This window comes from Pipistrellus hanaki (assembly GCF_964339955.1).
Source record: "Pipistrellus hanaki genome assembly, chromosome: 11".
In the NCBI taxonomy this organism is placed as follows: domain Eukaryota; kingdom Metazoa; phylum Chordata; class Mammalia; order Chiroptera; family Vespertilionidae; genus Pipistrellus; species Pipistrellus hanaki.
The window spans coordinates 49,668,951-49,741,039 of NC_140513.1; the positions used below are offsets into that span (position 1 = coordinate 49,668,951).

General features: G+C 38.0%; 1 protein-coding gene across 1 annotated transcript; it reads left to right on the plus strand.

The window, feature by feature from the left end:
- Positions 1-36,609: 36,609 nt before the first annotated feature.
- TYRP1 (tyrosinase related protein 1) lies at positions 36,610-52,852 on the plus strand (the record flags this gene model as incomplete). The annotated part of the gene is made up of 7 exons (XM_084898261.1): positions 36,610-37,000; positions 38,285-38,607; positions 41,311-41,515; positions 45,599-45,766; positions 47,327-47,506; positions 51,191-51,337; positions 52,647-52,852. Exons 1-7 carry the CDS (start codon positions 36,616-36,618, stop codon positions 52,850-52,852), a joined length of 1,614 nt encoding a protein of 537 aa, XP_084754387.1. The 5' UTR covers positions 36,610-36,615.
- Positions 52,853-72,089: the final 19,237 nt, after the last annotated feature.

The following is a 72,089-nucleotide window of genomic DNA, read 5'->3' on the forward strand; positions in this document are numbered from 1 at the left end:
TTTTTAAACTTAAACTTCTAACGCCACTTCTTCAAAACAGACTCGCCCAGGCATGGTATTTTGTGGAAGAGCCACACTCAAGGGGCCAAAGAGCCACATATGGCTCGCTAGCTGCAGTTTGCCGGCCAAGGAACTAGGAGATCATGGTTCGATTCCAGGGCACATGCCCAGGTTGCTGGCTCAATCCCTAGTGTGGGGTGTACAGGAGGCAGCTGATCAATGATTCTTTTTTGTCACTGATGTTTCTATCCCTCTCTTTTCCTCTCTAAAGTCAATAAAAATGTCTATATTTTTAAGTTGGCAGGATATTAAGTACCACCAAATGTGTAATAAAGAACAATAGGGGAAATTTAAAAAAAAATTTAGTTCAGTTTAGTTTGGGAATGAGACCAGTAAGGATAAACTTTCTAGTTTAAGTGATGCTCAGAAAACTTTATTAAAGAGAATAGAAAGGAGGGTGAAAGTAAGAGAAGGTTCCAGATTATGTAAATTGTTTATAATGCATCAAGTGTATAGCACTGAACAGATGGGAATGCTGAAAATATTTCAATGTGGCTAGAACAGAGATATTGAGAGGGGAAGTTGGCAATAGATAAAACTGAAGAAGTAAGCACAGACCATGAATTGATGTTGTCAAGTTTAAATTCTACCTTGAGAACAGAGATGAGCCATCTCAACAATGCTCAGTGATGGGCATAGCATGTGCACTATAAAAGAAAATTTTGAAATTCAAAGATATAATAGGATTTTTCAAGGTAATTTAGTGTAGCAGTCTTAGTTCTGGCAGAAAAGAGATGCCACACTCAAACTAGGTGACCAAAGAGAGTTGGGTAAAAGTAATATTTAGAAAGGTGAATTCAGGGTGGAAAGAAATCAATAAGGAGCCGGTCTAAGTAAGAAGTGCTTACTGCCTCTCGGTTTGAAGGACCACACAGAGTATGGCCAGGATCAAAAGAGGAAAGAGTGTGGCGGGGCCATCTAACATTCAGTAAAGACAAGACCCTTACCCACTGTGACCAGGAGGACGGGAGCAGGGGAAATTAAAACTCTGACCACTTTGCATTGGTTGCACTCAATTGGAAGCCAAAGACTAAGAGAACCCTTTGGTGCAGTCATGTTGGAGAAAGAGGATATAAAGAGACAAGACAAGAAGTAAATCAGCCAAAACCGGTTTGGCTCAGTGGATAGAGCGTCAGCCTGTGGACTCAAGGGTCCCAGGTTCGATTCCGGTCAAGGGCATGTACATTGGTTGCAGGTACATCTCCAGTAGGGGGTGTGCAAAAGGCAGCTGATCGATGTTTCTCTCTCATCGGTGTTTCTAACTCTCTATCCCTCTCTCTCTTCCTCTCTGTAAAAAAATCAATAAAATATATTTTAAAAAAAGGAAGTAAATCAGTAACAGAGCTCAAACTTAAGCTCAGTTCTCTGTCTTGAATCTCAAAATCATTCCATATAGTGTAAAAGAAAAGCATTAAATTATCAAGAATAAAAACTTCCTTTATAGGCCACTATTTCTCTTTCATTTCTATATAAATAATAAAGTCTATTAACAAGTAGAATTGTTCTTTCAAAAATACTTGAAACTCCTGATAATACTTGAGATTTTTGTGTCATAGAATTTGGGCAGAAGGATGTGCCTTTATGCTCCCACAAGGAGTGCAGTGGTCTTGGTACTGTAGTAATAATTGAGAAGAATAAATGTATATTTAATTTAAATGGAAATAACTATTAAAATATCTTGAATTTCATGATAGAATTTCTAAAATAATTGGAATTCATGTCATTTCAAATTCATTTACTTTACTGATAAACTAATTTACTAGTGTAAGGTGCCTTAAGAAATGAAGAAAATTTGCTTATTACTTCTTTTTTCTTTAAAATACTAAACTATGATTTCCATTTTCAATAAATTAGATAAGATTAATTCATCATATTGAATTTTAGATAAATTTAAAGTTATAATTGCATACTTTATTTCCAAAAGACAATACTTAGCCCAATGCCACATACTGAAATACTATAATAAAACCTATGGATATTAATAAATTCTTGAAGCACATTCTATCATAGCTTCTAGGAGAAATTTCAAAATCCAGGTGCAGAATAGACCCTAGCAGCATTTTACTGAGAGACCAGAAATGACACTGTATTTTTACACAGGCAAAAACTGGCTTCTTAACTTGCTCTATTCACCCAACTTCCCTGGGTCTCAGACTCTTCCTTTTGGAAACTGAGCGAGTTAAATGACCACTGAGGTGATACCTGGATAGTTAAGACAGCCATAACTACGATAAGATAGTATGCTACACCAGTAATACAGCATCAAAGAGCCCTGCGTTTTGATTCCTCCATTTGTGTTGTTAACAAAACTTAAAACTCTAAGCCTCAGTCTGTTGGCATGTAAAATAGGCCTCATAATAATCAATTCCTCATAGAATTGTTGGGAGAATGGAATTTTTTAAATGCATATGAAGTGAATCTAAAAGAGAGCTAGTATTTCTATATAAGAAAACTAATAGACATCACTGCTACTCTGAGAATATGAAAGATTGAAACACTCCCTACCCTATTTGTATAGCCCCTGGATAACAGTTCTTTATCTCACTGGATGTTGCTCCCAGCCCCTCAGGGACCACGACTGCTTAAGAAGTTACATGTGTTTATTGTTTCCTTATATTTGATCAGAGCCATCCTGTTCGCTAGAACAAGAATGGAAAGTGTAAGCACAGAAATACTCCTGAGGATAAACAATGAGTAACAGGAGCTAGGTTCCTCTTTAATCCCCCAATCCCAACCTCATTCCAGTGATGTCTTCAAAATGCAATGATCAGCTACATATGTAAAAAGCTAGAGATAACCTGTAAGAACCTTCCAGGGAAACAAAATGTGTGTGGGACCCGTTCCAGGGCAGAGCCCACCCAGAGGGGAAGAGGGGAAGCTAGTACGAGAAACTTCCCCTGGAGGAGGTGTTTTTGGTTGTACTTGGTTTTCTCTTACACACATTATCCCTGAGAGGATCATCACATGCCCCTCACGATAGAAAAGGCTGAAAACAGCTGCTGAAGACATGGTTGGTGATAGGTCAGAGGATACTAAATCCTGCTGGGTAGTGAGTAAATAAGTGGTCAAGGTATTTCTGATGTCTCTCAAGAGCTCCCTCCACCAGCTCTCCTCCAACACACTAACCGGGGTTCTCAATAAACTCATGAAAAATAGGCATTATCGGAGGCCAGGGTCTTTGAAGAGGAAGCACACAGAGAAAGATAATCTTAGACCACACCTGCAGAGACACTGCACTCTGAAATTCAACTCTTTCTCACCATAATGTCTCCAGATTTCTGACAATGCTAGGGCCTAGGCTTTTCTCCTTTGGGAGAAAATACTATGACACTGATACCACAGAGAAATAAGAGCTCTCAGGGGAAGAAAAAAAAAAGAACCTAACAAGACTTACAACATCCATCAATCACAAATATTGCAAAAGAAAAAATATAAACTAGCCAAGCTGGTGTTGCTCAGTGGTTGACTATGAACCAAGGGGTCACTGGTTCAATTCCCAGTCAGGTATATGCCCGGATTGTGGCCTCAGTCCCCAGTAGAGGATGTACAGAAGACAGCCAATATACTATGTTTCTCTCTCATTGATGTTTCTATCTATCCCTTGCCGTTCCTCTCTCTCTAAAAATATTAATAAAAACATATTAAAGAAAAAATGTAAATTAAATTGATTTTGTTTATCATGATAGCAGTATCTAGTTTCTAATTTGGTTAGTCACAAATTTTTTCCTCAATAAAACAAAAATTTCCTATTTGTGAATTGTTAGAATTGATTTGAGTCTTATTATTCCTAGCAATTCCTTTTAAAATAGTCAGATTTCACAGTATAAAGATTATGCATTTTACTCTTTTAATTTGATGTAAAGAGATTTAGATTTCAAAAATCAGAATTATTAAATATGTCTCAAAAAGAATTCACACTCAATGGTGATGAGAAAGCATGACTGAAAAAAAAAATGCTAAGCCACTTACCTGAATCAACTGATTTTTCTTTGGCAATCCCGCTGAGTTTGAAATTTCACAGGCTGGAAAGAAGAGTGTGCACTACTACTGGAGACAAAGCATCATGATATGACATTTTAAATTAAGAGCAGAGAAAATATTTTCTCTCAATCACTTATAATATTTAAATTATTTCATGTTCTCCTTTTAAAATTATCCATTTACCACTAGCATTTTTGTTTTTAAAGCACATGGCCATATCTAGGATAGTCAGATAATCTAGATCTGCTTTTAGGACTATAAATCCCACGTGTTCTTATTCAAAGCAAATAAATACAACTTTTAATTCAGAAGTAATTTGCAACTTACAGGGAAAATTCAAGAAGAGTATAAAGAGCACTGAAATACTATCTCCTGAGTCACCCGGTGTTAACATTTGACCCCATTCACTTTACAATTTGCTCCTCTTCAGTCATATCAAGGGGATAAGTCAGACAGGCATCTGGATGCTCCCAGGAGTATTGTTTTCTGTTGAATTCTCCTTATAAAGGGTGGGAGTCAAGCACATCTTTTGACTTTGGGATGGGCTGCACGCTCTGCTCTAATGCTACTGTAGGATCTCTTCCATGGGTGTAAACTGAACTTAATAATCTCCTTTAGAACAGTTTTTCCGCAGTACAGGATGAGGCTTAACGTCAGGCGTCATATGTGTTTAGTTCACTTAATTAGAATAGTTGCTTAGTCTTTCTTCATCTGACATGACATTGAAAGTTTCTGCTGAAAAAAATCTCTACCCTCTTCCTTTTCAAATAGAATGTTCCTCATGTTGTTTGTTGGATATTTCTTCATGATTAGATTCAGGTTATACCTTTCCAGCTGGAATATAACGTAAGTGATGTGTGCTCTTCTCAAATATCGCTTTCCGGGGTACATTCAGTCAATCTGCTCCTGTTTTTAAAGTGAAGTTTAATGAACCACTGGAGATGCTGTCTTGGTCCCCTACTGTAGTTTCCCCTTTGCTACTAATGGGGACCTGCAGGGAGATTCTTTAAGATCCAACAAATAACCCTGCTCTTCATCCAAATGTCCATCTCTGGTTGAGCATTTACTATGATTCTTGCCAGGCCCAATCTTGTCTGTGATGGTTTCCACCTCCAATACTTTCGCCTTATTTCATAGCCAGCACGTGACATTTTCCTGTAAACAAGCTCCCCATTTTCCCTAACCCCACACTTATTTTTATTCTATTTATTAGTGAAATGAATTCCTAATTCTTCCAATAGTTATAACTCGTTACTCTCCTTAGTATTGGATGCTCATATTGCTCTCGATTTGGCAGAAGGGAGACCCTTTAAGCTGACTCTTATTTGTGTGACAGGCCTCATCTTTGTTTTTATGACTTTCTTACTTGTCAATATAACAAGATGTTCCAGGCTTGTCTCCTCTGCCTCGGCTCTGTGCTCGGCATCTCTTGAAGGAGCCCTTTTACTAGAGTGTGGGAATAGGACCTGAGACCTGGGTGCTATGTGTGCTCATTAATACCTGGGAGGGGGGGGGGGGGTGTTTCTCGGCCTTTTCAGTGGACAGAGTTAGGAAACATATGCATGTTTTAAAGCCATAAATATACCAACATACACAAATATATAATCACATCCAAATATACAGATACCTAAGTAGGTAGACATATGCCTAAATATACATGTGGACAATTTAGAAATTAAAAGTCCATTCCAATCCCTCACATGCTATCCATCTTCATCTGGTTCATCATTCTCTTCTCCCATTTTATATCATTATCTCCCTTTCTCCCAACATTGTTGGCACACTTACCTATTTGCTCAATCAGGATTGCCTCACAAATACTATTACAAAACCAACCCACTTTTAAAAATACATATTTTATATTGATTTTTCATAGAGAGAAAGGGAGAATAGGGAGTTAGAAACATCCATCAGCCACCTCCTGCACACCTCCAACTGGGGATGTGCCCACAACCAAGGTACATACCCTTGGCTGGAACCGAATCAGGGACCCTTCAGTCCGCAGGCCAATACTCTACCCATTTGAGCCAAACCAGTTAGGGCAAACAACCCACTTTTAAAAGTGTGCTATTTGTTCGCTGCTCAAGACTATGGGTATGTACTTGAATGTTTTGCTCAAAAGTCTTCTCAGTCCCAGATATCCATATAATTTGTTATTCTCTTCTATTGTTCATAATCACATACCTTACACAAGGATCTGAACTTCTCTGAGCTTCGGCCTCCTCATCTGTGAAGCAGGCATGATGATATTTCTTACTTCATAGGATTGGTACAAAGAGCTTCACATAATGCTTGATGCTGGAAGAATGCAATAATTGACCTGCAGTCCAATAAGCAAGGAAAGAAGCTGTAGACTCAATTGTTTAAGCAGTAAAAGTAGTGGTGGTGATAATAGAAGTAAAGTTTGATTTATAGAAAATACAGCCTGTTCTATGGATTAGTGTTGAAGTATGTATAAACTTAGGCCTGGTTTTAAGAATGGCAATCCATTACAAGTGTGTCAAATAAGTAAGTTTATTCAAACAAATACTGTGGCCACTATTTTCTAGGTGTTGGGTTTAAAAAATATAAATAAGCCCTAACCTGTTTGACTCAGAGCATCAACCTGTGCAATGAAGAGTTCCAGGTTCAATTCTGGTCAAGGGCATGTGCCTGGGTTGAAGGCTTGACCCCCCTGTCCATGATTTTCTCTCATTACTGATGTTCCTAACTCTCTCTCCCTCTCCCTTCCTCTCTCTGTAATCAATAAAAACATTTTTTTAAAGAGAAATCCTATGTAATAATGAGGTAATTTGCAAATTGACTGTGACTCCAATAAACAAGATGGCCACCCCCATGTGGACACAAGACGGTCATCACAAGATGGCTAGCAGGGGAGGGCAGTTAGGGACAACCAAGACTGCAGGGAAGGGCAGTTGGAAGTTACCAGTACTGCAGGAGAGGGGAGTTGTGGGGGACCAAGCCAGCAGGGGATGTAAGTGGGGGGGAAACCAGTGGAGGGCAATTGGGGGCAACCAGGCCAGCAGGGGAGAGCAGTTAGGGGTGATCAGGCCAGCAGGGGAGGGCAGTTGGGGGGCACCCAGGCTGGCAGGGGTGGGCAATAAGGGGCAACTGAGCCAGCAAGGGAGCAGTTAGGCATTGATCAGGCTGGCATAGGGGGTGATTAGACTTGAAGGCAAAAACAGTTAGGGGCAATAAAGCAGGCAGACAGGTGAGTGGTTGGGAGCTAGCAGTCCTGGATTCTGAGATGGATGACTGAAGGAATTGGGCCTAAACAGGCATTTAGACGTCCCTCAAAGGGTCCCAGATTGAAGAGGGTGCAGGCTGGACTGAAGGACATGCTTCCCCTCCTCCCTGTGCATGAATTTCTTCACGGGGCCTCTAGTAATATATAAATAAGACATGTCTTTGAGTATTGATATTAGAATATGCAGATGTAGATAAGCAAAAGAATTGTGAACCCAAAATACTATAAAAGACAGATGCTGCTAAAAGGGGTTGAGATTAGAAAGAAGGTATTAAAACTAGAAATAAAGTATCTATAATTACATATGGAATCCAGATTGTTTGTACTGGTATAATACTTAAGAGTTTTTACCCAAATGTTGATATGGGAAATTTTAGGGTTTTTTAAAATAATAAAATAGTATTTCCCTTAATTCTTGAATTCTACTGAAATTATTTCTAGTAATTGTTCTATATTAAAAATTAGGTTTCTGCCCTAGCCAGTTTTCCTCAGTGGTTAGAGCATCAGCCCACAGACTGAAGAGTCATGAATTTGATTCTAGTCAAAGGCACATACCTTGGCTGCAAGCTCATTCTCAGCCCCAGTTGGAGTTAATTAAAATTTTTAATTCCCACCTGAGAATATGAATGGATTTGACCAATTGATGTGTCTCTCTCACATTGATGTTTCTCTGTCCTTCAGTCCAGCCTGCACCCTCTTCAATCTGGGACCCTTTGAGGGACGTCTAAATGCCTGTTTAGGCCCAATTCCTTCAGTCATCCATCTCAGAATCCAGGACTGCTAGCTCCCAACCACTCACCTGTCTGCCTGCTTTATTGCCCCTAACTGTTTTTGCCTTCAAGTCTAATCACCCCCTATGCCAGCCTGATCAATGCCTAACTGCTCTCTCTGTCTCTTTCCCTCCCATCCACTCTCTTTATATATATATATCCATCCTTGGGTAAGAATTAACCCAAAAACAAACAAACAAAAAAAGGTTTCTGAGACAATTTCTACCATATTTAATTAAAATACAATCTCCCACCCCAGTTAGCTATGACTTAAATTTTAATTCATAAAGGATACAACATTTTATAAAATTCTCTGCACTCAATTCTCTACTTACCCATGATTTACATTCTCAAGCAATTATTGAGGGACTGAAATATCTTGATCCAGATGGTCTCTCTTCATTGGATGGCCCAGATATTCAAGGAACTCAGCAAATCCTAGGTAGAAAAAACACACACATAGGCACATTATAATGGAGAATCAAAGGCAAAAAAAAACAAACAAACAAAAAAACCCCGTAACAGTTGCCACAGAAAATAAAAAAGAGCATTGCGGGGTGGAGAGGACATAGAACCTTCAAAAGTAGAACAATAAATAAACAACTAATTTTTCCATAGAAACTATAGAAGTAAAAGATAATGGAATTACATATGTAAAGTGATGGAAGAAAAAATAACTGTTAACCTGGAATTTTATGTTATATTAAATAAAATTTTATTCAAAGATGAAGTTATAATAGTCATAAAAAGAAAATATAAGACAATAAAAGCAAAATATGTGAGAAGGAGAAAAACTTAAATTATTGTTTCTAACATAGTTTGAAGTGGTAAAAATAAAGTAAAAAAGAATATAGATTTGAATATTATTCTCCAACTTTACTTAAATGATATTTATCAGACATTCCACTGAAAAAGGTGAAATTATACACCTTAAAATCCTTTTCAGGTGTACATGAAAATTTACTGAAAGCAAACATATTCTGAGTTACAAATTAGGCCCAAACAAATTTTACAGAAACTGAAATTATACATAGTATATCTTGTGATCAGAAGGATAATAAAAATATTTGAATTTGGGGAAACTGGAAAAAAATGAAAAACACAACTTAAAAAAGTGACAAAGAATAAATAGAAATCTGAATGACACTATAACTTTTAAAGAAACTCAGTCTATAACTTAAAATGTTCCCAGGAGAAAAATTCAAACTCTAGTTTATTTATCCAGTTAATTTTAAATAACACTAAATTAATATATGTTAATTAATTACATATTCCAGAAACTCCTCCAGACAACAGAAAGAGAAGGAACTCTTTACAAGCCCATTTTATAATGCCAGTATAGTAACTTCTGGCAAAGATATTAAAATAAATTAATAGGTAAATATGTCTTATGAACATAGATGGGGGGAAAAATCTGAAACAAAATATTAGCAGGAAAAATCCAGTGATACATAGTAAGAATAATACATAATGAGTTTGTCCCATAAATGCAAAGTTGGTTTAGCATTACAAAATAAATCAATGTAATTCATTACATTAACAGAATGAAGGTGAACATTGATAATTTTAAGAGATTCAAAAAGATTCATCTCCACTTGTGATTGTTAAAATGTCTCAGTAAATTACTAATAAAAGAGAATGCTCTGTTTGTTTTTAAGTCAATTATTTTTTTAATTAATTAAAAAATTTAAATCCCACCTGATAATATGGAATGTGGATTGATTTGAGAGAGAGAGAAACATTGATATAAGAGAGGAACATATGCATCCTGAACCAGGATCAAACCTGAAACCTAAGTATGTACCCTGCCTGGGAATTGAAACCAAAATCTTCTGCTGTATGGAATAATGCTTCAACCAACTGAACTACAGCAAATAGGGCAAAGATAATACTTTACTCTGATTTAGGATATCCAGTAAAACAATATATAAGCAATATTATAATCATTAGTGATATGTTGAATACTTCCTCTTACATTTTCAAGAATAAGACTAAGATGCCTTGTATCACCACTTCTATTCAACATTGTGTTGGGGGCCTTATTTATGCAGTAAGGCTGGAAAGATAAATAAAAAGTAAGGATGTTGAAAGGAAGAACTAAAGTTGATTTTTTTTTCATAGAATATTTGAAAGGATCTGTGAAAAAACACTATTAGAATTAACAAGGGAATTTAGTAAGGTAACTGAATTCAAGGTCAACACATATAAAATAAATTGCATTTCTATATACTACACACACAAAACATAAAAAAGAAAAAATTAAATGCCATTCAAAATCCCATTATTAAATATAAAATATCAATAAATAAAAGTAATGAAAGATATATAAGGCCATTAAACTAATATTCACATATAGAGCTGATAAAATAAAGACCTAATAAATGGAAGGTGTATAACAAATGATAAATCCTCTCCATTGAATCCAAATTTGAACAATCTCCTAGGGAAACAGTTTGGCAATAACTACTAACACTGTATATGAGAATAATTCATGACCAAGCAATTCCACTTTGAAGTATCTACTCAAGAGAAATGCATAATTTTGTGCATCAAATGATACATAAAGTGTTCATTCATAGTAGTATATTTGTTATAGCCCCAAGCTGAAAACAATATAAATGCCTGTTTAAAGTTGAATAACAAGTTGCAATATGTATATACAATTATTTATTATATAGAAACTAGACGCCTGGTGCATGAAATTTGTGCATGGGAGGAGGGTCCCTCAATCTGGCCTGCACCCTCTCCAATCCAGGACCCATCAGGGGATGTTTGACTTCCGGTTTAGAAACAATCCCACAGTCGAACATCCCTCTTGCAATTTGGGACCACTGACTCCTAACCTCTTGCCTGCCTGCCTGATCACCCCTAACCTCTTTTGCTTTTCTGTCTGATCACCCCTAACTGCCCTCCCCTGCCGACCTGATCCCCCAACTGCTCTCCCCTGCCAGCCTGATCCCCTTAACTGCTCTCCCCTGCAAGCCTGGTCCCTTAACTGCTCTCCCCTGCTGGCCTGATTGCCCTAACTGCTCTCCCCTGCCAGTCTGTCCCCCTAACTGCCAGTTTGATCACCCCTAATTGCCTCTGCCTCATGGCTTTGCCCAGAAGAATGTCCAGAAGGTTAACTGGAAGATGTCTGGTCTAATTAGCATATTACCCTTTTATGAGCATAGATAACAAAAAATACAACATCTGTGACATGAAACAATACAGCTGAATCAAAGACATGCTGAGTGAATGAGATCAGAAGAGTCTTTATCTGGAGAGGCATATTAACTTGAATGAGGCACGTGGGACCCTAAGCATCTGCTGGAAATATTCTATATATGGCTCTAAGTAGTTGTTAGGTGGGATACATATGAAAAATGTATCGCCTGGCTGGCATGGCTTGGTAGTTGAGGGAAGCCATGAATAGGATCTGTGAAAAAACACTATTAGAATTAACAGGGGAATTTAGTAAGGTGACTGAATGAACCAGGAGGTCACTGCGGTTCAATTCCCTGTCAGGGCACATGCATAAAAGGCTTGAGCTTTCATTTAAAGGTGAGCCAGGACTGAGGACCGTGCCCGGCTATCTCAGTCAGTAAAACATGAGACTCTTAAAGGTGAGCCAGGGTGATCTCCTGTATTATTGCAAAGCAATGAAATCTAGGGTTTAAAACTTGATTTTTCACTTTGTTTTTTAAATAAGTGTGGTTAAACAACAGCTAAAATATATACTAGAAAATATTTCCTAACAGGAGTGATGAAAGTCTAACTCCACTGGGTATTTCAATCATTTTAAATGAATCGCGAGAATAATGTTCTCGAGCCATTGCTAACATTGTTTCTATTGTAATTACTTTTAGGTTATGTAGAATAAACAATGTTTTCTTTGCATGGATCTGGGGCAAGGGAAGGTTATACCTAAAAGACATAGGCAATTAGCATTCAAAGTAGCTGAAACTGATAAATAGGAGAGGCCCTTGTATTTCATAATCAGAAGTAAATGGCATGATTCCAATATGAGCCTTAACTTGTAATTCACAGGGACAGACACAAAATTACTAGCATTGATTTGTGATTAAACTGCTGTTCACATGAGTAACTCTATGAAGTATATTCCTCAGGTGAGTAGCATCAGAAATAAATTCATTTTATGACGAGAAATTATTTTCCTCTGGAATGACCTGAGAGGTCAACTAATCAAACATAAATTCATATGGCTGATAAAAGAGTTGAGGGGTTTGTAATTGTGCTATGAGGTAAAGAGCTATTCCTCAGGAAGTATCTATCTAGGACATAATGCTTTTTTTTGTCACTTTTTCATACTATATAATAACTGCTCTTTTCCAAGTTGACTTTTAATAATATCCAGCAGAGAGATCATATGACAACCACAACTTGCCTGGATTATCCACAAAATTTTACTAATACTCCAGTTCACAAAGAGCAATAGTGCATGTAAGAGAGACAGAGATAGGTAGAGATAGAGATAGAGATAGAGATAGAGATAGAGATAGAGATAGAGATAGAGATAGAGATAGAGATAGAGATAGAGATGATAGATAGATAGATAGATAGATAGAGAACCTTTCAGTCAAAGACACTTACTGTTTCTATGTCATATGAAAATTCGGTGGTGACTGATCCCTCTGTTTTGACACATCTTCACATACTTTACTTTTATTAAAACTTTATACAGTATATATTTTATGTGTTTTAAAAAATAAACCAAAGATAAATTAGCCAATGAAAAATCTGAGCAAGTTATTGCTACTGCCCATAGTAGCATATTTCCACAAGATAACTATAGTTGCTTAAAAAAGAGAGAGAGAGAGAGAGAGAGAGAGAGAGAGAGAGAGAGAGAGAGAGAGGGAGAGAGTTTTCACATTGATATATTTATCTCAGTGTCTTCTCACTTGCAATGGTTAGTACATCCCACCTGTAGAAGAATCTATGGAAGCAGTAAATACCTTAAAGGCATTTTCAAAAGGTATATTGCCTCTCTAGCCAGCTACAATGCAAAGGCGGAAGGAGTGGGGACCTTCTCAGCAGATGGGATGGTGTAATGTGTCTGGGGCTGGGGATTTGCATGAATATGAATTACAAATAGCACAGATAACATGGTGTTCAAAAGCTGTTAGGAATCTTGAATGTCAAAGTCATTTAGCTGACATTTGGAGGGACATAATTACCTTAAGAACATGGAAATGGGCTGGTCTAAATTGCATGGGCAGAGAATCACAGAACAAACAATGGCATTGCTTTGGCAATAATTGTGACAAGCGGGCATGGCCAAGGATGCCAAGAATGGCACACATTAATGCAGTGACATTTTTTCAATGCGTGCTGCCCTTTTAGAAATATGCATATGAGGCCTAAATAACCTCTGACCCATTATAAAATAGCAGGAGACAAAAACCTAAAATCTTCCATAAGTCCCATTATTGACAGTCCAAAGAAAAGAGTTCATTCACACAGCATCCACACAGCTTTTCATATTTCAAACATTTTAGATGTATTTAACATTACCAGACTTCAAAGCTTCATCATTTGCACTAGCTTTACTTGCAAGTCAATAGTGTATTTGCACTAATACCTAAAGTATTTGCACTGAAAAGAGTGCCAGTTCCTGATTATAGAATACGATGGTGTTAACAAAGTAATTTCTTATAGTAACATAAATTATTACTAATCAAAAATTAAACCTGCAGGTATAAAGGTAAAAAAAAAATGTTTTCCATCAGGTCCTCATTTACTAAGATGTATTTAAAATAAAAAAAAAAGATATTTGAAATACGAGATGTGTGAGATTCTGAGGAAGAATACCATACATGGTTTACACAATAACATGTAAGTTCATGGATCCCTGGAGAAGGTAATTTACAAACATGTGGTAGGGAACTGCAAGAGAGCATATTTTACTACCTTATTTTTGTATGGATGCTAGACCTTCAGTACAAACGATGGTATGAAAGGAGACTGCGAGAAAGTAATGCTTCATTAACATTTCATCAGATAATTCACATACAGTTTCTGAAATATTGATTAAAATTCAACACTAGTGACGCAATGAACACTTTAATATTTATCCACTAAAAGGAAATTTGTGATCCCTAATTAATATTTAATTTTCAAAAGTGAAATGAGATACTTGATTTTTTTTAACTCATCAATATCCCTAACTGTCATAACTTTTGGAGCCCAGCAAGTAGAAAGCAATTTATACTTTGCTTCCCCCCTGTTCTCATGCCAGCCCTGTTAGACCTCAAATTCATAGATCACCATTTTCCCTAACTTCAATAGCACTTGGTGCCTATCCCACACCATTTAACACCTATTCACCCCTGTATGGCTTGCTAATCTTTCATATGCATCAGTATTTCCTCTGTACTGGAGTTACATAAATAACTTATGAAATTATTAATATTATATTAAGGCTGTAACATGTACAGAGATAGAATTTGTTCATAGATTAGCAAAACACTAGTTGTTGTGTGGTGATTAAAAAACACAAATATGATTTTCACGTACATGTGGAATCTAAAAAACAAGGTAATAAAATAGAAAAAGACTCATAGATACAGAGAACAGACTGATGGTTGTCAGAGGGGAGGGGGATTGTAAGATGGTGAAAAAAGGTGAAAGGATTAAGAAACACAAATTTGTAGTTATGGATAGTCACAGAGATGGAAATTACAGCATAGGGAATATAGTCAATAATATTGTAATAGCTAATGTATGGGGCCAGGTGGGTACTTGAAATATTGGGGGGACCACTTTGTAAAGCATATTATTGTCTAACCACTATGAAGTACACCTGAAACTAATACAGAATAATGGTGAATGTAAACTGTAATGGAAAAATAAAATTAAACAAACACAAATTACCCATTGAATGCTCAGAACTGTGTTAAAATGTGGAATAAGAAGACAAATAACATGTAGTCCCTTCTGTAATGGATATTGCAGGCTGTGGAAAAGTCAGAAATCGGACAGATGAACACACAGAAGTCAATGAATGATCGACAGAAAGACATGATAATTATCACAATCAAAAACATTGTTATACTCAGCAATGGGAAAGACCCAAGGAGTTTCTGTTATTGAAAGGAATAAAACCACTCATCACTGAGAAACCTATTTCTTAATCATAAAATATTTCAAAGTCAAATTTCAAGAATAATTCAAGAGTAGAAAAAAATCATTTGATATAACATTTGACAGAATGATTGAAATAAAATCAATATTAGATTATCTCTAATTCAATCTGAGTTGAACCAAAGACTGAAGCCAGTGTAAGATACTTATAAAGTATTCTGGTCTAAAGAACTGATTCTAGCCTAAACCCGTTTGGCTCAGTGGATAGAGCATCGTCCTACAGACTCAAGGGTCCTGGGTTTGATTCCGGTCAAGGGCATGTACCTTGGTTGCAGGCACATCCCCAGTAGGGGGTGCTGCAAGAGGCAGCTGATTGATGTTTCTCTCTTGTCGATGTTTCTAACTCTCTATCCCTCTCTCTTCATCTCTGTAAAAAATCAATAAAATATATTTAAAAAAATAAAGAAAAAACTGATTCTAAAATATAGCAATCAGAACCCAAGTGAGTTTATTTATTCAATGTATGACTAGGATCCAGAACTCTGAGCCAGATAACATGCGAAGGTGTTGAGAGAAAAGTGAGCAAGACAGTCCACATAGCACTAATAATACAGTCTTGGTTCTTAAAGGCCTCCCATCTCAGACAATTTGGTTCTTGAGCACATTGTTCATGAAAAAAAAAAGTCTGTTTTTTAATAAAAACCTGACAACCCTTTGACACTGATACATCAGCGTGACAAAAAGCGTCTCTCAGGCCACAAAGAAGAGAATGGGAGTCAGTTTACCTCTAAACTTCGCATTGGTTTCACATCTGGAAATTGTGCAGAAGCACCAAAACTTATGGTTTTACTTCACTTATATAATAGTATTTTCAATGTCATGTCTCATCGCTCTGAAATTCTAAAACAATACTCATAATAATGCTGATAGAAATACACTGATCTCGTCTTTATGTCAATAAAAATTGCTAAATGTTTCCCTTTTAATTGCAATGTTAGCTATTAACTAATATATGCACTAGAGGCCCAATGCACAAAGATTCGTGCAAGAATGGGCCTTCCTTCCCCTGGCTGCTGGCACCACCTTCCCTCTGGCCAGAGCCGCCTTTCCGCCTTCCCATGCTGCCCAGAGGCCTAGAGCGGCTGGGGTGGTGCAGAACGCCTGTGACGCAAGTGTCCTGCTCTGCCCTCAGCCATTCCATACCTGTATATGCAAATTAACCTGCCACCTTTGCTGAGTTAATTTGCATACTCATTCCTGATTAGCTGGTGGAAGTCATGAAGGTATATTCAACTTGCATCTTACTTTTATTAGTGTAGATGTTTAATGAAGTTAAAAGATATTCTTGTTATTAGGTCACCGAAATTTTATTTTTATCAGAAACAGGCACTAGATTATCTAAATGTATTTTAAGTGTTCACTAAAAATTTCATTATATTACTTACTTTTATTGATTGATAGAATATAGTATTCAATAAAATTAAGTTTCCATTTGTAAATTGGTTCGACAATTTGGTTCTTGAGCACATTGTTGATTAATAAATTCTTTTTTTAAAATATATTTTATTGATTTTTTTTATAGGGAGGAAGGGAGAGGAATAGAGAGCTAGAAACAACGATGAGAGAGAAACATTGACCAGCTGCCTCTTGCACACCCCCTACTGGGGATGTGTCCGAAACCAAGATACATGCCCCTGACCAGAATCGAACCTGGGACCTTCAGTCCCCAGACTGATGCTCTATCGACTGAGCCAAACTGGTTTCGGCAATAAATTTTTGATTAAACACATTATATTTTAATAGATATTGGAATTTATTTACTGGTATTTTATTTTATATTTTTGCATGTATATTCCTACATCTTATTGTCTATGGTTTTGTTTATATGTGCTATCTTTATGAGGTTTGGGGGTTAAGGTTTTTAGAGCTTCATGCAATACATTTGGAAAAGTTCAACATTTTTCTATTTTCTTGTACAATTTAAATGCAAATAGTTTTCCCTGGTCTTAAATCACTGTCTGAACTTAAGTAAATCTTGCCATTTATAGATGGGACATTTTATCAAAAGTGGGAAAAATGTCTGAACATATTTAGTGGATTAGTGAATACACATTTGTATGACAGATAGAAAATTACTGAGACTAGGAGTATCCTAACTCTTCTTACAAGTTTCTAAAGATCATAAAGACTAAGTTTTTCAGGGAACCCAAATTTCTCATCAAATATGGACTCCAAAGATAACCTCTATGCTTAGTAAACCAAGAATTGTTGTTATTTAAAAATATGTAAAATATTATTACATATGGCCCAAAGTTTAGTTTCAGGAAATTAACAACCATAAATACAATCATATATTAACATTAAAAATTTTGTTTGCATTGACTTGGGCTTCTCTTTAATGCAGACCCAGACATCAAATAAGGAATAGCACAGATTTTCAGCTGTCTTTCCATACTAACATAATATTTGTGTTTTTTGTTTCTTATGTGTTGTGTTTTTTAATCACTATACTCAAAATTGTAACACTTCCAGCCTAAAGTTACATGGAATCAGTTTGTTTTTCAGTTTAAAAATTAATCATTTTTCCATATTTGTTTTAAATAATTAATGTGATTTGTGCATCTTATAGTTGTTTCTTGGCATTAATTATTCTTCAGAAGGTAGTTTCTGTTCATGTATAATTAATGAACAAAAACATAGGTGAGGTGTCAGTTGAGTGGCTGACAGATTGTCTTTAAAGTAAATAATGTTTCTCCCAACTACTGCGCTTTCTTTTTAATGCTGTAAACCTCAGATGACTGTACAGGATGGGCTCTGGCTGGGCGCCTAACTGTGGCATGACAAACTTAATTAGAAAATAAAAGATAGGGTGCTGCTGAACTTATGAGAAAACATTTTCAAAGTTTAAAGTGATGACTTTCAAGCTTGTGAGGGAAACACAATATTGCATTCTCTGTTTTGCAGATCATGGGTTATGCTTGTACATATGCGTGCGTACACGACTGACGTCAGTTGGCTCAAAGAACAATGCCAAGTTATCAAGACTTCCATGAGAACTGCACTTAGGGAATTCATTCAGTTATTTCCTTTTGTATATATCCCCTTAAAATGTCCTTCTATTTTAAAAAAGTAGATGGGTTTAATTTTCTTACTTTGGAATTTCTCCAATTTGACTTGGTCAATTAAATTAACTCTGTTGTGGTTTTTGAGTTTTACTTCCTTCATATAAAATAGGTTTCATTTTATTTGATAATTTCCAAGATCTGATACCCGTATAACACAATATAATTTGTAGTTAATACAAGATATTGGCAATTCAAATCACATCAATAACCTAAAGGTAAATTCAGCTTTTTAGTTTGTTTACTTGCACTTATTCATAGCTAATTAATATAAATTTTCTAGCTCAGAATATCTGCATATGGAAAATAATGCTAACAATAAACCCTACCTTATATGATTGTGGGAAAATTTAAAAAGATACTACTATAAATGCTTTTATAGTAGCTAACATAATGGGTGCTCAAAAACTGTTATTATTATAACCATATTATTCTTCATTCATCCTTATGGGGATGATTTTAATCAAGTACTAATATCAATGAAGGCATGGTATCCCATAAAATATATTTTTTAAAAAGAAGTTACAATCATCTGTATCATTTTATTGAACTGTCATAAAATTTCTCATGTGTGAGATCATGTGATACTTATCTTTCTCTGACTGGCTTATTTCGCTTAGTGTAATATTCTCCAGGCACCTCCATGCTGTATCAAAGGGTAAGAGATCCTTCTTTTTCACAGCTCCATAGTATCCCATTGTGTAATTGTACCACAGCTTTTTAATCCACTCATCTACTGATGGGCACTTGGGCTGTTTCCAGATCTTAGCTATTATAAATAATGCTTCTATGAACATAGCAGTGCATTTATTACTTATGGTTGGTATTTCTGGCTTCTTAGGATATGTTCCTAGAAGTGGAATCACAGGTCAAAAGGCAGTTCCATTTTTAAATTTTTGAGGAAACACCACACTATTTTCCATAGTGGCTGCACTAGTCTGCATTCCCACTAGCAGTGTATTAGGGTTCCTTTTTCAAAACAAAAACAACAAACTGTTTCCTTCTGAAAGTATGGTCTTATTCTAAAGGTCATACAGAAATTCTGGCAGCAAGTCACTGACAAATCACAAATATTGCTTTCTGAGTTTTTTTTAAATATCAAATTCATCTCATGATAAATGTCATTTAGTTAAGAAAAAGCATAGTGAATCCTGATGTTCGTGAACTTTAGAGGAAATTTGCTGCAGCTCTGTAAACTCTGCCTTCAGTATATAATTATATTTTTTTATTTTCAAATCTTTATTATTGAAAGTCTTACATAGTTCTAGCTGGTTTGGCTCAGTGGATAGTGTCGGCCTGTGGACTGAAGGGTCCCGGGTTCAGTTCCAGTCAAGGGCACATGCCTGGGTTGCAGGCTCGATCCCCTGTAAGGGGCATGCAGGAGGCAGCCGATCAATGATTCTCTTATCACTGATGTTTCTACTTCTCTCTCTCCCTTCCTCTCTGAAATAAAAATATATATAAAAACAAAAGAACTCACTTATAAAAAAAAAAAAGTATGCCCCCTCCTCCCCATTTACTCCTTCTAGCCATCCCTGCCCCCCAGCCCAGACCTTCGTCACATTATTGTCTGTGTCCATGGATTATGCATATATGCATACAAGTTCTTTGGTTTATCTCTTCCCACATAACTATATTTATTTTATGATAATATATACAATATCTGCAGCTCTTTGAATATTCATTTTAGAACCTTCCAGGGGCCTTTTAGATATGGGTCAACCATAGTAGCCCATTACAGACTGATTATTTTTTATAACCACTACATGAAACCAAGAATAATGTTCAAAATATTTAACAGCAGTAAGAAAGAAAGATATAAGAGCTGAGCCTTAAAGTCTCTGATAACACCTGGCTTGAACCTTGCAGTTGCTGGATCATGAGAATGTACAAAAGGTCCTAATAAATAAGTTTTGATAGAAATGGGCTATAGGAAGTTATTTGCCTACTGATGGCAAAGTATTTCAATAATGTTTTAGCAGCTAATAAGGACTCTACTCCTATGTAGCAGCTCTGTATGTATGTAACGCCTAAGTATCATTCTGTGAACTAATGGAGCTGGGTTAAGTCAAGTATTTCTTCTCTATAAAGTAGAAATGAAAAGATATTAATTACCTATATTAAAGATAAAAATTCAATGTAAGTGTGCATATTATATTAAGCAGTATTTTTAAAAATATATTTTATTGATTTTATTTACAGAGAAAAAGGGAGAGGGATAGAGAGTTAGAAACATTGATGAGAGAGAAACATCCATCAGCTGCCTCCTTCACATCCCTTACTGGGGATGTGCCCACAACCAAGGTATATGACCTTGACCAAAATAGAATTTTGGACCCTTCAGTCCACAGGCTGATGCTCTATCCACTGAACCAAACTGGTCAGGGATAAGCAGTATTTTTAAAAACATATATTTATTGATTTCAGAGAGGAAGGGAGATGAAGGGAGAATGAGAGAGGGAGAGAGGGAGAGAGAGAAGTAGAAACATCAATGATGAGAGAAACATTGATTGGCTGCCTCCTGCTGCCTCATGCACGCTCCCCATGGAGAACTGAGCCCACAACCCAGGCATATGCCCCTGACCTGAATCAACCCTGGGACCCCATCAGTCCACAGGTCTACGCTCTCCACTGGGCCAAATCAGCTAGGGCTTAAGCAGTATTTTAACTGACCCTCCTCCTTGCCAACCCTCCCTTGCTAGCCTCTTTCCCACTCTGCGTCTATTTCCATCACATACAACAATTTGACTTACAATACTTTTTATTTACATATGTATTTAACTATTAGGGTGTGTGTGTGTGTGTGTGTGTGTCTACTCAGGTTCTTCAACTAGAATTCAAGCTTTTTGAGACCGGGACCATATTTTCATTGTATATATCTGTATTCTCTTTGTACTCACAGTGCCTGGTACATAGATGATCAATCATTATTTGTTGAATAAAATAATGATCCTACATCATTAACCAAAATGGATCACTTCATGCTCTATAGTCCTATATCTTTGCTTGTTTACCACCATTTGATAAATTAATATTGTGGGCCTTTTTAATGACTTAAGCTCTGTGAGAGTAGGGGGCACATCTGATTTGTCTTGGTGTGCTATTCAATTATCCAGTCCAAGCCCATCGATAGTTATTAGGCGGTGGCTGAAATGAGGATGGAGGACAGAGAAAGCTGCTCTGTTACCTTCTTGCAACAAAGACATGCTTATTTGGCTGGAGATTTTAAGATGCTGAATCACTCAAAGGCTGGATCTCAATCTCAAAACACTGGGTTTCTTCCAGGATCATATGAGTTACAATAAAAAAAGAAAAATGCCAACTATTTCTGCCTGCAAGCATATAATTACACAAAAAGTCATATGACAAACTGAGCAGCAAGCCACTGACAAATCACCAACATTGCTGTAGAAGTTTTCCTAATTCTCTATTTCAGATAGTTTGTAGTAGGAAACTAAGAAAGAATATCATGACCTAATTCTGAGGTCTCTTCCCGCTTCTGGGAAACTGTGTAATAGATTCATCTGAGGATATTGCAAATAGCTTAAATCTTTCTCCCCCTCAGAGAGACAAAAGGGAAACTTGGCTTTCTCCTTTAAGGCTTTACATCTGAGACACATGGGAGGATTGTGCTTATTTTTTAAACAGTTTGACACAACGCAGCATGCACAAGGATGAGCGTGATGAATTGGTGCAAGTCCTACCTGAGGTGAATGCTGGCAGGGAAAGGGCCCCGTGATTCGCCGACTGCTGTCACCACCCGCTGGCTTAGACCAAGCGGTGGCAGCTGGTTCTTCGCACTTCGGTTGAGGAGCAAAGATTATCTCAGTTTTATTCATATCAAATTATGCACATTCTTTTAGAATTATCTAGGAGATAATAAGCAACGCCTTTTTTACCTTTTGGTTTTATAAAATTACATTACTATTTAGACTATAGAATATGCTGTGATTATGGAATCATAGATACACTGTAGCTTAATGACTCTAAATAAGGTTGCCAGATTTAGCAAATAAAAGTATAAGGTTTCCAGCAAATGTGTGTATCAATAAACAATGGTTTATTTTTGTGAGTGAAATTATGTTCCAAGCAACATATTTATACTTAAAAAAATTACTTTTTGTTCATCTGAAATTCAAATTTATCTGGGAGTCCTATATTTTATTTGGCAACCCTACCCCAAGTTTGAATTCCAATTTTTCTACCAGTTGCTTCTTGCCAGTTATTTAACGTCTCTGATGCTTACATATCTGGAAAATTAAAGTGAACATATCTATCTTGAGTGACTTTTGGGATAACCAAATAAGACATTTTTGTCTTTCCTGATATGAATGCCAAGTCAGAACTGAGCTGAGCACTCCTTTCAGTCTAAAGGCATATTAATAGTCAAGACAGGATAAAACACAATAAACATATATTGTACTAACAATGTCCAAATCTCAGTCTCCTAACATGAGATGTTTATTTCTCATGCGTGCAGGATTCCACTTGGCCTCTCAGTAACCCATACTGCCTGGATCTGGTAGCCCCCTTTGTCAGGCACACGTGACAAAGACATAAACCTGGGCCAGCAATGACATGCTTCAGCTTGGAAGCGATATCCTTCACTTTTGCACACAGTTCATAAACAAAACTCATCACAGGGGCCTGCCTAGCTATTAACATATAACCCACATATGCCTGGAAGGAGACGGGAACTAGTGTGGGTGAGTACTACAAGCATTTACCACAATACTTACCATATCAGAAGCAGTAACAGAATCTGAGAGAGAAGTACTCAGTGGTCCAAACTGGTTCCTACTGGGGAAACCTCTTCCAGGATGTCACCAGGGCCTCAGTTCCTCAAAGTCTCCAATGATATGGGGCTCATGGCTCATTATTTTAAAAAAAAAATCTTCTTTGTTGAACTTATTAAAATAACGTCGGCTTCCTTACAATTCCTGAAATTTCCTCCACTCTGTGGCTGCTACTGCCAATGTTTGCACTTTGTTAAAAAAGAAAAGAAAAGAAAAACAACAGCTATAGACATAATGTAAAAATTAAGAAGGTGTTTTAAGAATGAAGAATAAACAGGCACTTAAACTAGAAAAGAATAGATCACTTTTGAAGGCTAAGAATGCTTCATGAACATTACAATATATTCAGCCAATTAGGGTTTCCTTTTCTTAAACATTCCTCTTCAGAAGGCGGGGAGAGAGGTGTGTGCAGGGGGTAGTTTTTGCCTTTGTTTTTGCTTTGTGTTCTGGTTGTGTGTTTGTACTACTTTTATTCTGAAAGAAAAAAATTAATATGGAGAATTTGTAACTGCAAACAAAGAAACCTTACTTGTTTTGATCAATTTTAGGCTGAACTTTTAAATCTATTAGCCAGATAAAAGTCCTTAATGTGCCACATGTGATAAAATAAATAAACAACAACAAAAAATACTACATTGATGGCATTGTCTACTGACTTTTTTAATTCATGGATGAAAATAGAGATAGGAATATATATTTAATATATATGTTCTATAAATAGAGAACATACATTATTTTGTAACTAGATCACAATGCTTTCTCTATTCAGAAGCAAGTTTTATTTGCTTCCCATCTGATTTTTCCTACTGATTATTCAGTGCTTAATTTTCTTTCTCATAAATTTCCTGTTTTGTTTGTTTAGATCTTTCATGCATATTGGAGGAAGATCATTGAGCACTTCAGGAAAAACTCAGAGCTCTATTTCTACTGGACCGACTTTTAATTCTGCACGAGAAAGTAACCTACTGCTAGAGCTCATTTCCATTTGTGGGAAAATACCCAATAATGACCGCTGACTGAAAGGGGACTCAACACCTGGAACATTACACCAGGGTTAGGCAAGAGGTTCAATATTGAAAGGTTATGGTCGGTAATTGTTAAGACATGACATTAACACAGCTCATAAATGAAACATTCTGATTCTGTCAACCAATTTCCCAGTCCCTTACACATCAGTTGACCATTTATTTATAATTCCCTTTGTGAACCCTCTATCTCTATACCCTGCTTACCATTATCCTGTTTATTTCAAACTGATAACAGAACCACAGTCAGTTGTAGTGTTGGGAAAATATTGCTAGAAATGGGACTGAGAAAACAATTATTTACTGGTTCACACACTAGATAAATCATGTTAGTTTTATAAACCTCTATAGAGTTAGTGTGATGATTAAATAAAAAATACATTACAAATTTATAACTTAAGTTATTGCCCCCAGGATTATAAGTACTCCTTACACTTTTTAATGTACACAAAGTCAAAAAGTTTCATAATGATTGATTAGCTATTGATAGCTTAGACAAAAAGTTAAATTATGAAACAAGCAAAAACCAGATATGGAAATTAAAACATAGAAATTAATTTTTCCTTGAATGATAGAAAATATAAAATAAGCAGTGTTAAAGTTAATTCCATAACAAAACCAAAAGAATTTACCAATAGAGTCTAAATAAGCACTATTTCTAGAACCATGCTTAAGAATTTCATAAATATTGTACAAAGGTAAGAAGTCACTGTTGACATTAACAAAGCCTTTTTTTTTTGTAGATCTCAAGAATTTCTAGATGCCAAGAGAAAAGACATGAATAAATAGGCACAACATTTGTAATGAACAGCATTACAGACTATACTAAGACCTCTTCCCAAGTGACCCATAAGAAGCCCACCCATTCTTCCTGCCACTCTTCTCTGCAGAAATGCATTTCTGCCTGAGGAGTACCACTCCCTACCGCCCCCTCATACTGAACATTCCAGGAAAACAGTCGAGTGCAGAAACCCTTTTCTGTCACTGCTCGCACCTGTGACTCTCGGCTGTGACTCTCATGTGAAAGGGCAGGGAGGTAGTGACTACCCAATAAAAGCCTTCACTGATAAAGCTACTCAGAGACAGAACTTACGTTAATCATCTGCTTAGTTTATATTTACACTGTTTCTCAACCATGCAGAGCCCATGGAAGGCCAGCGATTGAGAGCCTGAGGGTGCCTTCTCTCCTCTATCACATGTGCGGAGCACCACTGCTGGAGTGGGCACACCCTCCCGACTACCTTCTCCACTGTCACTTTTCAGCAAGCCCTCTGCACCCTCCCCCTGCTGCATGTGTCTCTCCCCAGCACTGCAATGTGGCCAACTTTTTTCATCCCCTCCCCCTGTGGTGTAACTTCTGATGCCCAGTGCCCAGGGTGCATTATTAATGGAGAAGGGACAAAGAAGAAGGTAAATTGGTTCTGGTGAAGAGGTGGAAAAGGCAGGGGTCTCTATCATTGTCTGCCTTCTGAAAGGTTATTTCCAAAATAACAAGACACCCTTAATGGGAGTATTAGCAAATGTTGGGTGTCTCTCCAAACTTCTTTGGAAGGAAGGAAGAAAGGAAGGAAGGAAGGAAGGAAGGAAGGAAGGAAGGAAGGAAGGGAGGGAGGGAGGGAGGGAGGGAGGGAGGGAGGGAGGGAGGGAGGGAGGGAGGGAGGGAGGGAGGGAGGGAGGGAGGGGGAAATAAACAACCAAAAGCTGTCTTTTTATCTAAATTTGATTTATATTACCAAAGTCCCCTCAGGTGTGTGTGTGTGTGTGTGTGTGTGTGTGTGTGTGTGTGTAAAGGGAGGAATGATGACACTTCTAAACATGTCGAAACTAGTTGTAAAGAACAAAAGCAAATAATTACACATGCATACAAAGCCTCTCAGTATTCACCATGCTTTGGATTCCCTATTTTTTTGTTGTTGCTGTAAATCCTCACCTGAGGATATTTTTCCATTGTTTTCAGAGAGAATGGAACTGGGGAAGATGGAGAGGGAGGGGGGGAGGGAGGGAGGGAGAGAGAGAGGGAGGGGGGGAGGGAGGGAGGGGGGGGAGGGAGGGAGGGGGGAGGGAGGGGGAGAGAGAGAGAGAGAGAGAGAGAGAGAGAGAGAGAGAGAGAGAGAGAGAGAGGTGAGAGAGAGACACATTAACAGGTTGTCTTATGCACAAGTGGAGGAGAGTGAACAGGTGACCCTTAACTGGGAATCAAGCTCATGACCCTTTAGTGCTCTGGTGCATGCTCTGACCACTGAGAACCACCGGCCAGGGCTTCCTAATTTTAATTTCCTAAATGTCTCACTTTACCCTTCTATAAATTGACAATATATTATAAGCTAATTCAGTGAAAAAAAATATTAGAAAGGTAGACAAATAATTAGTTTGATCAAACTAAAAACGAATCTTCCTCAATTCATTACACATATAGATTTCATTCTATTTTAATAATAAATTTGACACTGATTATGATAAATCTTTCTAGAGTCTCACTTTATCTGCATATTTCAAGATTTTAATTTTAACAAGATTTTTCAAGCTCTTATAGGACTTTAAAGACCTATTTTTCAAAGTGTTTAATGTGATCCGTTCTTATAAGTAATATTTTCATACTTTTATACTAGATATAACTTAATTTAAATGTAACCTGACTTAGAAAAAGATTTCGGTTACTTAGGCTTTGCATTCTCTTTTATACAGGAAGCTACTTTTGCAACCAAAATGCTGAGGCAGGGAGTTCCTAGGTGGACGGGGGAAGGGAGGGAAGGAGAGAGGAAGAGAGAGAGAGAGAGAGAGAGAGAGAGAGAGAGAGAGAGAGAGAGAGAGAGAGAGAGAGAGAGAGAGAATGCTATCTTTCCACTAACTGGCAGTTAACAACCTGCTCCTACAGGCAGTGAACTTTGCCCTCTGAGCTTCTCCCATCACCTGCTCCAGAATACAGTGTTGAAACCTGATCAGCAAGTTTTCCTGAGCTGCTTCCTCTCTATTAGATTGTTTTCTGAGATTACCCAAATCCAAATTTATTTGTGGTCTCAGAATTATCTGATGTTCTTTACAGTGAGGAACGTTTCTAGAAATGCCTAGCAAAATAATTACCAATTGTCCTCCAAATGAGCAATAACCAGGAGGAGTTGAACCCAAAACCCAGGTGGTCTTCTTTGGTCAGCAGTATTTCTGGGGCAACCCTTTTATTTATTTTAGTGAGGACACTTCTAACATCAATGGAGGATTCTGGTTAATGGTCCCAATGGGACAGCCACAACCCTTTGTAAATCTTTTAATGTTTTTCACTGCATCACATGTTCCTAAATAGAAACTGTTATTTTTGCCAATGTTGAGAAATCTCATCAATCTCTGGGCTTCCTGTTTAGTAAAGTTACTAAGACATAAGCAATGATTTCTCACAATTGAAAATATCCCCAGTTTCTCTAGCCCATGAGACTCGCCAACATTTTATGAACTATGCCGGGGATGTTCATTTTACTTGTGTTTTTCTATTCGTCTGCTGAACCACTGAGCTCCCACGTCCTCCTGTGCTACTTTCTCAATGTAGGCAGCTACCACAGTATCATCAATGCAACGTGCTATCTTGCCCTTAACAATACTACAAACATGAGATATCCATGCACAGGATAAGCATGGAATATTATCTTGCCACCATAGCTGCACTATTATCTCCATGCATCAATACTAGTTTTTCCTGGCCTGGTGGGGCTCAGTTGGTTGGGTATCATACCATGCACAGAGAGGTTGGAGGTTCAATTCTTGATGAGGGCACATGCCTGGGTTTGAGGCTCAATGCCCGGTCGGGTTTCTGCAGGATGCAGCTGATCAATGTTTCCCTTTCATATGGAAGTTTCTCTCCCCCTCCATCGCTCTCTAAAAATCAATAAAAATATTTTTAAATCCTGCATTTTCTTCATACTGTAAGTCTAAAAAAAAAAACCCTGATCATGCATCAATCTATAATGATCTCTTTACCAATTTCAACATCCCCTGTACTGTTTATCAGGAATTTCAGCAAATATATTGTGGGGTTCATAGTTTTGTCTCCCTAGCTAGATGTGAAGAAGGTCAGTTCCTATTCTTCTTTTACAGTAGAGGCATTTACCCTTCAAATATATATATATTTAGGAATTCTGTCAGAACACTTCTAATGAGTGGCATGAGCATAGGTCAGAGGAAAAGAATCAGGTGAGGTCACAGAATCACTAATGATATCTACATCTCTAAAATATCATGTGTCCTCCATTTGCCACATTAAAAAATACTCATATTTATGATTATTATAAATAATAAATGGTTATTTTGGAGGCTTCAAAATAGTGAATGGTTGGTCTTTGGAATAAGACTATTAAGTGATCACCAAACTGATCTCTTTTCCTTGGCAAATAGCTGGACTACATTTCCCAGCCCCCTTGTAGTAGGGCAGGGCCAGTGGAACTTTGTAGGCAGTGATGAAACTACTTTCAGGTTTGGCCTTTTAAAAAAATCTTCCACAAAACAGTACTCTATACTTTTCCCCATATGCACTGTGATGCAAATATGCATGGTGACCTTAGAAGTTATGTGTTGAAGATGCAAGATTCACAACATGAAAGCAAAATAAATTCTCTCACTTTAAGAAGAACCACTCTGTTTAGGAACATCCGTTTTACAATTCACATGAAGAGGAAATGAACAATTATATTATGACTAGAGGCCCGATGCACAAAATTCCTGCAAGGAGCTTGGCCCCCCACCCACTGTGGCAGCCACCTCTCCCCTGCCCCCTGCCGCTGCAGCTTCATCTGGAAGGCCTGTCTAATTAGCATATTATGCTTTTATTATTATAGATAAGCTTCTGAGTGTCTGATATTTATCTGCAATGGTAACTAGGGTTACAAAGATATATAGGCAGGCATCCTTCACCTTTTTACAAGGCATCATGTTGAAAGAAGAGAAGGAAGAAATGTTGCTACACAACCTCCAACCTTACCTCACCCGAGATTCGGCTAGACCATTAGTGTATCACAGAACTTATAAGGCTCTCTCCTGTGTTTAAGTAAGGCCAATCTCAGAAATAAGCTAAGCCTCAGTGTCTATTTTACATAGACATCAAATTAGATACAAAGACAAAGTACTGAAGTCTAATTAAAACAATGGATAAATTATATTATTTACATAGCATAGATACATATATACACATACAGACACATAGGAGTGTGTGTGTGTGTGTGTGTGTGTGTACACATATATATAACTATTGTATATTTCATAATACATAAGTATGTATTCCATATTTAAATAGATAATGTATATTATATAACTATTATATATGATATAATACATTCCTTTATATGTAACCACTATAAATTCTATGTAAATTAAAATTTTATATCTACATTAAAAAATTTTAATCATCATCTGAGGGTATTTTTTCATTGATTTTTAGAGAGAGTGGAAGAGAGAAAGAAAGGCAGAGAGCCGGGACTGGTTTGGCTCAATGGATAGAGCGTCGGCTTGGGGACTGAAGGGCCCCGGGTTCGATTCCAGTCAAGGGCATGTACCTTGGTTGCGGGCATATCCCCAGTGAGGGTGGGCAAGAGGCAGCTGATCAATGACTCTCTCTCTCATTGATGTTTCTAACTCTCTATCTCTCTCCCTTCCTCTCTGTACAGAAATCAATAAAATATATTAAAAAAAGAAAGAAAGAAAGAAAAAAAGAAAGAAAGAAAGAAAGAAAGAAAGAAAGAAAGAAAGAAAGAAAGAAAGAAAGGAAGAAAGGCAGAGAGAAACATTGATGTGAGAGAAACACATCAATCAACCAGCATCCGGGCCAGAGAGAAGCCTGCAACTGAGGTACATGCCCTTGAACAGAATCAAAACCAGGACCCTTCGCTCCCAGGCCAACACGCTATCCACTGAGCAAAAACAGCTAAGACTACAATATAGATTTTTGAAGTAATTCTAAAAAAAAAAAAAAAAAAAGATTTCATATTTATTCTGTACATTTATTCATTCTGAATACATTGATATCTTCTTCAATATTTCTTTTGCTAGTAACATCTATCATATCCCTATACTTTATATTATGACTATTATGTTATAATAAAACAGGAACAGTTTCAATATCATTACTATAAATTATATAGGCTTGATAAATACCTTCAAAATATGTTTAAAAAGTAAAAAGTGAGCCAATCTGATTACTAAATATATACTATTTGTATTTTATATAATATATATGTATATACACACATTATTTTATATAATTTATAAAATTTAACAATTTAATAATTAAAATTTAATTTAATAATTAAAATTTAATTATTTTATATTTTATAAAATTTAACAATTTTATAAGGACTTGGAATATAGTGACTATACTACCTACCATTTGCAGAGCATCAGCCCTCTTACAGCCTCTAGCACACAGTAGAAGAACATGAGGATGGACCACAGAGATAAATTTAAAATACCAAAATAATGGAAACTATTTTTTTACCAGTGTTATAGTTCAGACACAACCTTTGGAAATGGACACAATAATTTTAACTACACAACAATAATCAAAGATACTTGTATTTAGAGTGGATAATTGCACTCTACAGGCAAGTATCTTTGATTATTTTACTTTGATGTCTAACACACATGTAGCTAGCAGTTTCTCTACAGGGAAATCTTACAAGGTCATTTGTTAAAACAAGCAGAATATAAATCATCAGCAAAATAAATACTTTAGCCCTGACTGGTGAGTTAAGTGGTGCAGGGGTCTTCGAACTACGGCCCGCGGGCCACATGCGGCCCGCAGAGGAGTCTGATCCGGCCCGCCAGGTTTTTTGGGCAGTGAGCACAGCCGAGGTGTTACAGTAGGAATTAGTAGTTCATATAGTCCGGCCCTCCAGCTCTCTGAGGGACTGTGATCTGGCCCCCACTTTAAAAAGTTTGAGGACCCCTGGGTTAGAGCATCAGCCTGAGCAGCAGAGAGTTGCAGGTTTGATTCCAGGTCAAGGGCACCTGCACCTGGGCTGCAGATTCAATCCCCATCCCATTCAGGGTGTGTGTGGGAGACAACCAATCCATGTGTCTCTCTCATATAAATACTTCTCTCTCCTATCCCCCTTTCTGCTGGCTTACACTCTCTTAAAAATCAATGGAAAAAATATCCTCACTCTTCCAGTGAGCATTAAAAACAAAACAAAACAGAAATACTTTAAATGCTTTAATATTACCTTCTCAAGAGAATATTTCAATAAACAGAAATCAAATATTGTTAACTGGCCCTGCACCGGTATTTTGCAATATATTACAGAGTTTCAAGAATGCAATAAGGAAATGAATGGAACATTTTATGGGAGACCACATTCTCTGAGACCTCAACTTTAAATATTCCACCCAGAAATGGTATGTTTGACTGAGCCTCTGCTCATTGACACAAAAACACAGACCTGACATTCTTCCCTTTGCTCCCACTGAAAATAAGCTCCTCCATGAGGTATGAACACATGACTGGCCTAACAGATGACTCTGAGTTGCCTTAATGCCTTTGGAATTCTAACCATTAATCTAAGCTGAGAACAACTAAGCATGTAATTGAACAACATGTAATCCAAAGGGCAATGAATATAGTCACTATCATTTGCCACACATATTACTAAAGATATTAATATTCATTAATAATTTTTCTAGAAACAGAAGGGTATCCCTGAAAAGTTTCTCCTCAACTTAACCTAAATTCCTGGTCCTTTATCATTAGTTTTTTTCCTAACTTTTTTTTATAAATGACAATCATGAGACTTCAAAGGAAAATATAAAGAGAGAGGATCAGTCCCTTTGCCTGAGATATGAACTTAATTCACATCAGCTATGAACGTCTGACATGCACACAAATGATGTTTATAGTACAATTCTTAGTACTCCTTCTGTGCATAGCTCCCTAGGTCTTCAAAGCTATTTCTTTGGTTTAATAATGTTTTAGCACTAAGACACAATTTATGGAATTCAGCAGTATCATTTACCTAAAGGTCATTGAGCATTTGCTATTATTTAACTTGTCATAATAACTAATTATTCATTTTTTTTTACTAATGCATGTATTGTTAGATTCATGTGTAGACAGGTACATGTAGGTAAAGTTTCAGACTTAGCCCATCATAAGGCAAAATTACTGTATAAAAATTAATTTCCACCAAAGAAATCTTAGAAATAATTTTTGCAGTGGACCGAGGAGTGTTACACATGTAGTCTGACATTAATTTCTGACCTATGCTGTGAATAATTCAGAAGGATCCTGACACTGCACATTTCACAATATCCAGGCAAAATAGAAAGACATAAGTGCATTTTCTTCTTTTTACACTTTGCTCCAGCCTCTTGCATTGGAAAACACCAGTAAGATGAGGAATAATGTCAGTGTATGTGTGTGGAATACACTAGTGTGGGGTCCACTTCCAGGTTTTCACAATTAATAGAGAATGTTGTTTCAGCTTTCCTCTCTCTTCAATGTTTGACACTCTTATTTCACAGGACTATTTGTAACATCGATTTGACATTTGTCAATAATGAGGGCATTGTGAAAAATACATTTGAGTATTGTAAGGTAGTTATAAATATGGTATTAACTTTATTATTGTTCATCTATTTCAAAATTTCTACCTTTGATTCATTTGTTAAATTAGTATTGATTGTCTGCAATCCACTGATTATTTTTATCTGAGCTTATCTGCTTCAACAATATAGACTTATCACACACAGTTAACAGACTCAGGGAAACAAAGACAGTTGCTCATTCAGAGCTGGTCTATTTTATGACTTGAAATACAGCTGTCCATTTCCCAGCCTTCCTCTTTTAAAATGTGAGCAGTACTTACAAACTACAAACATTTTGGAACCAAACTAAGTTGGCTTCAAAACCTGAGATTTCTAATCACAACTGCATAATTTTAAAAAGCCTTAAACTCCGTAAACTTCCATTTGCTCATTTGTAAAACAAGAATAAAAGTAGTATTTTAAAAACATTTTGAAAGAGTGAGAGGTAATATAGGTACAGTCCTTAGGGAAATAATAGATGCTCATTCATAGTAGCTAATGAAAATACATTCCTTTCAGCGAGAGCACTGGCTACCATTAGTTTGGGAATAAATACATCAAATGTCTACTTCTCACTCATGTTTAAACATGGCTATTTGGCTCTCTAAGAGTGCTTAGGTCAATACTGAAAAAGAAGGACAAAAGGTTACCTTCTGATAAGTGAGAAGCTGTAAGTGAAAAATGAATAAGTAATAAAAATTTCAGGGAGTGCTTAGCATTATGAAAAAGACTAAGTCCTAAGAAGCAAGTGAGGAATGACGGTATTGGGGACGGAGAGTGCTTCAGGTGGGGCACTTAGGCAAGGCCTCTCTGAAGAGGTAACAGTGGAACAGAGACCCGAATGCAGTGACAGAGTGAGCATGAAAGACCTTGGAGATGGCTGAGGGAGCAGTAGCTAGAAGGCACAGAGGCTGTAACAAACTTGCTCTTAAGCAAAGAACAAGGAGGGAGGGGAGGGGGGCCAGTGGGAAGATGGTAGGAGGACATCAGACATAGGAGGGGCCCGATCATATGGGCTTCTATAAGCACTTGGGTTTATTCTAAGTGAGTTCAGAAGCTATTGAAGGGATTTGTTGAGAGCAGTGGCAATCAGGTATCAGCAATAAAAAGCTCTCTCAGGCTGCCGAATGGAGAATAAAATCTTATGTGGAGAATAAACTCCTGTGTGGTTAAGCATGGAAAGTGAGGAGATAACACTAGGTCTGTGGTCAGCAAACTGCAACTCGAGAGCCAGATGCGGCTTGAGAGCCAAGTTTTGCAGCTCTGTTGACTAATGAGTTTGCCAACCACTGCTAGACTGAATATTACCTTGTAGTTGGAAGCTGTGAGGATTAGGCAATTGTGGCATATTGTATGCAAAGAGGTAAAGGGTAGTATATGATAGTGGGCGGCAAACTCATTAGTCAACTGAGAGGCAAACCACAGCTCAGAAGGCCCATGTGGCTCACGAGCCACAGTTTGCGGACTACTGCTTATTGCCATAGGCAAGGTGAGAGATAATGACAGCTCAAAGTTAGGCTGTTAGACCAAGTGATGAATGCAGTTTGCATGAAACAAAGAGAAAGAAGCAGTGGCTTTTGCAGGTATCCCTCCTCCCCCGCCAAGCAATGGGATAAACAGTAATTTCATTCACTGAGATGGGAAAGACTGAGGAACATGTTTTAAAAATGTGTGGCCAATTAGACATCTAAGTGGACTTAGTAAATAAGAAGTTAGAATGTAAGTCAGATCCTTTGGGAAAGATTGTTATTAGTTATCAACCGGATTCACCAGCTCATGGATGAATTCCATGTGGCCAAATAAGATTGCTCGTGGTAGTAATACCCAAGGTGGTGTCCCCACAGTCTCCTAGAAGTGCACAAATCCTTTAGGGTCCAGAAAGAAAATATCAGAGCATAATTTTATATTTATTCTTATACTTCATATGCTGTTATTCGAAACTGATGCCCTCACCTGCCCCATATCAGTCATTTATGTATTACACTGCACTTGGGCTGTCCTGGAGTAACTGTGAGAATTATCTAACGAAGAAGCATGTGGACGAAGCTTCATTTTTGTTTTTGTTTCTGATTTGCTTTCAACATAATACGGCACCTTGTAGTTTATTTATATCTGCGCATATAAACATATAGGAATAGGTTACCTAATTTTTCAAATAGCTTTTTACTATGAACATTTTATTTTGGCATAACTTTAGATATACAGAAAAGTTACACAGTTTCCATACCCTCTTCACCCATACATGATATCAGTACCTTTGTCAGAAGTAAGAAACCCACCTTGGTATATTACTACTAGGTTCAATCAAGAAAAAAAAGACATGATAATCTACTTCAATCCAGCAAGGAGTTGAACTAAAAAAAATTAAATTAAATTAAATTAAAAAAGACTATATAAATATTATTTTATATGCATTATGTTTTACACTTAATTTTGCCCTGAATAAATATGAAACCTTAAGATAATGGTTACTGATGGTATAAGGCCATTAAAATTTGCAAAGGCATTTAAATAATTTTAAATTAGTGCCATTGGCTTAATCCTTGAACAGAAAGTACGAAAGAAGCTGGTTAGTGGTCAACTTCTAAACCACAGAAACGCAGTGAACCTGTGACACTCTGATAAAGAGATGGACACACCCCAATGCAGGTGAAGGCTATCCGAGGTCAACACCAGCAGGCACCAGGAGCATCAATGGCATGTGACTTGGTGTAATTGTATTTGATGCTTTTCTTTTATATATATTTTCTTTTATATTTCTAATAGGAAAGGAGATGGGAAAAAAAAGAGATTAGAAAATCAATGATGAGAAAGAATCATCGATAGGCTGTATGATACACTCCCCATAATGAGGATCAAGCCTGCATGTGCCCTGACCAGGAATGGAACTGTAACCTCCTGATTCATAGTTCGATGCTCAATCACTGAGCCATGCCAGCCGGGCAATTTCATGCCTTTTCTAAAACAATTATTCTCTCTAGAAACGGTAAGAATGGCAGCATCTGTTTTCAAGACCAAACACAATCAAAAGTTACCATCAGGGCCAAACATTGGCCTAACCTTCTATCACCAAGAAAGAGCCAGTATTCTGATTTCATCCTGTAAAGGTAGATATGTCAGAAATAAAAAACTCTACCACGGAGATAGACATTCTCTAGCCTCTCCAATTTGTGGTATTCCCACTGAGTGCCTCTGGCCTTTTAAGCATCACAAGGAAATCAGTGGGGAGGGAATCATGTGCTAACCAAGTACTTAAAGGGCAGGAAAACTCACTGACGTGAAAGAGGATTAGTAAAGGGTGCAGAAGAGCACGGGCCCCTCCCAGTCTGGGGGAGCAGATTTGTGATTAGTTATCAGGCACAAACCCACATGCAATTAACAGCTCTGACATCAGGGGACTGGCAAATATAAAACACTCAGCTCTGAGAGCGCTTCGGCAGAGAATCCCCTCAGGAGCCGGAGGTACTGGAGAGAAGCTCCATGGGAGTGGGTGGACTGCAGCCAGGCCTCCATTAGGCTGGGGGGATCTTAAATAATGAAAATTAACTTGCTGGAAACCTGCTCCCAATTCCTCTTGCAGCCCCCATGGTTAGATGTAATTAGTGGTGGTGACCTGCTAATGACTGCTTTTGATAAATGGCATCCAGGATGAGTATTTTTTATAAATAGAAATTAAGATGGAAGAAAACTAAATGACTAGGGTTGGGGATTTAATTATGTGGGTATTATACATGTCAAAAAATTTTAAGGTAAATAACTGTTTTTTTTCTGACTTGAATTGGCATGGGACAGGTGTGAGAAGCATTTGGAAGGTGGGTTGGAAAGGGCTCATGCCATTTATAACATTCCAAAGGGGGAGAGGAGGGGAATCCTTGTATAATTCCATGTTGCTTTCTCCTTTCCAGCTTGATTTTTATCTATGTGCCTCAGTCTCTGCACAAAGGGCCACAGAACCGGAGCCTGGCTTCCAGCAGAATGGGAGTGCACAAACTCCTCTCTCTAGGATGCATCTCCTTGGCCCTGCTGTTCACTCAGCAGGCCGGGGCTCAGTTCCCCAGGGAGTGTGCCACCACGGAGGCCCTGCGGAGTGGGGTGTGCTGCCCAGACCTGGCCCCCCGGGCCGGGCCCGGGACTGACCCCTGCGGCTCCTCCTCGGGGAGGGGCAGGTGTGAGGCCGTGACTGCAGACTCCCGGCCCCACAGCCCCCAGTACCCGCATGACGGCCGAGACGACCGGGAGGGCTGGCCCACGCGGTTCTTCAACAGGACGTGCCGCTGCAATGGCAACTTCTGGGGGCACAACTGCGGGACTTGCCGTCATGGATGGAGAGGAACCACCTGTGACCAGAGGGTTCTCACAGGTAAGCGGGGGTATGAATGGCTAGGTGGTCCTGTGTGAGACCCAAATCACTGGAGCTGGAAGAACATCTGGGAAAATCATACAGCTCAATCCTCTCTTCACAGTTGAGGAAAGAGGCTTACAGAGATTAAGAAATGTATTTAATTTAAAGGAATGAGCTTGGGGCTCAGGTCATCTGACTACTATTTCCTTCCAGAACATGTGTTGAGCCACCACAGTCTGCTGGGAACTGTGCTAGAGGTTTATGACTATGCTTTCAGTAACTCCTCAAGGTAGTTATGTTAATTAGCATAGGCGTGGTCCCGAAAGGACATATCCACACAGCTGGCCCTCGGAAAACCTGGACTTCATGCTGAGGTCTGTCCACCTCTAATACATGGGCCTCTTCTACCGCCCTTGCTCACCCCCTAGTAAATTCTCCCCTGCAATGAGCAAGTTTAGCCATTTTTGATGATGAGCCCAGCCAGCAGCCTAAATAGCAATAACAATTAATAACAAGGCATGAAATAGTAGCAGCCAGCAAAATGCAATTGTTTTCTGGGTGCCACACCAAGGGTTGAACAGAATGTTTATTGAGCCTTTATTATGAGCCAAGCTCTGGTCTAACTGCTTTTTATATGTAAACCCTTTAAAAGGTACAACTCTGCAAAGATATATTATCCTATGTAATAAAAGACTAATATGCAAATTGTCCCCTCCACCGGGAGTTCGACCTGGAGTTTTACCAGGGAGCAGGGCAGGCCAACCGTTCTCAGACCTTCCCCCCATCTCCCACCTCCACCCCCGGCCGGACCCCACCCATGCACAAATTCATGCACTGGGCTTCTAGTGTTTTATATACACTTTGTAGATGAAAACTGGGACTTAGAGAAATGTGTGGTCATTGAATGAGTCTCTGGTCTTCACCACCCTGCTACACCACATCCCTTGTTTTTGCAAGATTTATGACAATTAAAAATGTAGAAAAATGTCAATGGAGAGTAGAAATAAACAGAACACAATCAAAATCCACAAGTTAGATGACAGAAAGCTCACAAAATTCTATATTAAATTGGAGAGTGGGGGAGAAAGCAACTGAGGGAGAGACAACAAGAGGGAGCAGAGAGATGGGGAAGGAGGGATATATAATAAGAGGTTTTTTTTAAGTAAAAAAAAAAAAATTTTAAACATGCATGCAAATTATCATTACAGGTAAACAGAGCATGGTGTGTTAGATTATTATGCTCATTCTCTACCCATCCCCACAAGGCAGAGGTTTTCATGTCTGCATTTTGTATCCCTTTAGTCAGGAGAAACCTCCTGGATTTAAGCACAGAAGAGAAGAACTACTATGTCCGGGCCCTGGATATGGCGAAGCGCACCACTCACCCCCTGTTTGTCATTGCCACCAGGAGGACAGAAGAGATCCTGGGGCCAGATGGCAACACGCCACAGTTCGAGAACATTTCCATTTACAACTACTTTGTGTGGACACACTATTACTCAGTCAAAAAGACTTTCCTTGGGCCGGGCCAGGAAAGCTTCGGCGAAGTGGACTTCTCCCATGAGGGGCCAGCCTTCCTCACGTGGCACAGGTACCACCTGCTGCAGCTGGAGAGAGACATGCAGGTACGCAGGGAGCATCTCCATGTTCGGGTCCTTTACACACAGGGCGCCTTGTTTGCAAGTCATTTGAGCCACTTGTGCTCCAAAGCATGGTGTAACAGAGAAACCCCTGTTACTGCTCTGCCTGAGGCATTCTATGTTCCTCTCTGTGCTAATTGCTTATTAATGGACCTTGACCGTTTGTGAAGTGAAAAGAAAGTAATCTCAATGATGAGGAAGGCAAGTGAGACATTTGTAGGTGCCAATGAAGGCACTGGACATGGTCCACAGCTCTGTAATTAAAACAATGACTCATACAGATATGCCAGTCTTCCAAGTCCCAAATATGTAACTCTCCATACCAGTGGACAAAACTAACGTGATATGGGGTTTCAATGATGTATTATAAAAGGTCCCTTTCCGTTTATATATTGTCATATTTGCATTGAGCACCATTGTTCTCTATGCTTCTAATAACAGGTATCATAACTGTATCTTTTAAGAGACCTAGGAAAAATACCCATGTGATCTTGAGTCCAGCATTTTTAAAACCACTTTGAGGCTTACAGAAGAAATCTACTAAAAATATCCCATCAGCTAGATATCATTTTTACTTAAGAGGTATTGGCATAAAGAGAACTTCAACCCAGTTATTTCCTGCTTGTTTTTAGATATGTTTTTACTGATTTTCAAGAGAGAGGAAAGGAGAAAGGGATAAAGATAGAAACATCAATGATGAGAATCATCAATTGGCTGCTTCCTGCATGCCCCCTTCTGGGATTCAAACCCACAACCCAGGCATGTGCCCTGACGGGGAATCAAACCCTTACCTCCTGGTTCATGGATCAGTGCTTAGCCACTGAGCCACAGCTATCAGGCTTCCTATATATTTTTAAGCATATAAGCTCAAACCACATTAAGTTATCTGTTAACAAAGACACTTTATTATTGCGTCTTTTACTAATTGCTCCTCCTTAAGAAAAGTATTGTAGTTTTAAGATAAAATTTTAAATTACTAGGTCTAGGAAATCAACAAATTAAACCAGTATTCTATGTGAAACAACTGTAATGAATCCCTCTCCCTAAGTTAAAATCTAAAAATTAACCTAAAAATATCTGAAGGCAGAAAAGGTGTTTATTTATCAATGTGTAATATCCTTGTGCCCAGCATTATTCCAGGAAAATAAATGGTTAGAAGAGTGAAAAAATAATGCATGACAATACAGAATAAGATATTTGTATGAATGTAGTCTATCTATAGAGTGATTAAATAAATTCATCTAGTATTCTGCACTTCATATTTTATAGCTCTGAATACAAGACATTCAGTAGATTACTCGTAGATAAATCTGTCATTTGTAATCGACTCTAGAGCTTCATGCCTTCAAGTCATTTTCCCATGAGCACACCAAAATGAAAGGACAGATGGAAAGTATCTAAAAGCTTCAAATTGTACCTGTGTAAACTTCAATCTCTAGGACTACTTATATTTTTAAAACCCAACAGCACAGGGATCCAACCAATTACAGCCTATACATAATGTGCCATGGAAATGCCACATGAATATGCTCCGGCTCCCAAATGTCAGCTACTGAACCACAAATGACTCTTAATAATCCCCTGGAAGCTGTCACTAATATCTGTGAACCAGAACAATGGCTTCCAAATGAGGACTCTACGTCCCTGGAGACCCATCGCTGGCGAAGCCTGGGAAAGCTCTGGGCCCTCTATCACACCCTGAGGGCCAGGGGATGCTTCCTAGAAAGGCTGGAAGTGAAAAAGCAGTAATGTCCCAAGTGCAGGGAGGCGGAATAAAACAGTGGCAATTCCCACATTTAAATCTGACACTCTCAATGTAATTCCCCAAAGACCGAAAGGGAATGAGAAATAACAGGTACCGTCAATACATCTTTTAAGGAACCTAGGAAAAATGCCCGTGTGATCTTGAGTCCAGCATTTTTTAAATCATTGAGATAAGCCCTAAATGGGAACCAGGTCCCTGTTCTACAGAGCAGCATGCACACAGAAACACTCCGTTTCCCTTCGGCATGTCCTGGTGGTATGAGCTTCGGGGAGGAGGTTGAGTATTCAGAGTTTAGACTCTGAAGCAGAGGTCTCTAAGTAAAACTTCTTTACAGCCCAGGCAAATAAGGTAAGTCTGATGGAGTCTGTGTAGCCTGTGGCTGAAGCAGAATCTAAATGCCTCAAGGCATTCAAGTTAAACAAACAAACAAACAAATAAATAAATAAAACCAAAACAAAACAAAAGGCACTGTTCCACAGAACACATTTCCAGGAGGGTCTGGCTCCAGACCAAGAGTTAGCAGTGCTTGAATTACAGAAAGGAAAATGGAAAATAGAAGGAGGTGCAAATGTCAAGAAGTAGAAGTGATTATTGATAACTTTTGGCACAATCAATAGAAATATAATTACCTATCTAAAAAAAGAAAAGAAAGACCTTTCCCCTGCCCCCTAAACAAATCAATGGCAGGAACTTCTGTATAACGAGTTGAGTTTAAATCGCTCCTGAGCCTAAAGTGACTCCTTTTAGTAAATGAGAAGCTTTGTTAATAAAGTAGTTGAGTCCTCCAGCCCCTCAGACCCACTAACTGGCTTCTAAGTGGCTGAAATGAACTAAGAGATATAGACTGCCAGGGAGGAAACCCACCAGAGAGAGAGAATTTTAAACAAAAGCCAGAGAATGCTAACTGAGTTTCTGTGATCTAGGAAATGTTGCAGAATCCTTCCTTCTCCCTTCCTTACTGGAATTTTGCAACCGGGAGGAACGTCTGTGACATCTGCACCGATGACATGATGGGCTCCAGAAGCAACTTTGATCCCAACCTTATAAGCCCGAACTCTGTCTTTTCTCAATGGCGAGTGGTGTGTGAATCCCTGGAAGATTATGATACCCTAGGAACCCTGTGTAACAGTAAGTTCCAAATGACATCTAGGATTCAGAATTCCCTTTAGGGAGAGGGATTAAATGTGCTGCCTGAAGGCCATTCGTTCTATTAAGGATGTCAGACTAAAATCTATTATTGCAGAGAATCGATGTAATGAAGTCAATTCATGAAACAACTAAGACACTCAAGGCAATCTATAAGGTGCAGCAAGGGGAACAGAGTGTCTGTACATTATTACATTCTTTTCTTGAGCAATCTGGTAAGTGCATTGCTCACTTTCTTATTTTGGAAAGGTCTAATTGTATAACTTAATCCTCTTAGTGCACTCAGCACTGCTTACTGATCATGTGTCTTGTGTTGGAATTTCATAGAAAATGTTCCCTAGGAAACCTGATGTACACAGAAAGACTTGGAAGTGCCAAAGGAGTAAATAAAAGTAATAATAATAATAATAATAATAATAATATAATTACATTATGTTATTATGGTGTTAATCTAGTCATAGGGTTAAAAATAAAAAGATGATAAAGAGAATGCTTAACCAGTTGTTCTAGCATCTTTGTTCCAGGGATCTGAACAGTAGCTCTGCCACAGGTCATTTCTGTCATGTGCGGCTCTGCAACTGAGCTTTCTACTCTCTTCCTTGGATCTTATTATCTGTCCCTGTGCTGCAAATACAAGGTCTTCATTATTAGAGTCTCCTTATCCCCCCTTATTTTTCTTCTTTAGGCATGGCTGGCTATTCTATGTAATAAAAGGCTAATATGCAAATCAACCAAACTGAGGAAAGACTGGTCACTTTGAAGCCCACTGACCACCAGGGGGCAAATGCTCAATGTAGGAGCTGCCCCCTGGTGGTCAGTGCGCTCCCACAGGGGGTGTGCCACTCAGCCAGAAGCTGGGCTCACAGCTGGTAAGCACAGAGGAGATGGCAGGAGAGGGAGAACAGTTGGGGGGGACCAGGCCTGCAGAGGAAGGCAGCTGGGGGAGACTGGGTCTGCAGGGGAGGGAGGACAGCTGGGGGGGACCAGGACTGTAGGGGAGGGCAGTTATGGGCAACCAAGCTGGCAGGGGAGGGCAGTTGGGGGCAATTGGACTGGCAAAGGAGCAGTTAGGTGTCAATCAGGCTGGCAGGGGAATGGTTATGGGGTGATCATTCTGGTTAGGGGGTGATCATTCTGGCAGGCAGAAGCAGTTAGAGACAATCAGGCAGGCAGGCAAGCAGGCAATTGAGCGGTTGGGAGCCAGCAGTCCCAGATTGTGAGAGGGATGTCCGACTGCCTGTGAGATCAGGCATAAACCAGCAGTAGAACATCCCCTGAGGGGTCCCAGATTGGAGAGGGTGCAGACTGAGCTGAAGGACACCCCCCTAGTGCATGAATTTTGTGCAACGGGCTTCTGGTAAGTTATATAAATGTCTAACCACTATGTTGCACACCTGAAACTAATATATTGTCAACTGTAATTAAATTGTTTTAATTTAAAAATAAAAATAGATGCAATGGCAGAGGTTGTACATGTATAAACAAATTTTAAAGTCACTAGATTAAAATTAAATTGGTTTAACTAGTTTCTTCACTATCAAAATCCTGCACTTCGAAGCTTCATGAGAGCACATTTGAATATAGTGTTTTTGAAACCCATGTAACCAATACTTTTTTTTCTTGGGATGTAGTGACAGTTCCCTGAATAGTAAACTCCAAAATATTAGCTTAAATTGATGGGTTAGCTAGTATAGTCTGAAGTTTTTATAATAATGTATACCTAAAACATACATATGCACTTTCCATTCTCAATATAGTCATGTTTTATTTTTATATTATATAAATTTATTTTTATATTATACTAGAGGACTGGTGCATGAAATTTGTGCACAGGGAGGGGGGTTGTCCCTCAGCCTAGCCTGCATTCTCTCTAATCTGGGACCCCTCGAGGGATTCCGACTGCCTGTTTAAGCCTGATACAAGTGGCCCATTTAGGCCCAATCTCATAATCCAGGACTGTTGGCTCCCAACTGCTCACCTGCCTGCCTGCCTGATTGCCCCTAACTGCTTCTACCTACCAGCCTGATCACCCCCTAACCACTCCCCTGCCAGCCTGATCAATGCCTAACTGCACTCCTGCCAGCCCATTGCACCTAATTGCCCTCCCCTGCCAGCTTGGTAACCCCAAACTGCCCTCCCCTGAAGCCCTCTCCCCCCCCCCCACTGCCCTTCCCTGCAGGCCTGGTCCTCCCCAACTGCCTGCCCCTGCAGGCCTGGTACCTTCCCAATTTCCCTCTCCTAAAGGCCTGGGTCTACCCCAACTGTCCTCCCCTGACAGCTTGGTCACCCCTAACTGCCCTCCCCTGCAAGCCTGATTGCCCCAGCTTCCCTTTCTTGCAGGCTTGGTCCCTCCCTACTGCCCTCCCCTGCTAACCTAATCAACTGCCTTCCCCTGCTAGCCATCTTGTGGCAGCCATCTTGTCATGGCCAACTTGTGTCCACATGGGGTGGTCATCTTGGGTGTTGAAGTGATAATCAATTTGCATATTACCTCTTTATTATATAGGATAAAGCTGTTTATGCTAGTTACTATGTTAATTATAAAGCATACAATTAGGATTTCTATGAATGAGGTACAGTGAAAATGAGTACATGTTGAAATATTCTCTCTCCCACCCAGTAAGTTATTCTCTGTGTCTCCTCTAAGGCATGAGCACTCCTCTCTGGAGACCACTGAGGCAAACTAACAAAAAATGCTCCTAATCAAACTCTTCTCCCACCACCCTAAGGCCTCTCCCACTTCGTGAATTAAACATAACTTTATCATCTTGCTGTTTGACTTCTTCACATTATGGTTCTTATCTAACTTCTCATCTTTCCCACCATTCAATAATCTCTTACATTGCCATGTAGCCCAGACAGGCGAGCCCCCAAACAGGCCAACGTGATTAAATGCCATATAATAACATGTACCAAACAACTATTTAGCAACTATTAATGCCAGGCACTATATCAAAACTGGAGCACATATTAGTGAGCAAGAACAGAATTCTTGCTCCAATGGGACTTATCCTATATAATATAAAAGGGTAATATGCAAATTGACTCTATGGTGTAGGGGTGTCGAACTCAATTTGAGAAGGGGCCAAAATCTAAAATTCAGCCTAAATCGTGGGCCGAATGGTTTACTGAACAGTCATAAACTGACAATGTCATAAACTGACAGCGGAGTGCAGTGATGACAGCGCGGTGCGGGCCACATTGCAAGGCCTGGCGGGCTGGATTTGGCCCGCGGGCCTTGTGTTTGACATATGTGCTATGGTGGAATGACCGGGAATGACCAGTAGCTATGATGGACACTGACCACAAGAGGGCAGATGCTCTACACAGGAGCTGCCCCCTGGAGGTCAGTGCGCTCCCACAGTGGGAGTTCCGCTCAACCACAAGCTGGACTGGTGGCTGCGAATGCAAGGGAGGTGGCAGGAGCCTCTCCCACCTCCTCAGCAGCGTTAGGATCCACCCAACTGGGCAAGATATTTCCTTCCCTCCCTCAAGAGGCATCTATCATATGATCCCTAGTATCACAGCTCTTCGCTCAGTTGTTAGTCTTACTGCCCTTCAAAAGACTTTAATTATTTCTGACATAACTTCCTAAAAAATGTGTTCATTGAAATGAAGATTGTTTTTCTTTCTTTCTCTGAGGGCTGAAACAGACAGCATTCAAGTACCAAACTCCATATATCTATATACATGAAATATAGATTTCAGTGTACAATTCAAGTTTATGAGATTATTTGGACAAAATTCAATTTTTCATGGAATGTTTATTTTAATATATTCTCAGGAAAGAAGCATATGTTGATTTAACAAACACTGGGACCTCTGTCTGTTATTGTGATCACTTCTTTTGGATGATTTTATGTGACACTTATTTACTCTTCTTAGAGAAGTTGACATAACTTAGATTTTCTCACTTTAATGCCACTGAAAAGCATTTTTAAAATGTATCTCCTCTACCAAGAAGAACCTATTATTCAGGGTCTATGATGTATATAAAATGTTGAAGGGCAATAACAAGATCTCTAACCATTCTCTAAATGTTTGCATCCCCCATCTTCTTCCCAGGCACTGAGGGGGCGCCAATTAGGAGGAATCCAGCCGGAAACGTGGCTAGACCAATGGTGCAGAGGCTTCCTGAACCACAGGATGTGGCTCAGTGCTTAGAAGTTGGATTATTTGACACACCTCCTTTCTATTCCAACTCTACAAACAGTTTCCGAAACACAGTGGAAGGCAAGTAAACAAAATTAGTGTTTTGAATTGATTTAGTTATCACAGTAAACTGAAGTACTCACATTCAGATCTCTTTGAAAAAAAAATTTAAATGCCACATTGATCCAATTAGTTTATCTGAATGGTGCTGCCAATATGATATAGTTATAATTCTCTGCTCACAAAAGCACTTCCTCAAATAAAAGTGTCAGACCACAAAAGTCCCTTTTATCTAAACTCTCACCCAAGGATATATTTTTATTGGTTTTAGAGAGAGAGGAAGGGGAAGAGAGAGAGAGAGGAAAAAACATCGATGTGAGAGGGAAACATTAATCAGCTGCCTCCCATATGCGCCCCAACCAGGGACCTGCAACCTAGGTATGTGCCCTGACCCAGAAATCAAATCCACACCTTTTTCCCTTTTGGTGTATAACACAATGCTCCACATTGTCATGACCCACAGGTTGAGAACTGCTGCTGAAGAGCCTAAGATAATCGGAAAACAGATGCAGAGCCTAAGATAATGCTGTAGATCATTAGAAAATGGAATTCGTGCACCAGTGGGGTTCTTCACTCTGGCCTGTGCCCTCTTGCAATCCAGGACCCCTCAGGGGATGTCAGACAGCTAGTTTCAGTCTGATTCTTACAGGCCAGGCCGAGGGACCCCACAGTGAATGAATCCTTGCACCGGGCCAGTTTCGGCCCCATCTCCACAGGCCAGGCTGAGGGACCCTACTGGTGCACAAATCTGCACACCAAGCCTCTAGTATGCATATAGGATCTTTAGTTAATCTCTTCCCACCCACCGCCCCTTTCCCTCTGAGATTCATCAGTCTGTTCCCTGTTTCCATGCTTTTGCATTGAGCATCTTCCCCTGGTGCTTAGTTCACATCATAGCTACTGGCTGAACAAATTGCCGAACATTAGACAGTCATTTAGGCTTTTATATATGTAGATAAAATATATGTTTATTATATATAAAATGGAGATATATGCAGAAATATGTATATGGAATAGACATCATTATCAAAAGTTTTATAAATGTTTTGAGGGTAGGCCCTCCAGATGTTTAAATCTAATACAGAGGTGTTAAAAAAACCCTGAGAAATTGTAACTTCTCCACCACAGTAAGTTTCCAAAAATAAATATGCTGACAGTCATTAAAAGGGAATAATATAGGAAACTAAAGTAACATCTGGCAATTTAAGTTCCAGGACAATCAGAGTGGTCTCCCAATCAGCAGTTTTCAGTAGAAGCTAGATATTTCCACTGTCATATAGAGTGATGTTTGCCTTGTGGAAATAGAGTATTCTGTGTATTTTGATTGGTATCCTTTGCAGGTCATTATTTTTAACCTGGAGGCTACATTGAGAATGCCATGCCACTAGTTTATAACCAACCTAGTTCTAAGTATAGCAAACAAAGGTCGCTAACCGAAGGTAGAGAGAAATAATGCTATTATGTTAAGCAATGTCCTGGCAAGCTTAGAAAAACTGTTGCTCAGGATAATCACTGCTGTTGACTTGACAAGTGGAATATTTGTAATGATTTTTACTATTCTCATTCTATTTTTATATCTAGGTTACAGTGATCCCACGGGAAGGTACGATCCTGCTGTTCGAAGCCTTCACAATTTGGCTCATCTATTCCTGAATGGAACAGGGGGACAAACCCATTTATCTCCAAATGATCCTATTTTTGTCCTCCTGCATACTTTCACTGACGCAATCTTTGATGAATGGCTGAGGAGATATAATGCTGGTGAGACATTTTTATATGCTTTTCGCGGGCTCAGCAAAAAAAAATTTTGTTCGGATGGCAAAGTTATCACTTCAGGCTAAGCACTTGACACACATAAACTACATTTCAACATAAGGCAAAAATAGCTTTATTATCTTGCCATTTCCAAATACTCCAAACCACTTTGACAAGGCAGACAAGAAGTCTCTCAGAATGGCTATAGTAAGATGATATTTACTAGCATTCAATAGAACTAAGCAGTTAATCCCTTCTCATTTTTACTGTTTCCCAAATTCTTCTACCTCATATCTTCCAATGAACATTCTCATTGCTTTTTAATATAGATGGGAAATTCTTACAGAGCTCTTCTTTGATACTCCAAAAGAGAAAAATTATTACACTCATAATCCATGGTTTTTATTTTATTACTTTATTCACTCTCACAAATGGAAATTTTGCTCAACTTGAAAAGATGATGTTGGTTTTTATATCACACCATAGAAAAATCTCTTTTTAAGTTCATTTTAACATATTTAATTTTATTTACAAGGTTGCTTTCTCTTAATTTCTACTCAGCTGAGAGATTTATATTACTTTTAATTTTTTCACATTTACTTTTCAATGTTGTTCCTCTGGTTAAAACATTGTAAATTTTTATATTTTAAAAGTGTTCTAAATGTTGACTTCTGTGCCTTTATCTCATCATGCATATAAACATAATATTTGAGATTAACTACCTATTCATTTATCCACTCAATTCAGCCAACCCCTTATTTTCTTGTATGTGGTTGTGTGTGTACAGAAGTTCTTAAATTAACCTGATTAAGACCATTAATTGATGAGTTGGTCAAATAGTATGTTCCATTATTTTTAACCTGAAGGCTACATTTAGAATGTCATGCCATTAGCTTAAAGCCAACCTAATTACGGATATAGCAAACAGATATTGCTAACCATAGGTGCAGAGAAACAATTCGATTATATTAAGGGAAAAACTGTCCTGGCAAGCTTAGGAAAAACTGTTGCTCAGAATAATCACTGCTGTTGACTTGACATGTGAAATATTTTTAATGGCTTTTACTATCCATCAGAAAATTATTTAACAAGTGAATAACTTACAAAAAAATATTGGTTCATTTATCAATCTGCTATGAATTCACTGATTGGCGTTCCACCTCATTTTCATGTGTATTTAAGTATATATGTATGATTATAAGGCATTATCTATAATAAAGAGAGATGAAGAGCCATAGAAAGATTACATTATAATCCAGTTACTATTGTTTGTTATTTTTACTATTTTTCTTCATTCATTTTAATAGATATAACTTAATCACACAGCTGAAGCTGACCTGCGTAAGGGTGATCGAGTGAAGGTGAAATGGGAAGTTTACAAATCCAACTTATTCATTTTATTTTTAATAGCATGATATGCTTTTAAAAAATATATATCTATATTATTGATTTTTTTACAGAGAGGAAGGGAGAGAGATAGAGAGCCAGAAACGTCAATGAGAGAGAAACATCGACCAGCCACCTCTTGCACACTCCCCACCGGGGTTGTGCCAGCAACCAACATACATGCCCTTGACCGGAATCGAACCTGGAACCTTTCAGTCCGCAGACCAACGCTCTACCACTGAGTCAAACCGGTTTCGGCCCAACTTATTAATTTTAATATCTAACTTGAAAAAATAATTTTCCTCAATACACCAACATGTGATTTTCTTGAAGACAGAAATTTTGTCTGTTCAAAGCTATAGCCCCTTGCCTAGATCAGGAGCTCAACAGATGTTACTAGATAAATACTTAAGCCTCAAAAATATAAACACTTACTGTCATTTCTAGAATCATTCTTCAAACTAGATTCTAAAATTCTCTACTGTGCTTCATGGAAACACATGGACTGTGCAGATAATGTAGTTCTTACAAACACAGTCGGACACTTCACTAGTTTTCTCACATGTCCCAGCTCTTCTCAATGTATTTCCACCCATGTAGAGCCCAAGCCCACTTGCAACTCTGGCTTTGTAACATTCCAGCTGGTAATTAATTGTACCAACATACAGAACAACAACAACAACAAACCACAACTTTTGCCACAAAGGACATTTCAGTACTTTTAACCCTTATGACAAAAACTCATCAATGATATAAATACCTGCAACTTGTATTTAAATAGAACAGTCCCCCTTTGTCTGCAGGGGAAATGTTCTGAGAGCTCCAGTGGGTGCCTGAGACTGTGGATAGTAGTGAACCCTAGAACTGCATGCACTGTTTTTTCCTTTAGGTACATACCTATGGTAAAGTTTCATTTATAAATTACACACAGTATAGATTCACAATAATAACTAGCAGTAATATAGAACAATTATAACTATATATATATATATGTGTGTGTGTGTGTGTGTGTGTGTGTGTGTGTGTATATATATATATATATATATATATATACATATATATATATATATGTATATATAAGCTAAGCAACCAAAACAACAGAACCACCAGAACAACTGCAACAACTGATCGATACGACGTCTACCACGGCAGCAAACTGGCCCAATCAGGGACCCCATTGCCCCCCACCCCAACCTCTTACAGCCCCTCTCTCCCACTAGCCTGGCCCCGAATTGCCCCTCCACACTCGGATCAGGGGGGACCCACAGGCCAACTGCCTGCAGCCCCTCCCCCAGCCAGACTCTCACCCTGATCAAGAGTAGGGCTGCTGACCAACCTCCTGGATCCCCTCCCCCCCGCCAACCTGGCTCCAATCAGATTTCACCCATGCACAAATTCATGCACCGGCCTCTAGTATTTTAATAAGTTATATGAATGGCTTTGGGGCAGTTGCCTGAACACAAGCACTGCAATAGCACAACACTGATGAGATAATTGAGAAGCTGCTAAGTGACTAACGAGCTGGTGGCATATACTGAGTGCATATGCTGGGCAAAGGGATAATGCACTTCGTGGGCAGGACAGAGCAGGAGGGTAAAGATTTCATCACGCACCATTTAAAACTTATAACTTTTTATTTATAAAATTTTCTATGCAATATTTTCAGACCACAGTTGACTGTGGATAACTGAACCATGGTCGATAAAACCATGGGTCAGGGAAGACCACTATAGAAAGAGGAGAGGTAGCGGGAAGCAAGTAAGATTACAAGATGGTGATTCAAAATTTTTAAGAGTTTTTTGTTAACAGAGTAAAACCTGAGGAACAAGTTAATATTTATTTCTCTAAAAGTAAAGAGAAAAAAAGGAAATATACCAAATAGAAACATTTGCAGTCAAGAAGAAACCTCCATTAGAAACTATCAAATTTAAATCATAGATGATGTTACAGCAAACTATAGACCCATCTTTTCTTTACCTTTTTGAAAAAATAAATTTAATTTTATTAAAATCTGTTTCTGTAATTTAAAAGTAAAACAATTAATGAGCATCAAAGATGACAAAATACTGAAACACGCCAGTTTTTGAACTTGCTTTTTCTATGGGATAATACATTAATTAGTGCTATACGCAAGGCATTTGAAATCTGCTTTATGCAAGTCCCTGTTCTGCTATAGTAAAACTTATGTCTTCATTCATTGTAAAATATGAAAGAATGTTTTTAATGTTATGCTTGAATATTTCAGGTCATCTTCAGAATATAACTATATACTAATATTAATAAGGTATTTTTGGCATATTTTAGACATATCCACATTTCCATTGGAGAATGCCCCTATTGGACATAATAGACAATACAATATGGTGCCATTCTGGCCTCCAATTACCAACACTGAAATGTTTGTTACTGCTCCAGACAACCTGGGATACACCTATGAAGTTCAATGGCCTGGTGAGTATTAAAAATGTATTTTTACTGTGGAAATTTTCAAAAGCATTATGTTACCTTTAAAAGTAAACCAATCACAGTGTTCTTTTTTTATATTTATATATTTTTAATATTTTTTATTGATTTTTTTTTTACAGAGAGGAAGGGAGAGGGATAGGTAACTAGAAACATCGAGGAGAGTGTAACATCGAACAGCTGCCTCTTGCACATCCCCTACTGGGGATGTACCCGCAACCAAGGTACATGCCCTTGACCTGGAATCGAACCTGGGACCTTTCAGGCTGCAGGCCAATGCTCTATCCACTGAGCCAAACCGGTTTCGGCAATCACAGTATTCTTGAGGCTGAAATTTCCCACTTGCATTTAGAAACGTTCATTTAGGTTTTCCTTTGATGATAAAGCAAGTGAACTTAACACTTGTTGCCAGCCCACTCTGACCTGGTGTTGCACTGATTATAGTATAGTACATTATCTCATTTAACCCTTACACCCCTCCGTGACAGGGTCATAATCCTGATTTTACAAATACTGACGACAGGTTTAGTGAGGGTAACTGTCAAAGGTCACATGCTTAGTAAGCAGAGAAACTGAGTTTTGAGCTTAGCCCCCTAATTTTTCTACAACATAATGTGCCACTGTTTATCTATCCTCAAAAAAATTTTAACAGCATGAGGTACTCCAAGCTGTCCTGAGATTTTGAAATGCAAAACTTTCTTGTTTACATTTAAATTTAGCCCTGACCAGTTTGGCTTAGTGATAGAGCATCAGCCTGTGGACCGAAAGGTCCCAGGTTCGATTCTGGTTGAGGCATGTACCTTGATTGCGGGCACATCCTCAGTAGGGAGTGTGCAGGAGGCAACTGAATCAGTGTTTCTAACTCTCCTTCTACCTTCCTCTCTGTAAAAAATAAAAAAATAAAAAAATAAATCAATAAAATATATTTTAAAAATAAATTTTAATTTATTTTTCAAGGAAGGCAGCAGGATACTGCAGAAGAGCACAGGGTTTGGATTCTGAAACACCTGTACTCCAAAACCAATTCTATTATCTACTAATCAAATGACCTTGGGCAAGTGACATTATTTCCTCATGTTTAGAATTAAAATAACTACCCTAATGGAATCTACTCATTATGAGAAATTAGAAAGTACCTCCAAGATGACAAATGTTATTCTAGACAGTGTAGCCAATAAAAATTAAGTATGAGGATTTTAGTAAAGTGCCTAAATTTAGAATCCATTTTTTGATGGCAACTATTAGCAGATTTATTTATTTTTTTTGTTTTTTTGTTCTTGTTTTATTCTTCAAATAGGTCGGAGTTTTCAAATTTCTGAGATTATTACCATAGCAGTGGTTGCTGCTTTATTGCTGGTTGCAGTCATTTTTGTGGGCGCTTCTTGTCTGATCCGTGCCAGAAACAAGATGGATGAAGCCAGTCAGCCTCTCCTCACTGACCAGTATCGACACTATGCTGAAGAATATGAAAAAATCCCGAATCCTAATCAATCCATGGTCTAACTATAAAAGACCAATTGTCTTACACAATAGTATTACAGAAGCCCTGGCTGAACAATAATTGATTGAGTTGCTAGCTGTATTTCCTTTCACTCTGTTCCTTTCTTCCTATGCCTGCACATGTTGAAATTAAAGCTCCAGAAATCACTTTCCAGAGCTGGGAAGAGTCACAACACTTTCCTTTTTATTTTAAACAGTAGGTTGCACCTGCTCTGTGGTGTTGAAGCAGAAAGTGTCTAGATTTTTGGCATGTTTTAAAGGTCACTTGTATGACAATGTAAATAAGCTGCTTTTGCTTTGTTTAAAAATCATAAAGAAAAATCATGATTGATAAAAAATTCCTGATTAAAATACATAAGTAAGCATTTCGACAGTATTAAGATATAAATATATTTCCATTCATTGACACTGACCAACAGATATAAAGGAAGCCACATTTATTAGTTAAAGTAATATATGTGGAATTATAAATGGGACTCTAACTTCTTCAAAATGGTCAGAAATGTAAAATAGAAAAGGTCACGTATGACTTGGGCCTCAAAGAATGCCAATGGATTTACCAAATACAAGGTTTGAGAAGGGCTTTCCATGCAAGAGTGACAGCATTAGCAAAGTCAGAGAAGTTAAAAAAAGCATGAAACATTTAAAAATATAAAGTAGGTCAGTGTGCTTAGAGCACAGTTTTTACAGAGAAGAGAAGAAACTGAAATTAGGAATAAAATAAGTACCTTATATGCAATCCTAAGAAATTTAGAATTTGTTCTATAGGTAAGAGGGAATAGGGGAGAGTCATGATTAAAGTGTGTTTAATAAAAATGATGCTGGTGGTGATATTTGCAAATAATGTTGGTAAATGGTAAGAGTAGAGATGAAGAGACTAGTTAATACTGAATAAGTCACGAGAGAAAGATGACCGGTCTGAAAACATAATCAGAAATTCTAATAAATTCTAAGTATAAGAGAAAGCTTTACCTATTATCTTATAAATATAGTTTTGATAATTTATCCATAAATGTGTTGCTTTATTTTTCTTTCATTCGAGGCTTTTTTTTTCTATTTATTTTATAGTTCTGTATGATCTTGATCAGGTGACCATTACTCTTACTATAATATTCTATGTTATTCATTGCAAATAATACTCACTTGTGATCTTGGGTATTTCCCACTGTTCTCAGTCTTCCAGTTCTCTTATAAAACACTAAAGACCCAGTGCATGAAATTTGTGTACAGGTAGGGTCCTTGGCCTGGCTGGTTATCAGGGCCGATTGGGGCCTTCTGGCTGCCAGCAGGAGCCTCTCTTCTTTCTGCACTGTCCCCTGGTGGTCAGCACACATCATAGCGGGTGACCAAACTCCCTGTCTCCCAAACTCCAGAGGGGGCACTTTGCACATTAGCCATTTATATATTTAGATAGTAAATAAAATTGTTAATATTAAGTGTTCATTGGAAAGCACATTCCACACCACATAAACCCATTCTTTCCTATTGCATAAGCACCCACTGCATGCCAGTGCCACCAACTGAGCTAAGCTTATAGTCTAACAGAGGAGTAAAAATGCCTCACCACACCTGCCTGTACTGTCCTCTGAAGTCATATTCTGTCTTCATTCCTAGAAACAGATTTCCGAGATAGTGCTCATTTACAGCTCCACATGATCTTTAAAATTTAATGCAGGGAAGAAGCAGCTTTGGGTTATTAAAATAAGTGTTCCAATATTTAGTTATGAGATATTTGTTCAGAGATAACTCCTTGAATATCCAATAATATCAAGTATTTGGTCTTTGCCATTTACAAGTCAAAGCTTTTATTAACCAACCAATCAATGAGAAATCCAGCTGACAGATCTAATGTGAAATTAAAAAAAATTAAATATATTAACAACAACAAAACACACACACACACAAAAAAAAAAAAAAAAAAAAAAAAACCCACAGAACCTGATATGAAATAGATTAAGTTTAAAAGAAAAAAAAAAGTCAGAAACTGGCCCCATCCAAATCACAACTGCAAAATTAAAAGGAAAAGGAAAGCAAGAATTAGCAGGATTCTTTACAAAACAGCCAGGAGATTTTAGTGGATTTCAAGTTCAATATAAGCCAATAGTTCAATGACACCAATAATGAGGGAAGATGCTAAGCAATCAAATAAGGGGATGGGGAGAACTATGCAGTAGCTAATATAATGATTTTCATTAATACAGAAACAAAAATTTGTAGAGTTTGACTCACAGGTGGAGCATTCATTCAATGCTAAGGCCACAGTTTAAGGGGAACACTGATAAACTGGAATGTGCCTCATCTTTTAAATGATACAATGTTACAATTACTAGCCCAAGAGAGAAACTTGAAAGTCACCTTGACTTCTACCATCCCTTCCAGTCCTCACATTCAACTAATTAATAACTTTGTTAATATAGTCAACATCTATTGACCCGTGTATCCTGAGCACTGAACCCCAGCGACAAAGGTCATGATCCTCAATTGGAGGACAATTTATCTCCAGGAGAATCTTGAAGGTGGGGTTGCTACTGGCATCTACTGGGCAGAGACCAGAGTTGCTGCTAAAGATCTTACAATGGACTAAACAGCCCACCTCTCATAAAAATAAAAATAAAAATAAATTATCCAACCTAAATGTCAATAATGCTGAGGTTAAGAATACCTGATGCACCTGAAACCGGTTTGGCTCAATGGATAGAGCGTCGGCTTGGGGACTGAAGGGACCCGGGTTCGATTCTGGTCAAGGGCATGTACCTTGGTTGCAGGCATATCCCCAGTAAGGCGGGGGGGGGGGGGGGGGGGGGTGTGTGTGCAAGAGGCAGCTGATCGATGTTTCTCTCTCATTGATGTTTCTAGCTCTCTATCCCTCTCCCTTCCTCTCTGTACAAAATCAATAAAATATATTAAAAAAAAAAAAAAAAAAGAATACCTGATGCAATGCTACAAGGATGAACAAGTTTCATAGTGCTCCTGGCCACACAGAGCTTCATAGCAAAAGAGAGTGAATGAAAATACCAAAATTGATTACTGGAGATGCATTATTTTCTCAAAAACGAGACAGTTTGAAAGGGAGAGGGTCCAAGGTATGTATGGCAGCACAATGATGCCTTCGAGGACTCAGTCTCCTTCTACCTTTTCTCCAGCACCACTCCTCTTATTTATGCTGTCAGGGATGTTAAGAGTTATATCTACACTGGGCAGAAAATTTCCTTTTATTCAGAAATACATATCCTCCGAAGAATTCTGCCTGTATCTCATTAGAAATTTATCACATGGCAAATGAATATTAAAAACTGAAGAGTTGTTTGTTGTTGTTGTTGTCGTTGCTGGATACTAATCTCTAGGGGGCTGTTTCTCTGTTTTCCACGACCCACACGGAAAACGACAGGTTCCTGAGTGGAGGAGCTAGGGATTAAGAAATTAAAGGGGAAAAAAGAGACCAAGACACAGAAATAGATTCAAGCTGGGACCCAGGTAGGGGGCTGTCACTCTGATGGAGAGACAGTCCCTCTCACCAGAGAAAACAGCAGCATTTATTTATTTCCAAAGCGGGGTTTAAGGTCAGAGAAGTTTTGGGTGTGTCCAGGTCCTATTAATTCCCTCATTCCTGGGAATTAGCATATAAAGACCTGGGTAAGTCAAGATCCTATTCGTTCCTCATTACAAGCACATGGATAAAGATAAGAAATCAGTACTGATAAGTCTCCCACATTTTGGGGAAACATGTTCCCAGGGCGTGACTCTGCCTACATCTCCAGTTCAGCTGACATTAATTTAAAGGTCATCCATGTGTATTCCCAGGGGGCCCTCTATACTAATCTGAATAAAATCAAAATATAATAGTAAGGAATAGAAAAGAATTAATTTGGGATTAACTTGAAGACTACCACAACAAATGAACAAGCCATCAAGATATGCGATAATTACAGTGGTATGAAAGAAACACAGCATGCTCCCCTTAAATATGGCAGAAGGTATCTAATTTAGATGGGTGACTAGAGAAGATTAGCTGAAGAAGGGAAAATTAAGTTGAAACCTGGAAGGATAGGTAAACTGCTGGAAAAGTTGATAAAAGGGGCTATGATAAAAGCTAAGTCCTCATCATCCACTAAAAGAACGTTAAAAGATGCTACTTCTGATTTTTGAAGATAAGAAATAGAAGTTGAAATATACAATTTAGAAATAAAGAGGCAACATTAGAATCAACTTGAAGAGCTGAAAATTACTGTATCTGGAAGTATGATTCGTGTGTGGAGAGGAGTGGGGCAGAGGATCCCTACAGTTATTCATGAACCGTGGCTTTGAGGAAGGAAGTTTTAAAGAAGAGAGCGACTCTTCTTCCGAAAATCTCAGTAAAGAATGATTAATTTCAGAATGTAGATCACTAAGCAGAAGTTTATTCTTAAAGTTTTCTGCTATAAAACAGGAACCTTTAGCCCGGCCAACATGGCTCAGTGGTTGAGTTGTCTACCTAAGAACCAGGAGTTTATGGTTGGATTCCCAATAAGGGCACATGCCCATGTTGTGCGATCCAGTGTAGGGCATGCAAGAGGCAGCTGGTCAATGATTCTCTCTCATCACTGTTGTTACTATCTCTCTTTTCCTCTCCCTTCCTCTCTGAAATAAAAAAAAAATTTTAACAAAAATAGGAATTATTAGACTTTTAATTTTGAAAAGAGGGGAAGAAAAGACAATGAATAAAATCTGTTATGGATTTTGAACAGAAACTGTTAGTAAAATGAGTAAGATCAATTACTAATCGATTAAGTAGACTATACATGGAAATGCACTCTTGCATTCTTTTTTTTGTAGGTTTCAAAAAACAGGCTTCGGTTATGTCCTAAAATGCATTTCTGCAATGTTCTTTCCTTCTAGTCTTCAGATTTAGGGAGGCTTGTATCAATACATCTGCTAAAAGTTGAATAGAATATTACCACAAGATGGCAGCTTTGAACATATTTCAAAATGTTGATTCTGAGCATCAAATGCTTCCTGAAATGAACAGTGAAGACATCTGCTATTCCTCATCTGGTTTTAAAATGTTCATATTATCTTTGCAAGAAGAAGAGATGAATTTCTTTTTTTTTTTTTTTTTAATTTTGGTGGAAAAAATACCTTGTGAGATTAGTAATCTTCCCATGGCTTCAATTCCCAACCAAATAATAATAACAAAAATGTATTTCCATAGTGACTAGAACTCTCTTGTAAGCATCGTCCTCCTTCATCAGCATCACTTATCATCAGCCCCCTTCTCCCCCCGGGCCACAAAAGGCAGAATGAGTGACACATCACCCAAATGGTTTCACATACAATATAGATGATGCCGGTACCAAAGACACTGATCATTTGTGACATTGGCGAAGGGGCCAGCCAGCTATGGGAATCAGCTCCATTCAGCCACTGAGACTACAAGTAACAAAAGTCATGGTTAACTTTGTAAATGTACACCTACCACTTTCAAAGAAAAACTGGCCTAACAGAAGGCTAAAACAGTAACAATTAGTATTACTTTGAAAATAATCCAATTTATAGAATAGTTTCAAGAATATAATGGTTTCCCACATACAATGCACCTAAATTTACCATTTGTCAATAGTTAGCACATTTCCTTTGTCACTCTATTTCCCATAAACTTATGGACATATTAAGGTTTCTCCTTAACAAGATTGAAATTAAGTAGGAGGTATCATGATCTTGTGTCCCCATTTTCATGGGCCTCCTGAGGAAAATGCTATTTTCTTACATAACCACAATACAATTGTCACTTTCAAGAAATTTAATATGGATACAATATCATTTCCTAATATATAGTCCATATTAAATTGCTCTGATTGTTCCAATACAGTTTTTTAGTGTAATTTTTAAAAATAACTACTCTAATACTTTGAAACATAAATGAATTAATATGACATAAAATATCAAAAACATAAGAGAAACTTACTTAACTCAAATTTAGTAAAGCCAATAAACCCAAAAAGTAGGGGGAAAGGTTGAAGGACTATCTATCAAATTTCCCAAATAAATAAATAAATAAATCAACATCTGTTTATGAGAAAGAAGCAGCATTATAAGGTCAACTTGGCAATCAAACTGCCCTGGGCTGGCTTCAGGTCTCTCTTATTGCTGGCATTGTCTCATTGAGAGAATTGCATCACTACTTTAAACTTCAGTTTTCTTATCCGTGAAATAAAGGCATTCTTACAGGAAATTTTAGAACATTAAAAATAACTGTGGCAAGTATATCCCCCAATGCCCAGAATATAGTAAGTGCTTAATACATTTAACTTTTATTCCTAGAATCGTGTGAAAATTTAACTCTTTCTAACAACCTCCTTCTTAAAAATAAATAGTTTGGCAAAAAGGAATTTATGCTCCAACGTTAAATCTTGTGGTTCACGATGCCATGTTGCACACTGGTTTCCAACAGAACGTGCTCATCCCACTGCCATCGAGGGGCATGTCACAGCTAATTATCTGTCATCACGCCCTGTTGCATAGGCAGTACCTCGCCTGCTGCTGCTGGGACCTCCGTGCTGTCTGCTGATGCATTTGCATGGCCTCCCGAGTGTCTCTGCTGTGGATGGATCACACGGAATGAAGCCCAGGGGCCAACTGGCAGGCCCGTCTGAATTGTGGAACATCTCTGAGGCCCCTCCTCATTACTTAGTGAGTAATGTGAGGGATGTTCGCTGGTTCGCACACCCTGGCAGTGTAAACGGTCATCTGCTGCCTCATCTGCTTTCTCGCGTCTGGGGTGCAGGACCAGACCGGCTGAGGAACTCTGTTGGCACTTATGCAAATAGCCATGGGAGCTCCTGGGCTTGGCAAGGTTTCCTGTCAGAAGCCTCATTTGTGGCTGCACCGTCTGCCTCTTTTGTGCTTTAACAGCTCTGTGTGGCGATCTCAAAGTAGATCTCTCTCTCTCCAAGACTCAGGCTGCATGTATGCCCCCTTACCATGAAAAGGTTAAAACTCCTCTCAATGTGTGTAATGGGCTCTGTTTGGTGAATGTGATGTTTCTGTTTAAATTCTTAAAGAACATCTATGTAAGGTAGAATCAGACTATGTATATCTAGTTTTCCAAATTAAGAGGAAATCCATTTCATTAACTGATTCTCCAATTTATATTCAAAGTACACAAATAAATTCTTAAAGCATGGGTAGATGTACAACAATGAGTCTTAAACTATTAGGCATACATTTATAGTATTATAATTTTGTTCCATTACAAACTCTATTCTTTCAAATATACTGCATAATACTCACTTGAAAAACACAAAAACAAATTTTGTGGTGGGGAAATGCGTGACATCTGTAATACTGTCAACAATAAAAAAATAAAATTTAAAAAATTCTATTCAAAATTCTGAAGTTATATTCCAATGAATAAATTCACAAAGCAACTATGGAATCCGCAACAATGTATTCTTACTAAAGGACAAGGAAATAGTTTAATCTTGATATGAATTTTTATTTTATTAATGGATGAAATTTCTTAATGTACCCTTCTCTTTTCTCTGCATTAGGCTATACATTTCATTGTGAGACTTATATAGAAACTAAATTCAAAGTTTTCTTATAAATGAAGGAAAAAATAAAGAATTATAAATAAGCCCCAAGGATGGGAAATTCATCTACCCCAGGCTGTGAAAACCAACGAAAATAAGTGATGTTTAAGACAATTTCCTCTAGATGTCAGTATAGTCCCAGGACTTTTAAATCTTAGCATTCATGGAGAGGGAGAAAAAAAAAAAAAAAAAAAAAAAAACCACAATAAATATGTTTATTGCCAGTCCATACTATTAATACATCAGGAAGATTTTTTTTTCTCTTGAAAACTGAGCTAAATTGCAACTGTGAATCTTCATTTGCAGATGACTGCATGAATTTTGTACTATTGTAGAAAGAACAAAAGGTGACTATGATGTATTTCTGCAAGCACACTTTGCTTTCCATAACTTTTTTTTTCGCATTGTAAGGCCTTATCATTCATTGTTGGATATCATAATTTATCTTCTCCTCTATAGAGTCATTAATATTTTTTAAATGTTATCTTCAATCATTATTGATATCCATTACAATAAGTGGCCTCAATCCAATATGCCCATTGGCATGGACTTATATCTTTATCATTCACGATGTACATCTGTTTAATTAGACTAACAGAATTTAAAAGGTAATGCAACAATATACAAAGATTTGAATGAGTGTTTAGTTGATATGTATCACAACCTATATACTCTTAAAATACTGGCATCCCCATTCCTTCAGCCATAGAGAATTTTTTCTCTTCTCTTCAAATGAAGATTCCTCAGTAGTCTATATATCATCTAGGTGCCTTTAATTATCAGACGAGATATGTAATAGTGACACTTCTATATTTATGGATTTAATGCATTTCAGAAATTCATTACCTCCCCTCATCTTAATTTTCCCCCACATTTTATTTTGAAACATATCAAACCCCCAGGAAATTGAAAAAGCAAAGCAATGAATACTCAAATACACTCATCTATTTCATTAATCATGTGTTAGCTCTCTAAGCAAATGCTCTGGTATTTCCTTTTAGGTAGAAAATATTTCTAAGGCATAGAAATTTGTTGTTACTCTAGATCCTTGGAAGTATAAATAACTCTGTTTTCAGAAAATCTTCAGTCCAACTTTTACACTGCACAACATATAAAGAGTTCGTGTACATATATATGTATGTGTCTCTCTGACTGCTGGCATGATTTTTAGTGCCCCCAAGAGGTTGGAGCTCTGGATCAGGCAGACAACAGAGCAGTCAAGAAAGACGAAGGAAGATGTTGAGATCTTTCTAATCCCTGTAAGAACTCACATAACAGGGCCAGCACAACCTCTATCCTCTGAACACTCAGAACACTGTATGTCTTCACAGCACCGCAATTACTCTGCCAGCTGAAGAGGGAGGAATTATGGAGCAGACTAGATAACCTGGGTTACTGATCTGTAAGACTGGAAAATTCAGAAACGTGGTTCTAATGACCTCACAGAATTATAGCAAAATATAAAGTAGTTCCTACCTAGTCAAGAGACAGACATTCAAAAACAAACAAAACCCCACAAACTAAACTTCATGATGGAAGTGACCCTGCCTACTAAATAAATGAATATATAGTTACTCATTTATCAATTCCATCAGCTTATCCTGAGCATCAAATGTTAGTGTACTACATTTGCTACCATGGTCTATGGCCAACTCTCCTGATCTGTGTCACTCTCATAGTAGAAGGTTAAAGTTCATTTATCAAATTTCTCCAGAAAATAAAATTAGAACTGTGTATACTTTTTTTTTTTTTGAGGCTTTATTTTGCACTTAAATTTAAATTGTTTAAATTATTTTTTCAGTATGTGCTAAGGACTTTTCTTCATTTTTTAAAGAATATTTTGGGAGATATCTAGAGCAATTATTTTATAAGTTTAAAGTACTGTTTTTGGTTTCCTACTTGTCACTGTAACAAACTACCATGAACTTGATGGCTTAAAAAAAACACAAATTTATTCTCCTACAGCTCTGGAGACAGCTGTCCAAAACCGGTTCCCCTGGGCTGGACTCACAGTGTAGGCGGACTGTGCTTCCTCAGGAGGCTCTGGGGAGATGCCTTCTCCTGGCCTTTTCTAGCCCCGATGGAGCTCCATTCCTTGCATTCCTTGGATCCTGGCCACTTTCTCCATCTCTGAAGTCAGCAGGTTGTGACTCTAATTTTGCCAGGTCATATGGCCTTCTTCTCTTCTGTTCCTCGAGTCCCCCCCTGCCTTCCTTGTAGAATACTTGTGATTGCATTTAGGGCCAACCCAGATAATCTATGATAATCTCTCCATCTCATGATCTTTAACTTCATCAGGACTGCAAAGTCCATTTTGTCATATAAGGTAACATTCCCAAGTTCCAAGGATTAGGACCTGGGTATCTGTGGGGGCCATTTTTCAGCCCACCACAAATACTTTCTCTGTGTGCCCATTTTGAGAAATTGGCTCAGTTATTAGCAATAGCGAAAAAAAAAAAAAAAAAATGAAGCTAGTTCCAAATTCTTCATTTTTCTTCATTAAACTGTCATGAAAAGTTTATGTTTAGCCTCTCTCCTGGCAATGATAGGAGATACTAAATCAAGACTGTAAAACTGACAGAGGCATTCTGCCACGTCTTCATAAATCTCCCATGAAATTTCCTGTTCTCCAATTATTTTCCCTCCTATCCACAAAGAATCCTTGTTTTCTGCTATGTTTCAATTCAAACTACTTTTATGATAAACATGTTAGTTTAACCATTTAGCATACATTTTCAGATTCTTCCCCTTAATCTTAATTGTAGTTTTCCTTTTCTTCAAACATTCATGTAGTCACAATAGCTTTGTGTGTCACAGTTTTCCCAAGAAGGATGAGGAACCCACCGGCTGGCCCGTATAACAATAGCTCTCCAACACAGGAAGAGTCACAGGGGGGCCCTCTCAGTCCATTGGTCTTTGAAGACTAGGCACTCCCTTCAGGTTTTCTCAACCATTGCAGTGGTTTTCATTACACCCCTCTGTGCTGATAACCCCCGCATCTCTCTGTGAGCTTCGGCTTCACATATTTAACTGTGGGCCAGACAAATTCATTTGACTTGCCCTCAAGAACTTTAAATTCTACATATCCCAAATGGAACAATTTCTTTCTCCTCCATAAAAATGCTCATCCTCCTTTATGTTGTGCCTCAGTTAAAGTGCCACCACCACCCCTGAGTCACTGAGGCAGGAACCTGGGGGATTATTTGGTTTCCTCCGTTCTCCTTCATCTGCCCAGTGGCTAACCCATCTTTAATTACATCCACACCACCTCTGCTCATTTGCCCTCCAAAATAATTTCCAATTCTCTTTCCTTTTTTTTTTTTTTTTATAATCACTGCCCTGCTGGATTTTTCTAGAACTTAAGAAAAGTCTCAGATTTTTTCATTTTGGGAGAATTAATTACTATTTTAGAATTAATTTTACTATTAATTACTATTTAGAATTAATTTTACTATTAATTACTATTTAGAATTAATTTTACTATTAATTACTATTTAGAATTAATTTTACTATTAATTACTATTTTAGAATTAACAAGTATAAGACAAAATCTAAATCAGTTATAAAGTATATGTTAAATATTTAGGTTAAATAATGATTTCAATATAAGTACCACTGTACTATTCATGAGAAAATTATGACATAAATCCAAACTTTGTTACAAGAAATACTAATGTAGGAACAGGTTAAAATTGTTTGATATTGTCTTCTTTCAAACTTGACAATGTTTACCTAAGTCTGGATGCATAGTCTCATTTGGAGAGGATTTCAAACATCCCTTTGCAAATGTGAGTCCAATACCACCTGGCTTCCTTGTAACTTCCCTCAGCCCTGCCCCTCCTTCTTCATAGGACCTGAAGCTGATCAACACACTCCCCTTCCCCATCTCAAATCCATCCCCCTCTGTGCCAACACTGATCCACTAAATCTTAACTATGTTCCTCTCCACTTAAAGTCAATAAAGCACAATCTCTTTAGCATGGCATATCCCGCTCTGTGACCATTCCAGGGTAGCTTTGCCAGCTCACCTTCTGTCTCTTCTTCCCAAATTATAAGTTACAGGACTACAAACTGCTTGCTTTTCTGAAAACAACAAAACAACAAAAAGCACAATGATTTTTCTTACTTCTGTGCTATTGTTCATGATGTTACCCCTAGTCCACCATTTCCGCACCTGACTTGTAGGGAGGTAGCCTCCCTGGAAAGCCAAGCTAATGTGTAACACTCCTCTGGGCTGAAGACATCTGCTGGGCAACTGGCCTAAGGCATATCCTTGGCCATTCCCACATTGGAAGTCTCATGACACTGCTGGATTTAAGGACAGAAACTACATCTTACTGATTTTAGTGACCAGAGAGCCTGAAGGTCACCTCGCACAGTGTTGAAGGAAATAGATAATTACCAATTTGCACAAAACTGAGTAAACCTAAAGGAGCTGCTTTCATATCTAACCTCCACCAGGGGGCACTATTTCATTTTAAATAGAGACCACAAAAAAAAAAAAATTAGGAAACCTTGCAAGGAAGGTGTTCATCATATTTGTATACACAAATGCACGTGTGTGTATGTGTATGTGTACAAAGTGGAACCCTCCTCATGATTACACAGTTATACTAATGCAAAATACAGATGGTCAATTTTGAAATTGCAAATCTTTACAAAAGCACAGTAGGAAAAAATATTAAATTACTGGGAGGTTTGTAATCAATATTTCTAAACAGAAGGAACCTAGTGTCTTTTCCATTTGTAGTACTACTAAAGGCACAGTGTGAGAAATCGCGCACTGCAGGACCCATCAGTGCACCGCCTGGTGACTGGTCTTTGGTTGTTACGACCACTGAGTTTTTATTATATAGATAATCTTAAAGTTTTTCAGGAGTAGAGATAACATGAATTTCCCCTGTTAAGATGATCCAAGTTATTCCAAACTAGAGAAATAAGGAGGGAAAGTTGGAGGACTTGTAAGTAAAGAGCCCCTTGCTGGGGACAAATTGAACCCTCTGAGATTCATGGTTCCAAGTATAAAAACCAGCTAATAATGCTTATCTTTAGATTCTGATGGAAAGATTAAACATTATGCAACCCATAATACATTTAAAACACTAGGCAATGTGAAAAAAAGACTGAGGATGTGATCATGGTTCTTATTAGAGAAAGATGGAACGGAAAACTTATAAATTTCAACTGACCTTAAAGTTTGTTAAAAGATAAACTGAAGCATATTAAAAATTTGAAGAGTTTATTTGAGCAAAAATCACTTGGCATCAGGGAGCACCAAACCAGAAATGGTTAGCAGCATTATGCCAGCAGGAACCAGGAAAGGGACTTAAACAAAGAAAGTATAGAAGCAGAGAATGGAAATAATTTGGCTGTTTGTGATTGGTGGTCCTTAGTGTTTTGGTTTCGTAACCTTGAGGCATTTATGGGCTTAGATTTTAGTTTGTTTATACTATGGACTGCCAAACAGTAGAGCCACAACAAGCCTCCTCTGTTAATTAATGTAGCAAGTTCAAAGAACTCAACGTGCTTTTCTTTCAACAGACAGCTGTGATGGAATCTATTTCCACCACTTATTTTATTTGTGAGAACTCACCTAGCCTCGTTCTTCTCAGCCATAAAGTGGACCTTGCGGCCATCCCTGCCTCGTTGCTTGTTAGAGGGAATTTAAAATGAGCTATTATTGCCAAAACCAGTTTGGCTCAGTGGATAGAGGTCGGCCTGCGGACTGAAAGGTCCCAGGTTCGATTCTGGTCAAGGGCATGTACCTTGGTTGCGGGCACATCCCCAGTAGGGGGTGTGCAAGAGGCAGCTGATTGATGATTCTCCCTCATTGATGTTTCTTCCTCTCTGTAAAAAAATCAATAAAATACATATTTAAAAATAAATAAATAAATAAAATGAGCTATTACTTTACTGGTAATACTGGAACAAAAGTGGTAGAAGTCTAGGTGTGGCAAATTATTTGTCCAAAACTACATCTGTTAGTCCTAAAACATGGCCCAAACCTTATATTTCAGTTGAGAATGTTGATCCCCCTAATGGCTCTGGATTCAAAAATATTGTAGTTAGATCTTTCAATGGGGTTTAGAAATTGAACTTGATGTATAGTTTGCTCTTTTCATTTAAGGAAGCGAAACCCATTTTCCTAACCTGAGTATTTACATGACACACGCAGCCTGAATTCTTATGCAGGTGCTTGCCCCACTGGGTAAAAAATGTTTGGTAACAATGGCATTGTTAGCAATAACATTTCATTTGGGAGTTCTGCCCTTCTTAAAGAGATAGTAGTTATTTCTTAAATATTGAGCAGCCATGGAAGAAACAGAAGAAACCTGGTGTCTTTAAAATAAAAGCATAATTACCTAGAAAATTTCCCTTTTTTCATCTTACTCCTTAGTCACCAGTGTACACTGGGGCATTGGCTAGTAAGCTGACCGCCTACCTCAGCCACAAAAGCAAGGGGAAGTAAACACCTGAGCAAAGAGCTTCTCCCTCAGTAAGTAGCTAATTCCTGAAATTCCACAATTAAAGGTTCATTCTTTTGACTTAACACCTCTGACCCCTGGTAAACAAGAATAAGGGCAGGTGACTCTTGAAGTCTTATCAGTTATTTGCATCTAAATGTCAGTGACCTTATCTGATCCTTCCCCCCTAAGCAGGTTTGAAGGTAAAGGTGGAGGAAGCACAAGATCTCTAAAACTTGGTGGGGGGGAGGCTGCCTGGAGTGCACTAATCCCATAATTTTCAATTCCACCAACCTTGTGACCTTCTTATTTGTTAAGGTATTTACTCGTATTTCATAGGTAAAGTGAAGCTCAGAGAGGCCATGTGACATCAAGTGGTAGAGCTTGGTAACCTGTATTTCCAAATCACACATATCCAGAGTTCAGACTGAGACCAAGACAAGACTGACTCCAGCAATGCCACGGTCCTGTGCTGGGGGCTGCAGGTCCTGTTTCCCATCGCCAGGAGGCTGCCCGGTGATGGGCAGTGAGAGGAAAAGGCACTCTCTAAATCAGGAACTTGTTAAAAGGGCAGCCCCAACTTTACAGCTCTTATCCCTACTTCTCCATCCTCCTTCCTCTTCAGTCCACACATGGTAATAAGTCTAATTTAATATGTAAGACTCTTGAAGACTACATTTTAAATTCTAGACTATTTTCCAAAAGCCACGAGCATTTTCAAATAATATGATCACTAGGAATGAATTATTTATCAACATTTCTCCACATCCACAAATTATTTTGCATGCTATCCAACTTTTCCTTCCCCCCACTTAAAAGCATCTACAATGATAAGAGATGCTATGAGTCCTTCACAGAATTAAACACGGAAGTTAAAACTGGCGACTGCTAAGGTTCTTCCACCATTGCAGCTTGACATAACTAATGTATTAGGAGAAGTGATGGCTGTATCCTGAAGTTGTCAGCATTCCTATCACTGTCTTGTCTGACAGGTGGTAAAACGTATTTCTTCTGGTAAAAGGACAAAATCGAATTAATTAAAATTCTTTGTAAGCAAACCATGTTTGTGAGTGCAGAGTGAGGCTGGATCTCATAGGTCACCTTTAAAAATCAACCACTTTGCTGAAATTCAACAATGATACGGGGCCTGTTCAGCAATTGTAATTCATGGTATGATTTTCTTGTTTGCCTACAAATGTGGTTTTCTAATGTGCCTTCCTCAGTTGACTAATCAAAGTGCATATATATATTTTAAACCCTCTTTCAAGTAAAGAATGTATAGGATGGGGCAATGGTTTCATTTATTTGTTCATTGGTTCAGTTCATTCAATAAATAATATATTACAAGCTCACTGTGCATACGAATTTACAAACATGTGGAAGGCATGGGCCTTGGCTCGAAGAGGCTTAAAAGATAGAAAAATCTACATACAAAAAACAACCACGCAAAGCAGTGTATACTAAGCGAGCACCAAAATATCCCTGCTTGCTTCAAGTCCCACCAAGTTATGGTGAAAGTCAAATGTCTACAGGGGCCAGGTGACAACATAAATGAATGAAATGCTTCAGGAAACAAACACTTTAAAAGGGCAGCTTGCTGCCCAATCTAAGCCAATTGAGATCATGCAAGCATAGGGGTTCAGAACAAGCCACCCCACGATGTGCCTCGGTGGTATGCCTATTATTTTGATCAAAGATCAACTGAGACCTCAGAGGCTCAAGACAAAGGTCTGTCCCACCCTCGCCTTCCCCGTCTAGAAGAATTTAAATTTGGGTCTGGCCCATGGTCAGAGGAATCACTCGAAATGACAAAGATCATTACTGGATGCGTGCTCTTCTTACAAGCACTCCTGAAGCCCCAGGGTTCCTCACTGCATCCCACGCTCAGAAGGTCATGTACAATTACCTTTTCCTTTCTGTCTTGGAACCTTTCCTTTATGTGGGGTCTCTGACTCACTCATGTAATCGAGGTTCCCATACATCTGAACGTAATTAAATGTGGCCGTTTTCTCTTGCTAATCTGTGACGGGTCTTTCTGATTATTAGATTAAGCGAACGAACCCCGAGGTAGAGGAAAGTTTCTTCCGCCCCATAGTGGGCGGCACGCCAGCAAAGGTAAGAATGTTTGCCAAGTCAAACACCCAGATCTCTACCGACAAAGTTTTGGGAAAGCAAAGTGGTGAGAGTCCTTTTTTCTTTTCTAAATTTGGTGTATCAGGAGAAAATACTTGTGAAACTAGTTTCTTGGGCTGAATGACCCTTGGTTATTTGGTATGAATAACCATGGGTTTTGTAAATTCTGCTTTATTCTCTGCTCTCCCTGTCCGGTGGTGCCCTTTTACCTAATTATATGTCCTGAAAGTTTCACCTTTATGACCAGAAAGAATATTGTCTCGGGTCCCCACCATCTGGAAGGTGCACGTGTGTGGATGCATCTCACATAGACTAGGGTTCCAAGACTGGGTTGTTATAAAAGGTTTATAGGTCCAGTCACACAACTCTCAAAGGTACCTGGTCATCAGCAGCCCCAGCCCATAATGGTCCTTCGTTATCTCAACCCTCATTGCTTGTTAATCCAGGAAAAATCTCATTCCAGTAGTGCCTGCCTGATGTCTCAAGCTAGCAGGTTTGTGGCTGGAGGCACCTCACAATTTGGGAGAGATGAGAGCTATGCATCCTCCTGTCTATGCAGCAAATGCCCTTGCTTTCTCTGGTTGCATTCTTGCTTCCGAGTTTAAGCCATAAAAGGCTTATTAGGCTTGAGTCCCTACTCATCAAGGCAAGATGACATATTGGAAAAACTTCTAAATTGAAAAGAAAAAAAAATATGTTTATGCCTTTCATATTCTTATAATGGCTAGTCACTAAGATTCCCTTCATTAGATGGAAGGACAGAAATTAAAACAAAAATCCAAGTCCACTCAGACCAATTCCTATTTGCCTTCAGTCATGTGCAGACATTGTAAAGATGAGGCCATTGGAAATACAATGGCCCTGTACTTAAGGAAAAAAATAATAGTAAATATTACAAAAAAATAAAAAAAAATAAAAAAACACAAAATACTTAAAAATGGTATGCCCCAAGGACTGGGCTTGTTGGCGGCTCTGAAATGCAAGCCAGACAGAAACGTGGGCTACATACATTCCACTCACACACAGTGAGGGTCCAATCACACCGCTGCCAGATCCCAAGGAAATTATAGCCTACAAGTACAAGGCGATTATGAGAAACGTTCCAATTAGATTAGGTCATTTAAAAGTGCCCTCATAAAACGGGGATTTCCAAATCAAATAACCAGAATGCGATACCTATTTTTAAATAGTGATGAGAGTGAAACAAAGAGCAAATAGAGAGGAGAGTTACAGGCAGGACTTGTTCCGGCAGAATGGAAATCATTAGATGGCTCCTTTAAAAAGTTGATGTAAATAAAATGAACACTGATGGGGTTAAAACAAGGGTTTTAATACAGCACTACCAGGACCCCTTGGCTGTCCAGGGGATCCTAAGTGTTTTTACTCAAGAGTGGGTAAATGATCAGAAATTTTCAGGACTCCCTGCTATGAGAATTCATGAACTGTGCTTCCAAAACTGAGTTTCACTTTTATGACCAGAGAGAATATTGTCTTGGGCTAAAAGTAGATGAAAAGAATATCAAAATGTTAGTATTGATAAGATTGTAAAAGTTGGAATTTTTCAAATGAAGGCTAGGAGGTCTCTGTTTGTGACTGACTGTATGTTCATATGTGTTGTGTGGTATTTTCTACCTTTAGAAGACATTGTTAATTTATAAAAGAGCTCTATCAAATTGGCTTAAACAAACAAGCACTTATATGGCCAATTCCCAAAAATATAACAGAAACTAACCCAAGTGCTTTTTAGAACCACATCACCTGGGAAAATATTTGATCTTAAAGCTTGTTTGAGTTGGGTTTGGTTAAATAGGTCTGTCTACAAAATCACCAACATTGCATATAATACTTTTATTCTAGGTGGGCTTATTAGCCAAGAAAGTTCATGTTGTCTCTTGCAAAATTGCCAGCAAGAAAAATAACTCAGTATGATGAAATTCTAAGAGTAGTGTAAACATAATTGTAAAGAGCAAGTAAATTAAATAAAGATAAGTAGGATAAAAAGTTTCTTTTTTAGGTAAACTCTTTAGCAATAATTATATTGTTCATTTACTTAAAGATGGTTCCTGAAATTTCTTTGGTAACTTGAAACTTTAAAGTTTTGCTAGTTAAACTACATGACAGGTAGTCATTGACTATTTAGCTCATGTCTAAATAAGATAAAATAATTAAACATTAATTACTGAACATAGATGTATCTACTTTTGCTTCTTGTTATAGAGGAACTTAATATATTTGGGTCTATTAATAAACATACCTTGTGCCACATTGAAAAACATTGTGCTGTGAGGAAATATATATCTAGAAATCATGAAATGTGTTCATACACGTATCACTCTGAAAAATACTGGTGTAACAGACAGTTCACAAATGCTTACTTCTTAGTCTTAACTAGAAATTAAGAAGTTTAAAGCATTCTATTTTACATAATTAAAACCATAAAAATTAATGACAATAGAGAATAGACAATTTTCTATATGTGAAAATAGAGTATGTTTTGGCTCAAAAAACAAGTATGAGACATGGAGACATGTTTCTGTTAAGGGAAATGAATTTTGTCCTAATTATTTCTGAATGGATAAGAAACAATATAAAAGGAATACTGAAAATTTATGAAAAATAAGTCTTGAGAAATTTTATGTTATCAAGTTGAATTCAAAGATTGAAATAAGTGTAATCAAGAAAGTGAATTCTAATATCAAATATAAGCTAATACAAAATTAGAATTTTGTTCTTTCTATGCTCAAAGAACAAAGTTTTCTTGGACTGTTGGTCTGCTACTAGTAAGAATTATCTTAATTGTGTCCTTAATTAAAAAAACTAAATATCCTCAATAGTAAGAACTAAGTTTTGCTAAGAATCATGTGATTTTCTGTATTTTTGAAATAATTTATTGTCACTTCGGTTAAATTGATGATTAGAATTCTTTCATAATGATGTATTATCTTATTTAGTTCAATGTCCAAAGCTCTTGATATACCAGTACTGCGACAAACTTTGCAAAATTCAAATTACAAATAGACTCTTGACCTAGGGACAACTTAAGGACCCCTGGAACACCTCAAAAGATTTGTTTCT